A 54,548-nucleotide genomic window follows, 5' to 3' on the forward strand; every position below is an offset into this window, starting at 1 on the left:
CGAGTCGTCGAGTGTATCTAGGCGACTTGTATCTAAGTTGGGGGTGTCCTCTTGGCGCCCCCTCCTGGTCCTTTATATATGCAGGAACTCAGGTCTCAGGTAGAGTCCAAGTCGGTTACAATAAGGCGATATACTCTAATTAACCTTCTTTGTCTTGAGTCGTGAGATTTGGTATGAGACTCTTGGAGTCAAAGTAGGCTTCCTTGTGGGGGCTCAGCTGGGCTATACCAGGTATACTCGAGTCAAGTACGTGGTTAGTCATAACCACGTCAATGACACACTCGCCTCAAAAGGCGTGCCAACAGTGTCACGGGCCTTATCTTCTCGTTAATAAAATAACGCACAGAGTAAGTGCGACGTGTGGCGAAGATGTCGGTGGAGAATTAACTTCTCGTAGTCCGAGATTAAACAGGATAGCCTTGGCCCGGGACGAAAGGTGTTATGCCGACTAAGAATGTCGGCAGTTATGTGTCTCGGCCGAAAAAGGTCGAGATCATGTCGGCATCATACATGGTCGAATCTTTCCTAGCGCCAAATGTTTCAAGGTTTGGGAAACTGTCGTGGCCCAACATCTTTTCCTGTCGGACCGCAACAGCTTCGGGGACTAGTGTCGGGGGAATGACCCCAGGTAGGGTCATGACGACACATGGTGGCCGACTAAGCGAAAGCATGGCCGGCGTACGTAAATAAACCGACACTCGTAAGCCGACTTGCTAACAGGCTGGCATACCAAAAGTATGCCGGCATACCAAAAGTATGCCGGCATACCAAAAGTATGCCGACATCGTAATCTTCTCATATGTCTACAGGACAGGTTAAAGCTATTTTATCTTGGCTGGAGCCGGGATATGCCAACGGTCTTATCCTGATCTTCCGGTCTAAAGTAAAGCTATGGTCCTTTGATGACGGAAAAGCAGTCGCTGCTCACATCGCCGTGTCGGACGACTGCACAGTGATGCGCCGCTGAAGGACAGTGACGATAGCCGGGGCGTGGCTACAGTGCGCGCCCTCTCACAGGATGAAAAGCACGAGGCTGCATTGTCCCCTCCCGAAAAAACCCGGAGAGGACCACGGGCAGTACCCGGCGGGCCCGGAAGTATGGTCAGGGTGGCCCCTTGCCCCACCTGGCAGAGTAACACCCTTAGCCTATAAATAGAGGCATCACCCCTCTTGTGAGAGGGGTTCCCCCATTGAGTACTAGTTACTTCTTCTTCTTCTTCTTCTTCTTCTTCTTCTTCTTCTTCTTCTTCTTCTTCTTCTTCTTCCTCCTCCTCTCAACACAGCTCAAGGAGCAACATTGTAGTTCTCATACATCTCGGGTAATACAAACCAAGGCAGGAGTAGGAGTTTTACCTCTACAAGAGGGTTTCGAACCTGGATAAACACCGTGTGTTCTTTACGTTGTGTGAAGTTTCACCACGCCATCCCTCCTCCGGATCCTCCATCGTCCATCGGCCCCAACTTAAGTCATCACATGGCATTTGCCGTGACACCACCACGACAACCCAAAACAGGGGAAGACCACAACAATGTCTCCAAAGAGGACCACGACACCCACAGGATATGGTCATTGTCGGCGCCCTGCACCCACAGATGCCACCACCATAGCCGCGCCGCGGTAGGACAAGACCTAGTTCTCAAGCCTAGCATAACCGCATTCTCCTACGATGACGAGGGAAACACGCACACATTCATCTCTATGAACGCACGAGCGCACACCTACCCTTGCTACCCCTATGAGCACCTTACGTCATTCTCATGGAAAGAACATCGCCAGTTAAATTCCGAAATAAATCCAGAAAAATGCGAACGTGCACACATGCCAAATATAGGAATTGGATCTAGTTAGGCTGATTTCACCACAAGAAACCAAACCATCTGAACTACGCCCATGTCGTCGCATTTTATCTCCGGATTTTGCTACAAGGGGCTTGGCCTGTTGGACACGAAGCGGCCTTCCGAAGAAAGGATTTTCCCGCTCTTCTTTTAGCTGGCTACGTACCAAGTTTGGTGTTTTTTGCACCCAAACATGATGCATGTCGTACATTTTTTTAGTTACGTTTATCAAACATACTCGTATTCGTATTCAATTTTGAAGTGTAAGTTCTCAGCAGAATAGATATCTTAATTTTGTAATATTACCAAATATTAAGGGTGTACTCCCTCCGATTCTAAATCGTTGTCGTTGTTTTTTTTAGTTCAAAACAATTTAAAATCGGAGGGAGTACATATCATCAAGTGAATTGCATTAGGCGATGAACGCACGTTTGAACTTGTTTCCAATTCCATCTTCTTCTTTTTTGGAATTGTTGTCTTTGATCTCCTACTTGTAATGTTGTTTCGACAATCAAGTGACGAGACGGGCTTTCATGCACCTCAGTGCCCAAGTTGTATATAGTAAAGCAGAAATAAGATTAACATGGTATGCTTCCTTCGTTCTCACTTTAAATACACGACAGTCTACAATATACTACAAAGAAATATTTTGATCAGTTAAGAATACTTAATTCGACAATAATTGATTTTAGTAAGTAACAGATCCCTGCATCCACCGTCGGTCAGTACTCACCAAGTCACCAGAGCTTGTATTGCCGCAATGGCTCATCGGTCTCGACATAGGGGAATGCTCGGTAGATATCACCAATGTAGACATCCTTGCCTTGGTCAGTCCTACTGAGCAGGACATCGCCATGCCGTGATCTCCACTTGCCGCTTGGCTTGTTGGCGCACACAGCATGAAGCCCCTTCATCAGTAGGTACTCGCCGTGCATGAAGTGTGGCTTCAACGGCGATTGCAGACACCTGTCCAACTCCACATAGTACCAGCATGCCCACCGATGTTGTCCACTCACGCTCTCAAGAACCAACACCTTAGTTTTCGACGTCCCGAGCCGCGAGCCATCGTCACAGACGGTCACGCCCAGCCTCCCGTGCACTCCGACGAGCTCGAAGCTGCTCCTAAATCCGGCAGGTATGCGCGGCGCACTGACTGACGTGACACGCTCGTCCTCGAGGTCCAGCGACACGATCCTGCCAGAGCCCTGCGCGACCCAGTACGTCGCGCCGCCATCGACGCTGACGACGCCGGCGCCCAATCGACAACCCACGTTGATCGCCGGCGTCGCGACGTCCCGCCAAGACGCCTCCCCGAGCGTGAAAACCTGCAACCTGGGGAATTCCCAGGCCCAGCAGCAGAACGGGACGTGCACAACCGTGTGCCGCCCCGTCCTCTCATGGTGGGCGAAGCTGTACGCGCGGTGCCAAGAGTCGGACGAGGAGATATCGGCGCGCGTCAGCAGCGGGAGGGCGAGCTTCTCGCCGGTCGACGGGTTAGCCAGGAGGATGGCGCCGCCGGGCTTGCTGTCGTCGCAGAGGCAAAGCAGGCCGTTGCGTGTGCCGACCACATTCATTCTTCGGCTGCGGGGGCTGGCCATCACCCTCTTGAGGCTCCACCCATCGCCGAGGACGTGGGCAGAGCCGTCTCCCACGAGGAGGGTCTTGGCGTCGCTCTGCGGCAGGAGGCTCTTGGTGCGCTCGTCGATGGTGGCGCGCCAGTAGCGGCAGACGAGGCGGCATCGCCGGCTGGAGGCCGGTGAGAGCCGCCGCAGGATCTCGACCAAGGTGTCTGTAGCGCAGTCGGAGAAGAAGCTCGTGCAGGCCTCGTCCATGGGTGCTACGTGCTACCTGCGGCTGCGGGGGGTTTCGATTTGGGTTTCGTCGATGGATCGAGAGTTTTCCGGTGGTTTTTGAAACGGAATGCTAATCGATACCCTACTTGGTTCTCAAGTTTGCAACTATGGAGAGTTTTTGGGCCGGGCTTGGATGGGTTACGGGGTGGTCAAGCCGCCTGCAATTTGGGGCACAAACGTATTTCTTTTTTTTTCTCCACTCAAAAAAAAATTAGGAGTATTCCTTTTTTTTTACATCGGCTGTTACAACGTATTACTATTCGTAGTTTCGTACCAGCATTATCCTTCCAGAACATATCTAATGGATAATTCGGACATTAAATCCACGACCAAAATATACCCGCAGTCTTCATATTATTAACGAGGTTTCAAGTTAGTTATAAAATTACTAAACTACCTACGTAGGTCCTATTTTTTTATAAAGTGTGTCAACACACGTCCTAAGCTCGTCTAGAAGCGTTTGACCGGCCTACATGACGCGCTGACCGAATACACGTTAGCTAAGGGGTCAGCTGGACATGACCGATGCTGTAAAATTTAGAGTAAAATGCACCAGTACTAATATTATTGACGAGGTGCCAAATTAGCCTAAAATTACTAAACTGCATATTCAAGTCCTTTTTTTTTGTTAAGTGGGGGTCATGACAGGTCCTAACCTCTTTTACCGCGACCGCCTCGTTTTCGGTCAAGAAACCACATAAAAATCTTAACTTTGAGGGAGATTTTTAGCTTCCAAATATATTTACGCGAGAAACTCATGGGGCTATCCATAATATCTCTGTACATAGATTTGACCGAGAAATTTCCAAAAGGAGATAGCTTCCACCAAAATCTGTCAGGCGTTGTGGAGAGATTAACCATTAATCACTAGACTAAGTGCAACCAATCTACCCACTTATTGCCAGTCAATAATCGTCTGAACTCAATGTTTCGGGGTACCGTCGATAAAACATCGGCAACAACATCTTTCCGTTGCACAATGTTAAATAACGATGGGTATTGAATCGCAAGAGGGCTATCCCCAAGCAAGTATCTTCCCAAAACCGAGTACCACGACCATCTCCTAAAATAAATGTGCCTTTGTTAATAAAAATCATATGTACTTCTTGTCTTGTAAAAGGTGATTGGAATTGTGTGAGGAGCAGAAAGAAATTAGTCAAAAAAAAACAGGACCTGCTGGGAGCTGAGAGCCCCCAGGCTTTTTTTTTGTAAGAAGAAGACTTCTCACGCAAGTCTGAAAATCCCAGAACCTCGGTCCCATCCATACATAGCGACATCGCAACCCCTGTGAGATCGGACTAGGCTTTAGACCCGTTTGGTGTGGGACGGGCGAGGGGATTTTTTTTTTTTAAAAAAAAAAAATTCACTCCCAAGGGAGTTGAACACAGGACCTCAAGGGTTCAACAAGAGCTCCGAACCATTAGGCCAGAGACCATTCCACACAGAAATTAGTCAAAGAGCTATATATACTCCGTTTTTCTTCCGAGAAGAGTTATGCTTTGTTAAACTTTTTGGAAATGGGCGACAAATCAAAGGAGCATTTATTCCTTTAGATTTATAGCGTCTGTTTGGATTGGAGCCGCCGCTCACCAAACCAATTTGGACTTCGTTTGGATTAGCGTCAGGAATTTGCAACCACGCCAATTATTTGGTCACAGCGTTCTATTTCTGCGCCCAACGCTGGCGAGATGCTGGCGGCAAAAAGCTCCGCCAAATCGTTGGCTTACCCATTTTGGCAAGGCTCACTCGGGCGTGATCCAAACAGCCCCATAGTCTGGTAACACGAAGAGTCCTATTTCAGTTTGTAGAGTAATCCATTTTTCTGGTTAATTTGATACGTCGATTTTGTTAAATGCATGATAAACTTAAAAGTATAACCTTCTTCTTCTTCTTTTTGATACTGTTAATGTATATCCTTCTAATGTACTGTGAGTTGACATGATGCCATGGTCAGAAAGTTCTCCCCGGAAAATGATTATATTCCAGACTTCAGTTGGATATATGTTTTAGATCGTAGTAGCTTAGGTTAGCAATAGCTAACTAGTACGATCGACATGCCGTCCCTCGTGCACATGCTACTTCATACATGAATCGCCGAGGCATCAAATCAAATCATCTTAGGTCACGGTACAATCTTTCTTCTGTAGCTGAAAAGTCTGCGTTTACCATCTTCGTTCTCATCGTTTCTTTTTTCCCTCCAAAACCTCCGTTTTACTGACTTTATGATCACAGAGTTACTGGTACAGAAAATCAAGTAGCAAACGGTAAAAAAAAAGAACATCATAGAAAAGTGTACTGGTAAGCCGATTGACAGGTTTTGTTTGCTTAATTGCTTTGATGGACCTAGCAGCAACCGGATGAAAGAACACTTCGGCTGTTACAGTTTACAACCGTTTGCAATTAGTTGAACCTGCAAATCAAATATGCAGCTGAGGTGCGGCGGGGCTTGTCCCGTCGTTCTCCCACCTAAGTGTATTTTAGGTTTTTGTGGCCGCGTGTTGGTTTTCGTTAGGCTTCCCTTAATGGATTTATGTTTGTATGAACGTTGGTCCTGTTTTTCTTACAAATTGGATCACTTCTCTTGCAGACAGATTTTTGTATCGACCGCTTCTTGGCAATTAGTAATCCACTGATAGTTGTTTTAGCAAAAAGAAAAACACAATAAATTCTAATTCCAATACAGATTTGTTATTCCAGTGCTGATTCATCGCAGAATTCAGACGTCGATTCATCCACATATAATTTTATCTCGTTGCTGTACTAACGTGTTTTGATGTTTCAATGACAGGTTGTTTTCCTCCTGCATATGTCTCTGCTTTCCTTCCGGTTGTACTAGTTTGTATTTTGTACTTCATCCGTCCCGAATTAACTGACGGCATGTCCATTGCATCCATATAAAAATTATACAAATACACGTCAGTCGGAGGGAATATTAAATTTCTGCTTAGTTGTTGCACTAGTTTGTACTCCCTCCGGCCGGAATTACATGTATCTAGACGCTTATACACATAGATACATCCGTATTTGGTCAAATTTGAGACAAGTAATACCGATCGGGAAAAGTAATAAATTTCAGACACTTATAATAGATGAAAAAGGTAGTTTGTATTAAATTTCCTTTGCAATTTTGTACTCCATCCATCCGAATTAACCGATGGCATGTCGATTGCATTCGTATAAAAATTATACAAATCCACGTCAGTCCGAGGGAACACTAACTTTCTGTAGTTGCTGCACTAGTTTGTACTAAATTTCAGACAGTTATAGTAGATGGAAAAGGTAGTTTTAGAAAAAAATACTTAAAAACCAAGTAAAACCCAGATTTTTTCTGGTAAATACACAGCCTTTTCATCGTTAAAGTTACGGAGAGAAAAAAACACGGCAAAACCTATGGACGAACCAAGGACAATCAATCCAGGACCCATCCCCACTTTGTCTTCTACCCATGAAACAGGATCAAAACAAAGCTAAAAGCGAAGTAAAGTAATTTTAGACCCACTCCCTGCAATAAGCACAGTCCTCAGAGCCACCCCAAAGATTCTCCTCTCCTTTCTCTAGTGTTTGCCCTAGTTGCCCTATCGCCATTTCCATCTCGTATCCTCTGTCTTCTCCAGCTGAACTGTCACGCTAGCACACCACAGCATCCGTGCAGGGGGGAAGCGAGAGTGAGCAATAACTGCGGTCCTTTCGCCTGACATTGTACAACATTTGCACGCTTCTTCCTCAGCACACCACTGCATAGCATTTCCTCGCCAATGGAGTTGCCGAGATGTATCACCGTTCTCTTGCTCTTGTTGATTTTGTGGAGAGGTAAACTATTTCGTGGCAAATCGATGCTTCTCTTTTCCTTTCTTTGCGTGAGCTTTGGGTGGCGAACTGGCTGACGTTGCGCTACTTCTTGGTGGTGCAGAGGGGGAAGCGGCGACGTTCACGTTCGTGAACCGGTGCGGCGACACGGTGTGGCCGGGCATCCTGTCCAACGCCGGCACCGCGCGCCTGGGCACCACGGGGTTCGAGCTCCCCACTGGCGCGTCGCGCGCCGTGCCCGCGCCCTCCGGCTGGTCCGGCCGCCTCTGGGCGCGCACCGGCTGCTCGGCCCAGAGCGGCTCCGGTCGTCTCGTCTGCGCCACGGGCGACTGCGGCTCCGGAGCCGCCGAGTGCGCCGGCGCCGGCGCGGCCCCGCCGGCCACGCTGGCCGAGTTCACGCTGGACGGCACCGGCTCCGGCCTGGACTTCTACGACGTGAGCCTCGTGGACGGCTACAACCTGCCGGTGCTCGTGGAGCCGTCGTCCTCGGGCGAGCAGCGCGGCGCCAGCGGCGGGACGGCGAGCGCCCCCGGGTCGTGCGCGGTGGCCGGGTGCGCGGCGGACCTGAACGCGATGTGCCCCGGGGAGCTCCGGTCGAGCGGCGGCGGGTCCTGCCGGAGCGCGTGCGAGGCGTTCGGCAGGCCCGAGTACTGCTGCAGCGGGGCGTTCGCGAGCCCGAGCGCGTGCCGGCCCACGGCCTACTCGCAGGTGTTCAAGATGGCGTGCCCGAGGTCCTACAGCTACGCATTCGACGACCCAACGTCCACCTTCACCTGCGCCGGCGGCCCCGACTACACCGTCACCTTCTGCCCCGGCGCGTCCCCGAGGTCAGTCACTTCACTTCCATGGCCAGCCTGTCCCTCCGTGCACATTGCAAATCTGGATCTTTGGTTGGTTCTTGGCTTGTGTAGGGGGGTTGATCTGTTCTACTCCTTTTTACTGCTGTCTTGTAGCTGATGTTTGTAGATAGATATTCCGCCATGGCCACCCATGAGGGGCTGCCGCTGCTGATTTTTTTCCCCCTCGTGTCCTTTAGCTCAGCCTTGTCAGAGATTAGTGACTTTTTTTGTCTGAGAAATTTATCAATCATCGCATCGTTCACTCCACTCTTGTTACTGCTAATCTTGTGTGCTCAAAAGATAAGAGGATCGAGATTAAAACGACAGATCTAGGCAAGATCTTTATTATAGATTCAGTTATCAGCAGAATGGGGTGGAATGAGAAGTGCGACAAGAAGCTTTGTTTTCTTTCATTTGTTTACTGTTTCTGCCATTCCACGCTCGTGAACTGACCATGTGAGCCTGTCCTGTCTTTTCTCTTGTCCCGTGAGCAGCCAGAAGTCGACCACGCTGCCGGGCACGACGCCGACGGCGGTACCGGCGTCGACGACGCCGGTCGCGACGCTGACCCCGACAACGACGATGCCGGGGACGACGACTCCGACAATGATGCCTGGGACGACGATGCCGGGGACGACGTTCACTGACGCCATCCCGGACAGCACGCCGATGCCGATGAGCGGCGAGGTCGGCGGTCAGGGCGTGTTCCTCAGTGAAGGCGGCGGCGGGAGCAGCGACTCCTGGCTCGCCAACATGGCCACCGGCGACGTCACCGCCGCAGGGGACTCGCTCGCGGCAGCCTCGTTGTATCTGGTGGCGGCGCCATTGGCGTTGCTTCTGCTGACACGATAGCTGGTGGTGGCCGCTCGCCATTGTGCGACGTGATGGTAACCGGCAGACTGGCAGAGCAGGATCGGGTAAGAGAAAGATTTGTAACTTGTAGGGTTAGATCCAGGGACACACCATTGTTTTGTCACCGTTCCATCGTGATGTACGTAGGTTATTGGCTCTAGTTGTACTCCGCTTCACAAGATTTTAATTTCAGTTTGGGCTGGCAATGTCGGTTCGTGGCCCTAGGCTAGCCGGGCACGGCACGGTGCGCGCGCGCGCGTGCATATGCAGTGTAGGTGCAGCCGTGCAGCGCGCCAGCGCGTGGTGTCGGGCGCGCGGCACATGGGGGCGTGGAGATCGAGGCACGAAGGCGGTGGTCACGGGCCACTCCGGCTAGCTAGTCGCGCACTGCTTTCTAGTCCAGCCGCGAAAGGGGCGTGCGGAACTGCGGATGTGACGGGATAGGGGGATGGGCCTCGCCTCTCCACAACTGTTCTGTACAAATTTTACAGCGTCATTCCTCTCTCTTTCATCGTTTTACAGGGCATTTTACGTTTCGCTGTAAAGGCAGATCCCTCCCTGGCTCGATCGGTAATCATGCAGCCTCATGCGTGGGCTCGCACCAGCTGACCAGCAGCGCGTAATCGTAGAAAAACTACGTCGATTCATCCGCATGTAATTCCATTGTGTTGCTGTTTTGTCAGATCTTCAAAACTAATGGGTTTTGATGTTTCGATGACATTTTTTACTACTCCATTTACTAAATCTACTCCCTTTACTAAATCTGGGACAAATAAATTCTGCATTCCTTACAGCGGTACTATTTTCTAATGTGTTTATGTATTGGTTCTACTGCACAATTTCTAATGCATTTATGCACTTGTTCTAATTGCACAACTTTTAGGCTCTCTTTGGGTCATAGGACTTTTGGAGGAAAAAGGAGGATTTCAATTCTAAGGAATAGTTAATGTCATTTGGATCATAATATTTGCATTGAAGGAATTTCATATGATGGGGATCTTTCCTCCAAAGTTTAGAGGAATTCAAGCATGAGGTTTAGCCTCGTCGAAATTTTTCGGTTCACTTTCTGGTTTAAACCATGTAACAGAACTTGTGAACTGATAGGAAAATAGACAACATCAAATCATGAATTTTAATAGAACTTCCAACACATACATGACTCGAAGTCTCAAACAGAGAAATCTTGACATAACCCAAGTCTTGCAGGCTTGGGGTTGCATAAAAGTTTAAAAGCACTTCATACAAAACATATAATGGACTTCTGCGTTTTGGGCCGAGGAAGAGTTATAGACTATTTATCATTAGCTCAGTTTATTCGGTTAACCAAAATTAGTAACGGTTAATTCGGTACTGGCTAATTCAGATTCGGTTTCGGTTTTTTAAGCCCATTCCTACCTGAGTTCATATTTTCCAATTGAGCTTCAATGCCCAAGCTCCGGATGGATAGAGGCATAGAGCAACGAGCTAATCGAGTGCACAAGATAGTACAGCACCAACACATACTTGCCATGACCAACTTAGTTGATAGTGATTAACAAGACAGCTTCATCAAAGAACTACTGGTGTTTTCTCCTCCAAGATAGTGAGCACCTGTTTGAGGCTGCCATTACTGTGGCCACTATGCCTATCCACTTAAAGGGATTCAGCAGATTTAGACATCTTCTGCTGCTCCAATGTTTTCACGGGTCCGTCCACACCACCTGCCAGCATAGGGAAAACAAACATGGAAGATAATTCAACTTGTCTAGTAATCATACTAACGAAGAAAGATAAAGCTTCATCGCTCCCAGCAATACGAAACCTGGCAACTTACATATTGCAAGGTGCAGGCAGGAATGAACAGAGAAAAGAAGGCAAAGCATACTGATGTCAGGAGATAAGCACCTGTGGTATAAAAGGCAATGTATGGGAAGATAGATGCAGACACATTAGCCTCAAAAATCTTCTTGCACTGCATGGACTTTAGCTGGACTGCAAAGACACCATTTTTTGTCCATATGAAAACAGAATCATCATCCTCAACGAGACCCAATATCCTGACCGGAGGCCTTACAGTCAAATGATTTGCTGTCAATGCCAGAGATGGCACTTTCAGTGGAGGGAATGCATCCAACTGAATGGTCCTACGCAGAACCCATCCCGTAACACCCTCAGCATCCGACTCCCGAGCCCATAGGCGCAGGTTGAATTCTGTCAAGGCAGCAAGGCCTAGCCCACCATCCTCTGCCTTCATGATGTGGACATTCCTCCTGTATATACCATGTGTATCTGGTGGACACTCAATATGATATAATCTACATGTGTCCAGCTGAAATGCAAGGATATACTTTAACTTCAGTGGCCAGTACAAGACGTTTCCAACAAGGACGCTAGGCCTCGAATCAACCTCAGATGGTGATGGTGAAGACACCACGGAGTGCCAGATGCCAATATCCGATGAGTATCTAGAGGCATATGCATAGCGCGTGCAGGTGAATACCCACACTATAACAAAGGGGCAAGAGCGGCAGTCACCATGCTCATTGTGGCCGGCTGCACAAAGCACTGCAGCATGGCTCTCAGGAACGATGCCATGATGAAGACGACTATCCACATCAGGAGTAACTGGTACATATTGCCGATTACCAGTCATGGGGTTCCACACTTGGAGTCTATCCCAACTTGAGCTAACAAGGAGGACAAGGCTGTGGCGGCAGCAAAGGACCTGCCAGAAGGGGTCGTCAGGTAGGGAGAAGGCTGCTGTTGTGACACAATCAGGAGGGTCCCCAGTGGGGAGAAAACGGGGGATGCGGGTGGAGTTGCTGAAGAAGCCAAGCACGGGGAGTTTCTGATGGAGTGTGTGAAAGCGACAGACAAATCGGCGTTCTTTGATTAGCCAGTGCCATCGCTTGCAGACGAGCGACGTGCGGATCAAGCAGGTGGGATGTGCTGGAAGGCAGAGAAAGATCTCGATGAGGAGATCATCTGGCAGCAGGCTTGGTGAGGTGGGTAACAAAAGGCAATGCGGTTTAGCCTTTAAAAAGAAGCTAAAACCTAAAATATATGATAACATTTCCTTTGCCATCAACAGGATAGTACCTGCCCGCAACACCAACGAAGACATAATGTTGACAATAGTGTTGACGATATGCACCAAGAACCCATAAGGGTTCATCATCTTCCTGTGACCTTATAACTTGGAGGTTCGGCTAGAAGCAACGGGCAGGAATAATGTGGCAAGGCTTGTTGATTCTTGCAGTCATACTCTCCAATATTTTGATTTACTTTATTTGCTTTGAACAAACCATACTCTTTAATCTCTGTCTCTCTGCTCCAACTTTACTGATGAGAACAATTGACCTTCACATGAATAAGTCCTGCAATTATACAGGGCATTGACATTTGTCAGTAATAAGTTAATAAAATATAAGACCTATTTGAAATGCAGAAAATGGATGTAGTACAAATACATATTTTCATGTCCATTTTTATACAATCTAAGAATCACATCTTATAAGTTGCAAGTAAAACATATCTTGTAGTACAAATACAGAATTACATATCACTAGCTCAGAATAGGGATGTAAGCAGGCAAGGGCTACCCACTAAGCTGCTAAGCCACACCGCAAAGGCGCAAACAAGGCCCACTTAGCTCCTAGTGGGACAACTGCATCATGGACGAGGCTTCAAGTGTACGCCCTGCAATTTTCCAGCGAGCCCCCCCATAGCCCTGAAGAATACACCCTCTTTGAGCTGCCATGGTGTCCTTGACAGACGTGCCACCTCCTCCACCCAGCTACTCCTGCTAGAATCTGCCACTGACAGAAGCACCGCCTCGTCCGCCTGGCTAATCCTCTTAGAAGCTGGAATTGACAGCAGCATCGTCAGCCCCGTCGCTCAACTCCTCCGCTGGGGTCTGATCATTGGAGCCGCCGCCCTCATCGCCCGCCTCCTCCGCGATGCTCCAGTCGTTGGAACTGCTATTCCAGCCACCCACCTCCTCTGTCGGGCCTTGCCGGCAGCTGCGGTTGAAGCCCTCTCCAGGACCGGCTCAATGTGTCCCAATACAGTATGGCAGCTCCTGTGTGTTTTTGGATCTCACTTAGCATTCACATGTTGTGATGTCTGGCCCAGCTGATGGTTTTTGATGCAATAGCTCTCCTTGCTGGCTGGCTACTTCAAATGCATATTAATCAGAGTGCGTGCTTTGTGAGCCCCATTTTTTTTAAATGATAATTGTATTTCAGCTTCCAAACAATCTAAAAAACATTTATATATGTATATATAGATGTATGTAAAATTTGATGACTAAATAATTTAACATGTAGGCTACAGAAAAAATATATAGTGTTTAGGGTTTAGCCTCCAATTTTACAGTACACTTATGAGAAATATGCACATTTGTTTTTTACGTGTAGACCACAAATCAACATATTTCTCAATGAAACTTTACAGGGTATGTAATACACATCTATATGTATGTGTATTTGTTTTTCATCATTTTGGAACCAGCAAAATGTTGTTTTTATTTTTGAAATAATGGGCTCCTGGAGCCCGATCTCATTTTGGGGTTTTCGTATATTAATCATTACTTCCTGAAACACAAACCACTCCAAACTGAAAAAATAATCTCACATAGTTTCTGAATACCTAACCTGACAACATGCATCTAGCAGGGTAGATTTCAATTTCAGAAATTATTGTTGTTTATTTAATGTAACAGAGTATCCTCTACTTGACCATGATTATTCTTATTTAGTATCAACAAGATTATATTTATTTATCTATATCTATTTTCCAAATCACTATATGTTAACCATCCTCTGAAATGTGTTAAATCCTTCTAACAGGTGAGTGGGGTGGCCGAATTACACAGCAACATTTTGAAGCAAGAGCTATTTGCAGACTATCTTTCTATTTGAGGAAGATGAACAATGATGATTGATCAAACTGGCTAGCTGCCATGATTTTTTTTGTCTCCTTGTAATATATAATCAAATAACTAATTGATGTAGTATTATGTTCTGAAGATTAATGGCCATTTTTCTTTGATTCTTTTAAGTGTTTACCAGAACATGTGATACTTATTGCTAGTTGCTCTAGTTGACTACTGGGCAGTCAGCACTTCATAGATCTATAGTTCCTGGCGAACATGCGATAGCTACCGCAACTGTTGCGTGCTCACTAGTGATTGCCTGTGGGCTGCCCTGCCTGAAACCCTTGTTTAGAACCATAAAATCTCATCATAAAAATGTGTGATATGTACATAGTCATAATAGATTCTACCAAGCGTACATTTAAATTTTATTCAATCAGAATGGCCCTGCATAAGAAAGATCAAATTTAGCAAAGGTTCAGCATTAGCTACAGCGCGATTAGATTCTACCTACCCATATTAATTAACCAAAAACTACAGTCGAGCTCACAGAAGTAGTACGATCAACAGGTATAACTCCAAACTTCAAAGTTACTGAGTTACGCATACTATTCAGCTTGGAAGTTTATTAAATTTTCGCACCTCTAAAATATTTGCATTGGTAATTTACTTGTCCTAACTCCTATGGGAAAGAGCTGTAAACTTCAAGGTTACCTTTCCTGCCAGGATAGGGAGGTAACGAGACATGAAATGATTGAATTTGAGAGGTGGACAGACAAATCTATTCACACGAAATTGAATTGCCACAACTAAGACCATTTTAAACTTCAGTGCAGAAGAAGAAAAAAAATACCCAAAATATTGCACTGAACTGTTTGTACCGAAAATAAACAGAACAGCACAGAACTGAAATGCCATTTGGTTTTGCAAGAAAAAAAAAACCTAGATTACAACATCTGTACACAAGCAAGCAAATCCGTAGACTTCAAAACTAGCTCGGACAGTATGTCCGTCTATTTGCATAGGATTGTGGCGAATGAGCGAAAAATTACAGGTGGGAGCAGAGCACTAATCAAACTTCCACCGAGAACACGTCGAGGAAACAAGAAAGTAGCAGAGATTCCAATCGTCGTGGAGGAAACGAACCTCGGTGAAGCCCGTCGGCATACCATCCGCCGTGGACAGGGCGGCGGCGGCAGGGAAACCCGGGATGGAACGGAAGGGTGCGGCAGCGAGCGATGACAAAGAAGCGGAGTGAGGAGAGCACGGCAGTGCGAGCGGGGAAGAAGGGGGTGAATTGTGCGACAGCTAAAAAGGGGAGGGAGGAGAGCTCGTGGTACCCCGAGAGTCGGACCCGAGAGGAGGGGCGGCGTTTCTCTCAATCTCTCTTGCTATTCTCTTCGGTGGCGGCGTGGCGTTTTCTTCGGCGGCGTCGGTTCTCCCTCTGAGCAAAATACAGGACCTGCTGTTATTAAGCTTCGACTTAGTCATAAAATTATGAAAATGTACATTTGAGTCTTAATTATTACTCCATCCATTTCACAAAGGCGATGTATTTTGTTTCGTTGAGACAAGATTTTGACCAATAAAAAATCTATTGATATCTGTTGTTCATACGTGAAACTTATATCAATGATCCGTTTTTAAAAATTCTTACTAATGATCATGGTTCCTAATCATATAAGTTATATATTAATAAAGTAATTATTGGTTAAAGGCTTGTTTTAACGAAACAAAATACGCCAACCTTTGTGAAATGGAGGGAATATTAAGCTTCAACTTAGTTCTAAAATTATGAAAATGTACATTTGGGTCTTAATTTTACGTTAAGTTGGTCACAAGAGATCCTAAGCTGGTTCTGACAGATTTGACCGCCTACGCGCGTTGACCAGCTATACGTTGGCACACGAGAAAATCGAAAAAGAGAAATTGTCCAAATCGATCAAAATGGGAAAATCGAGCAAAATTAAAAAAAAATGCAATTACCCAAAATTCTCTTCTGCTTTTGGTCAATTTTAATCGATTTGGCCAATTCCTCTCTATTTCAATTTTCTGCTGTGACGACGTGTAGCTGGTCAGCGCGTCACGTAGGCGGTCAAACCCGCCAGAACTAGCTTAGGACCACTCGTGGCCAACTTAACATAAAACTATGGTCCGAATGCGCATTAGTTAACACCCACTCCATAATAATAGGACCTCGGATGTATTTTCCTCTTTCCCTCTCGAGGGTTCCGTAATTGATCGAGATCTGGTGCCTTGCTAGGTCAAGGCACGGCTTGCCTTGCCCCCCTTAATCCACCCTCCATTTAAATCGGACGGCGAACATCTGATGGGGTCATATGACTCAGCTACGAAAGAGCGCATTAGGGCCCCTGATTCAGGGGAAGCGCCAAGGAAACAGGCTTCTTTGGCGAAATTGCACGGGCGCTCCAGCGGCTCTTCCGCCATCACCGCGGGAAAGTGAGGGGAGCGAGGTCCGGCACCGGCAGGCCTCTTTGTCCCCACTCTCCTCCACCCTGCGTCGTCGCTGCGACGACCTCCTCCGCCACGCCGCCTCGACAGGCTCCTCCGTCCAGCACCGCTGCCTCGACAGGCTCATGGCACAAGGAAATCTTGGCAAAGGCACTTCCAAGAGAAGCTGAGGTGGATTTTATCAGCATAACAGGTTCTACACTCACATCGAAGGTTATTTAGTTAACTTGTTCAAATGCGGGAAATGAGTGAAGTGAGTGAAATAAGTGCAACTACTGGTGCGAGGGCTCATCAATGCATGATGTTTTCTCTACTACTCTTTAATTTGTAGTTGGAACGTCCGTCGTCCGTTTCTTCCGCTGTCCATCAGTTGGCTGAAATTACAATTTCTGCCACCGCCTCACACACGATCCTCCACTCTCCTCGAAACACCCGGCGGTGAAAAAACCCAGCACACCACCGCCTCCTCCTCGCTCTTCGCGGCTCCGTCCAGAGCGCTTGCCGCCCCGAGGATGCGGGCATGAAGGAGAGCCCGAGCACGCCGCCTCCTCCTCGCTCCTTGCCGCCCGCTTCCTTCCCTTCCACAGACCAAGGCAAGAGGGCTAGGGTTGTGGGTGGTGGAGCCGTGGATGGGGTCGATCCCGAGCACATAGGCTTCGGGCATGGAGGAGGAGATCCCGAGCACAGAGGCCGCGGGCATGGAGGATCTCAGTGTCGTAGCCTGGGGCTTAGACACCGGGGATGCGAGGCACCCCCTTTTTGGTTTGGCAGTGGGCGTTGGGGATCGCTCCGGCGATCGCCGGCGAGACCAATGTCAAGCGTGAAGATGCACAAGATCGTTTTACCCAGGTTCGGGCCACCCTGAGGTGTAAAACCCTACGTCCTGCTTCTGAGCTTGTATTAGCCAATTAACTCGGGTTTACAAGTTGCCGGGGAGTCATCGGGCGTTCTCTCCTTTGTTGCTAAGTGCTACTTGCTATTTCTGGACTAAAGCTAGTAAAAGCCGAACCGAACGAAAAAAAACCCCATTTTTATCCTGCACGTCAGATCCTTACCAAGCCCGAGATGCTGCAATTTTTTTCGAAATGCACGAAAAAAGGTACAACACAGATAGCCCTCCTGCCTCCCGACCCCCGGGCACAGAAGGGTCGATACCAATCTTGGGTGTGAGCACTCTCCTATTCCCAAGACGCAGCTGCTGCGTGGTGCGCGTTGCGGGGAACCGGCAACGGCACGACCCCGTGCCGGAGTGATCCGGCAACGGGATTTTTGTTTTGGAGGCTCCGGCAGCCCCCTGCTCACAGCCAAGGATGAAAAGAGACTTCTGTGCACCTAGAGCAGGAGACAGACGAAAAAACACGCAATAAACGAACCAACTTGAAATTCAGAGGAAAACACTTATCTTTATTCACAAAAACTAGCGGATTACAATCGGGGGTTGCCCGGCTACACTAGTTCGAGAGGCATGTTGCAGGAGCATCACCCGTGGGTCAGGCTCCACCGCTTCACGGGTAGAACTTGCGCAAGTGCTCAAGATTCCAACTGTTTTGCACCGGCAAGCCTTCTTCGGTTTCCAGCCGGACAGCCCCCGGCCTGGTCACCTGCACTACCCGGAAGGGGCCCTCCCATTTCGGAACCAACTTGTTCCCGGCCTTCGTTTCTTGTATCCGGCGCAGGACAAGGTCTCTGACCTCGAGCTCCCGGGTACGGACCCGCTTGTCATAATAACGGCGGAGACCCTGCTGATAGCGTGCAGCTCGTACAGCAGCCCGGCATCGAAGTTCTTCGATGAAGTTAAGATCGTCAACCCTCTGCTCGTGTTGGCTATGCTTGTTGTACGCGCGTACTCGAGGGGATCCATGCTTGAGCTCGAGGGGCAGCACTGCTTCGTCCCCGTAGACAAGGGCGAAAGGAGTTTCACCCGTTGCCCGGCTAGGTGTGGTCCTGATTGACCACAGCACGGGCTGGAGTTCTTCGACCCAGTGCTTCCTGTGGCCTTTGAGCTTGTCAAAGGTTCTCGTCTTGAGACCCCGCAACACCTCTGCGTTGGCTCGCTCCGCCTGTCCGTTGCTCCTCGGGTGAGCAACAGAGGCGAAGTGGATCTTGGTGCCCATGTCCTCACAGTAAGCTTGGAACACCGTGCTCGTGAATTGCGTGCCGTTGTCGATGATGATGCCGTTGGGCACACCGAACCGGCACACAATGCTCTTGAAGAACTTGATGGCCGCCTGAGCGGTCACCTTCCTCACTGGCTCCACCTCCACCCACTTGGAGAACTTGTCCATGGCCACGAGCAAATACTCGTCGCCACCAACCGCTCTCGGCAACTTGCCGACGATGTCAAGCCCCCAGACCGCAAACGGCCAGGAGGATGGAATGACTTGAAGGGCCTGCGCCGGCTGGTTACTCTTCTTCGCGTGGAACTGGCACGCCTCGCACGTCTTGACTAGCTGCTCGGCATCGGCTAGCGCTGTATGCCAGTAGAAGCGGTGCCGGAAGGCCTTGCCGGCTAGAGCCCGAGAGGCCACATGGTGCGAGCATGTGCCTCGGTGTATGTCTTCCAGAAGTGCGCGCCCTTCGTCTTGGGGCACGCAGAGGAGTTTCACTCCATTTGCACGCCTCCAGTAAAGATCCCTGTCTACCAGAGTGTACATGTTGGCTTGCTGGGCTACGCGCTCCGCGGCAACGTCGTCTTCCGGGAGGGCTTCCTTTTTGAGGTAGTGGGCGATGTCCACCGCCCAAGGAGGGGTTTCCCTGCTCATGCATGCCGCCACATCAGCGGCATGGACCTCCGCTGTTGCTGCGGGGTTCCCTTCGGTTGCCGGGTGGGCTTCCCCGGCAGCCGTCCTAGGCGTGACTGAAGGCGCAGTCTGCCTGTGCTAGAACACGCCCGCCGGGACCTTCCGGCACTCCGCTGCCCACTTGGACAGTTCGTCGACCACGAAGTTATCCTTGCTCTTGACGTGATTGAATCGCAAACCCTTGAACTTGCGTTCTAGCTTGCGGACTTCATCCACATACGCTGCCATCTGCAGGCAGTCGTAGTCCTTGTTAACCTGGTTGATCACGAGTTGGGAATCCCCGCGAACAACCAGGCGCTTGATATCTAGGGCGATTGCCGCCCGCAACCCGGTGAACAGCCCCTCGTACTCAGCCGTGTTGTTGGTGGAGTTGGGGAAGTCGAGCTGGATCGTGAATTTCAGCTGGTCTCCCGTGGGCGACTCGATGACGATTCCGGCGCCAGCTCCCTGCAGGCTGAAAGCATCGTCGAAGTACATGATCCAGTGGCCTTCGTCCAGCTTGCCGGGTAGGCTGGTCTCCGGTTGCTCTTCTTCTATGCCTTTCGAGGTCTACTCTGCAACAAAATCAGCCAGAGCAGCACTCTTGATACTCTTGGTGTTAGTGAAGTGGAGATCAAACTCCGACAACTCCATCCTCCACTCGGCCACCCTTCCGGTGGCTTCACGGTTGGTGAGGGCCCGCTCGAGATAGAACCCCGACACCACCGTGACGCGATGCGCCTGGAAGTAGTGGCGCAGCTTGCGTGATGCAAGTAGAATCCCCAGCAAGAGCTTCTGCACTTGCGGGTACCGCGTGCGGGCGTCACGCAGCACCGTGCTGACGAAGTACACCGGGTGCTGCACGAGCCGCTTGCGCGGTGTTGGCGCCGCCGGCTCGGCGGTGGTTCCCGGGTCCGAGGCGGTTGCCGGGGCTGACTCAGCCCCCTGCTCCGCAAGCTCAGCCCCCGGGAGATCTTCTTCTCTCACGGCAACAAGCACCGAGCTGACCACTTGGTCAGTCGCCGCTAGGTAGAGTAGCAGCGGCTCGCCCGACTTGGGGGCGACGAGGATTGGCGGCAACTTCAGGTACTGCTTGAGATCCTTGAACGCCGCCTCAGCCTCAGGGGTCCAGCCGATTGTGCCCTTCTTCTTCATCACCTTGAACAAAGGCAGGGCGCGTTCGCTCAGCCTTGAGATGAAACGCCTCAGCGCGGCTACGCAGTCGTTGAGGCGCTGAACGTCCTTCACCCTGCGGGGAGCCTCCATCTTCTCGATAGCTTCTATCTTCTTTGGGTTGGCCTAAATCCCCCTGTGCGAAACCAAGAAGCCCAGAAGTTTCCCCGAGTCTACACCAAAAATGCATTTCTCAGGGTTCAACTTGAGCTTGATCCTGCGGAGATTATCAAATGTCTCCTGCAAGTCATCAATAAGCGAGTCCCCGCGCTTTGACTTGATGACGATATCATCCATGTAGGCCTCAACGTTCCGGCCTAGCTGGGGTCCCAAACACTCGCGCGATGCACGCTGGAATGTTGAGCCCGCGTTCTTCAACCCGAAAGGCATGCATGTGTAGCAGTAACAGCCAACCGGGGTGATGAACGCCGTTTTTTCCTCGTCCTTGATCGCCATCTTGATCTGATGGTAGCCGGAAAAAGCATCCAAAAAGCACAACAAATTGCAACCGGCAGTGAATCTACTATGTGATCAATGCGAGGTATAGGGAAAGGGTCTTTTGGACATGCACGATTAAGATCTGTAAAGTCTACACACATGCGTAATTTATTCTCCCCCTTGGGTACTACAACTGGATTCGCTAACCAAGTGGGGTACAGTACTTCCCTGATAGCTCCCGCAGCCTTCAGCTTCTCCACTTCTTGCCTGATGAAGTCTTTGCGCTCCTGTGCTTGCCGGCGGATCTTCTGCTTGACGGGGCGGGCGTTTGGACACACTGCAAGCCAATGCTCGATCACCTCCCTAGGGACTCCGGGAAGATCCGACGGTTCCCAAGCGAACACGTCGGCATTCTCCCGGAGAAAAGTGATGAGGGCGCTTTCCTATTTGGCATTGAGGTTCGCACCGATGGTGACGGTGCGCTCCTCGTTGCCGGCCTGGAGGGGCAGCTTCTTCACTTTGGCGGCCTCCTCCTGAGCTTCTGGCCCTTGCCGGGGCATGAGCTCGAGCTTGTGCCTCCCCCCCGCAAGCTCCTGCGGGGCGACACGAGCCTTTTTCGCTGCAGGGCCGTCGCCCGGCAGCAAGCCTTCACTTCCGGCGACACCTTCGTAGCCAGAATCAGCTGCGGTGGCGGCCTTGACGACCTCGCCAACACACCAAGCCGCGTCCTTGAGGTCGCACCTGATGGAGAGGACTCCGTACGTGGACGGCATCTTCATCACGCCGTAGGCGCAATGAGTTGTCGCCATGAACTTGATCAGCGCGGCTGACCAAGGATCCCGTTGTACGGTAACGGGGTATGGGCCACGTCGAACACGAGGTGCTCGGTCCGAAACGCTTCCCAGGACCCGAAGGTAACCGGCAGCGTGATGCGCCCCAGGGGGCGCACGATCCCGGGGTTCACTCCCCGAAACGGGTCGGTGGGCTTCGTCTGCTCTAGCGGCAGCTGAAACTTCTCCACCAACCTGGCGGACAGGAGGTTCAACCCCGCTCCCTTGTCCACCAGCACCTTAGTCACCGTCATGTTGTTGATGATCGGCGAGACCACGAATGGCAAAACTCCTGACCCAGTTGCCGGGCTGGGTGATCGTCAGGGCTGAAAGTGATCGGTACGTGCGACCACTTCAGTGGCTGCTGCGGCTCCATGTCCGGCAACAGCGCACACACTTTCCGGGTGAGGCGCTTCACCGCGCTATGGGATGAGAGAGCGTAAGCTCCCCCATGAATGCAGGCGACGCTGCGAGGCTCCTGGAAGCCGGGCTCATCGGCCCCGCTGTAATCGGACTCGCGCTGCTCCTCAGCACGAGCCTTGTCTCGTCCTTGGGGAGGCCGCTCCCTGCCGGCTCGGGCTAGGCCGCGTCCCCCCTGGGCTTCTTCTCTGCTAGCATCTCCGCCGGCAGGCTTCGCCCCAGCCCTGGGGTCATTCGGGCAATCCCGGGAGAGATGCCCGATATCCCCACAGTTGAAGTAGGCGCCGGCTGCTCGGCGCTCCTCGTGGTGCTGCTCACGCCTCTGCTTGATGCCCTGCAGGATGCGGCAATCCTGCGCGTCATGGGTGGCGTTGGCATGGATGGGGCAGCGGGACGCGTCACTCGCCTTGCCGCCAGAGCCGCCAGCGGACGCGCCCTTTTTTGCAGGCCTCGATGTAGCCCCCGGTTCCGCGGCAAGCACTTGCTTCCCGCTGCACTTCCGGGAGCCCTTCTTTTGCGAGCCCTCAGCGGGACTCGCGGCAGCCTTAGCTGCAAGCGCGGGCGCTAGGCGCCCTTCCTCGGCCATGGCACACTTGTGCGCCAGGGCATAGAGCTCCTGCGTCGTACGGATCCGGTGCGTGCTCAGCTTCTCCCGCATTCCTCCAGGGACTCCGCCGTTACGGACAGAGTGGTGGGGGCGAGATTTCCGCCTTAACCACCCCACACGTCGCCTCACCTGCTCCACGCAAGGATAGCACCCTGGGCAGCACCGCACAAGCTGCCAGGCGATTCACCAGCCCGGCAGGGTTAGCCGGGTTGCGGGGGTTACACTAGAAGGCGACGAGAGGATTCCCGCCTGGGCGCCCCCCGGGAAGTTCACTTGCCGGGGAGGGCGTTCCCGGGCGCAGGCACCTACAACAGGGACGGTACCCAGCAGGCAGAGCATTGACGCCACGTGGCCGCCCGGCAGGCTCCCTGTGCGTAGGGTTGGTCAGGGCGAGGAGTGTGGCACAAGCAAGCATTTAATGTTTCGACAGAAAGGTGATTCCCCGTCCAGTCAGCCCACAGTGACTGGCCCGCAGTGAATCTAGGGCACGTACCGCCCTAGCTGCAGCGCTACGTATCGAGCATGCAAGCCAGCACATCAAGGGCAAGCTGCCTAGGGTCTTTGCTCAACACTTGTCACCCATGCATCAAGACCTGTGGTATCCCCGTGAGTATAAAAGGAGGACCATCGCCAACGGTCAAAGGGGGTTGGTTTTTCGTTCGGTTCAGTTCTTACTAGCTTTAGCCCAGAAATAGCAAGTAGCACTTAGCAACAAAGGAGAGAGCGCCCGGGGACTCCCCTGGCAACTTGTAAACTTGAGTTAATTGGCTAATACAAGCTCAGAAGCAGGACGTAGGGTTTTACACCTCAGGGTGGCTCGAACCTCGGTAAAACGGTCTTGTGCATCTTCATGCTTGACATTGGCCTCGTCGGCGATCGCCGGAGCGATCCCCAACGTCCACTGCCAAACCAAAAAGGGGGTGCCTCGCATCCTCGGTGTCTAAGCCCCAGGCTACGACATCTGGCGCGCCTGGTAGGGGGCGCGTGTGGAGAGCTCGCCCGTGACCTCCGGCGCCGTCATCTACAGCTACGTCAGCTTCGTCTTCTCCGACAACAGAACCCGTTGCCATGCCCCCCAAGCGGGCTGGCAACCCTCGGATCGACCCGCGTGGTGCTCCAGCGGCACACACGCGGTCGCACGACGTGCAACCCACATCGTAGGGTCAGGAGAACCTTGAGCCCTCTCGGCTGCAGCAGCAGCAGTCGTACCTGCCTCCCCCACCCCCTCGGCCGTCAGCGGACAACCGTTAGAGGGGGCCAGCGGCGCCCCGCGCCAGAGCTAGCCGCGCGAGCGGCCACGATGCCGCCCGCGCCGGCCAGCGAGTCGCCTCGCGGGCCGAAGACGCGCAGCGGCAGCAGCGCCATGAGCATACTGCGTCGCGTGGGACGTCGTCGGGATCTCGCCCTACTCACCCAAGGGCACCGGGGGACAGGGCGGAGGGCAGCCGGTCGGGGAATCGGCAGCCTCCCGCTCAAACCCCGGCGGAGGCAATCATCGCCGCGCGTGTCATGCTGCGCTACGAGCCACCGCAAGACACGCCGGCGCACGAGGCATGGAGGGCGGAGCTAGACGCGCTCCTTGCGCTCGCCGCCCAGTAGCCGCAACGCGAAGGCGCCCTGGCTGGTTCAGGCCGAGGGTAGAACTCGGGACGCGGAGATGCGCCCCGCGTCTTGGGGCAGGGAGAAAACCGTAGGGAGGGCAAGGGGGCGAGGATCCCGAGGGGTCCTCGGATTCGTCACCGACCGTCACACGGGGTGTTGCGCGGGCCGTCTTGAACGCCCGCCAGCAAGAAGACCTCCGCCAGCGCTTGGAGCATCGGCGCCGGCGTGAGGCGGAACGTCAACGCCCAGAGGAGTAGGAGGATGCTCCCATGGGCACCGAGGACGGCTGCACCGCGTTCACCCGCGAGCTGCGCCGGGTACCATGGCCTCGCAAGTTCCGAGTGCCAACGCTTGGAACGTATGACGGGACCGTGAACCTGAAAGATTTCCTCTTGACCTACACATTGGGGATGCACGCCATCGGCGTCGACGACAAGGTCAGGGCCAACTGGTTCACGATGGTCCTCAAAGGATCAGCGAGGACCTGGTTGCTCAACCTGTCTGCCGGGTCCATAGCCATTTAGGCTGACCTGCGCGAGCAGTTTGTGAGCGCATTCTAGGACGGCTACAAGCGCCTGGGAACCATGGCGGAGCCGCACACGGTTGTGCAGAAGCCAGGAGAGACGTTGCGGAGTTTCATCAACCGCTTCTCCAGTCTCTCCTACTCTATTCCCGAGGTGGAGCAGATGAAGCCCACCGACCCATTCCGGGGAGTGAACCCCAGGATCGTGCGCCCCCAGGGCGCATCACGCTGCCGATTACTTTCGGGTCCCGGGAAGCGTTTCGGACCGAGCACCTCGTGTTCGACGTGGCCCATACCCCGTTGCCGTACAACAGGATCCTTGGTCGACCGACACTGATCAAGTTCATGGCGGCAACTCATTGCGCCTACGGCGTGATGAAGATGCCGTCCACGTACGGAGTCCTCTCCATCAAGTGTGACCTCAAGGATGCGGCTTGGTGTGTGGGCGAGGTCGTCAAGGCCGCCGCTGATTCTGGTGACGAAGGCGTCGCCGGAAGTGAAGGCTCGCTGCCCGGCGACGGCCCCGCAGCGAAGAAGGCTCGTGTCGCCCCGCAGGAGTTTGCTGGGGGAGGCACAAGCTCAAGCTCACACCCCGGCAAGGGCCAGAAGCTCAAGGAGGAGGCCGCCAAAGTGAAAAAGCTGCCCCTCCAGGCCGACAACAAGGAGCGCACCGTCACCATCGGTGCGAACCTCAATGCCAAATAGGAAAGCACCCTCATCACTTTCCTCCGAGAGAATGCCGACGTGTTCGCTTGGGAACCATCGGATCTTCCCGGAGCCCCTAGGGAGGTGATTGAGCATCGGCTTGCGGTGCGTCCAGACGCCCGCCCCGTCAAGCAGAAGAGAACCGGAAGACGGCGAGAAGGAAGAGAGAGGTGGGGTGGAGCGGCGCCACTCGGAGCTGGTACGCCGCCATGAGCGCATGGAGAAAGAGGGAGTACGGAGGTACCAGCCCAGCGAGGATGAAGCGGGCGAACAACCAGAATTCGTTGTCCTAGTGGTCGCCGCCGGCAGGGAAGACGAGCGTCTCACCGTACTCATTGAACGGGGAAGCGACGGCGTGCCGGATCTTGTCGAGCCCCTCGCCGTTGTAGCCGGGCTTGAAGAAGGCCCGCGCGGCCCTCAACTCCCGGTTCTTCTGGTCCTTCTCCGAGAGAGGCTTCTTGGGAGCCCTCTCGCCTTTGTCGGCCGCAGAACTCTTGGAGCCTTTCCCTCTCTTGGGGGTTGTAGGCACCATGGGAAATGTGGGCAGAGACTAGCAGGATTCAGGGGTGCAAGGAAGAATGGGGATGAGGAAAAAGGGCTAGGGGCTAAGTGTTTGCTCCTCAGCACAGCGGTGGGGTTTTATAGTACCCCGGCGCTGAGCAACGGTCGCATCCGCACCCTATGGGTGTGCTGGGGATACCTACGCTTAAAAAGGAGGAATGTGGAACGTGGCCTTAACCACCCGCGATTAAGGGGAGGTTAGGGCGGAAATCTCGCCCCCACCACTCTGCCCATAACGGCGGAGTCCCTGGAGTAATGCCTAAACGGGAACCTGAAGCGACTCGGGACCCACGCATCGGATAAGGGCTTAGCCCGGCAACCAACCACGGGTGATTTCGTCCGGGAACAGGCGTTGCCGGCCCACGCCCGGGGCCTACTGTCGCACCAGTGGCACCCGGGGTACCACCGCTGCTTGACGCGTGGGTCGCCTCACCTGCTCCCCGCAAGGATAGCACCCTGGGCAGCACCGCACAAGCTGCCAGGCGATTCACCAGCCCGGCAGGGTTAGCCGGGCTGCGGGGGTTACCCTAGAAGGCGACGAGAGGATTCCCGCCTGGGCGCCCCCCGGGAAGTTCACTTGCTGGGGAGGGCGTTCCCGAGCGCAGGCACCTACAACAGGGACGGTACCCAGCAGGCAGAGCATTGACGCCACGTGGCCGCCCGGCAGGCTCCCTGTGCGTAGGGTTGGTCAGGGCGAGGAGTGTGGCACAAGCAAGCATTTAATGTTTCGACAGAAAGGTGATTCCCCGTCCAGTCAGCCCACAGTGACTGGCCCGCAGTGAATCTAGGGCACGTACCGCCCTAGCTGCAGCGCTACGTATCGAGCATGCAAGTCAGCACAGCAAGGACAAGCTGTCTAGGGTCTTTGCTCAACACTTGTTACCCATGCATCAAGGCACCTGTGGTATCCCCTTGAGTATAAAAGGAAGACCATCGCCAACAGTCAAAGGGGATTGGTTTCTCATTCAGTTCGGTTCTTACTAGCTTTAGCCCAGAAATAGCAAGTAGCACTTAGCAACAAAGGAGAGAGCGCCCAAGGACTCCCCCGCAAGTTGTAAACCCGAGTTAATTGGCTAATACAAGCTCAGAAGCAGGACGTAGAATTTTACACCTCAGGGTGGTCCGAACCTGGGTAAAATGGTCTTGTGCATCTTCACGCTTGGCATTGGTCTCGCCGGCGATCGCCGGAGTGATCCCCAACGCCCACTGCCGAACCAAAAAGGGGGTGCCTCGCATGCCCGGTGTCTAAGCCCCAGGCTACGACACTCAGCTTGCATCGAATTGCTTGCTGCCCATGATGACATCCGGACGGTGGCGGCGGGATAATGCGATGGAAGTGCTATCGGGATCCAAGTGGTCCGCGGCACCACCATCTCTTGGGTGTTTCCATGGTGCGGCTGCTCCGCCACCTTGACCTCCACCCGAATCTCCAACGCCGCCCCTCGAACCTGACGGAGATGCGGCCCACCTTGATGCCGCCCCTCTAACATGGCGCACGCTCGTCAGAAGCTTGAGCATACCGTAAGTGTTTGATTTACACAATGCATGGCTGTTTCCTGGAACTTAGTTTTCCATCTTCAGTGCGCTCTTATGTATTCCTCTGCATGCCACGAGGGGACAAAGTTGGGGGTATCACCACCAACTCATAAAGTATGCATCGACAGACAACGGTAGTAGGGTAGCTGACCAGATCCAAGAGTGCACCTCATGCTATAAGCTATAGAGGAAATTGCACAAACTTATCTTTGGTCACCTTGTTGTGAAGAACACCCATTCGATGTCTTTTTTGCGTAAAACACCTACTATTCGTCTAATCCGTTGCAGATAAGTCCTAAACCGGGTTTTAGTCGTTAACGAGGTTTCTGACAGGTGGGGCCCACTCGTTAGTGCCAAGCATTGCCATCGTCATCCTCAGGCTGCCACTGGCTGAAGCGTTGCCGTTGCGGCGGTTCCTCCTCGCCTTGCCCTTCTTCTCTGCGTCGTCCTCTTGGGAGTCGTCATCGTGCGGCTTGTCAGCGTTGTCGCAGCGGCCTCTATGGCGCCGTCGTCGACCGATCGACGATGTCGAAGGCACCGGCCGGCTTGGGCTTCTCCACCAGTTGAACGCCCGAAGCTGCACCACGCCCTTGCCACCCGCGGCCTTGTCCCTGACGACTGTGCACCGGAGCTCGCCCAGACGCCACTCCGCCTCCTCGCTCGGCGCGTCCCAGAACATGGACACGCTGAGGCTGATCACACGCGGGGCGCGGCCTTGTCCTGCTTGGTCCTGTGCACGGCCCGCCATTGCCGCCACCTCGGCCGCAGACGCCGACTCGGCCCCAACTATGACCCGCCTCTTGCTCCGGCTGGCCAAGCAGTCCAGGATGGCCACCATGGCACCATGTCCTCCTCTCGCACTTGATTAGGTAACTCTCTCCCGGCCATGCATGCTCCCAGCTGGTTTGTTTTCTTCAGTTGGCCGTCAGCTGCTGCTACTAGGATTAGGGACGGCGGGTAGTAGACGCGACCGTGGAGCGGCACGTTGAAGCAGAGCTCCAGGGCCTCACACTACAGCAGGTGTGAGTGGCGGTTTGACGATGATGAGCTTGGCACTAACGGGTGGGCCCTACTGGTCAGAAACCTCATTAACGAGCTAAAACTCAGGTTAGGACTTATCTGCAAAGGATTAGATGAATAGTAAGTGTTTTGTGAAAAAAGACGTCGAGTGGGTGTTTTCTGCAACAATACGATCAAAGATGAGTGATTTGTGCAATTTCCTCGTAAGCTGTAATAGAAGGGGCAACCCACGAGAAGGTGATTGGCCCCACAACCACAACTTGCATGTTGATGTAACATGTGACACACACTGTCGCTTTGTAGTCTAGCACCGATTGCTTCTGGCAGGCCTGCCAGAGGAGGAATTTCATCCTTGGGGACCACAAGATTTCCAAACAAGCTTCATAAGATTCTAGCTCTCGGTGGAAGAGTACTTGTAGCAAGAACAGGAGGTGTCAAGCCCGTTCTTCGTGAACCACCAGGCTAACAGATATGGGATATCACAGAGCTGGAACTCGCGAACTGATCTCTAGGCATAGATGTACTGCCCACAGTACCAAAGGGTCGGCCAAGCGTTTTTGAAATTTCCCCGGTTCAATGCCTATCGATGAACACCTCTAGCGTTGTGTGATGCTTCCTCGAGTGATTGGGCAACAAGGTCGAAGAACTCCGGTGCAAACTCCATGATGGTTCTACCCGTAGCCATATTTATCCTCCTAGAAGAGGGTGATAGTTATCCTCAGTTATCCTCCTAGAAGAGGGCGATAGCTCCATTACCGACCACCATCTTGGTGCGTGTAGAGAACACACGGAACTACTCTTCGGAATTTGTGTGTCAAGGGCGCGTGTATCCGCCAGATCATGTGAACCTTAAGACCGATAGAGGTGCGAGCGAAGTCATGCACCCTAAATCCCTAATGACACACATGACGATAGACCGTGGCCAAGTTTACGTGCCAGTTTCCACCTTGGATCACTGCCCTTCCTGTCCAAAGGGACCCCCTGAGAATATGTATCCGTAATTGGTAAGCTACACTTGTGAAAATTAAACTTCCCGTGTAAACTAGGATGCATTGTTGTTTTAGATCATGGGATTACCATTATACATGCAGAGCCGTAGTGGATGTAGAGTCGCTATATCATGTCATAGCGCATATCTATTCTTCCCCTCCATGAAACCCTAGCCGTCAAGAGAAGACCTAGTCGTCCTTGTTGAAGGAAATTTCAATCTCCAGCGGTTCCCCTCGTCTCTGACTGCCGTTTCGGCGTTGAGAGACAGGGGAAACCACGGATCAATGTCTGGCATCAGTTTTGCAGTTTCCTTATTAGGTCTGTGTGTTCTTCATGGTGGCATCTTGATGGTGGAGATGACGTCGTCTAGAAGATTTATGTCCTGGCTCCATCCCCGTCCTGGCGTAGGCGTCGCGTCCTACTCCATGGAGTCAGTGGTTCTCGCAATTTTTCTTTTGGTGCTTTTGGTTTTTTTCCTTGTCAATTCATCAACGGAGAAGCAATTTCACAGCTTGCCTTGTAAGGGGTGTGTCCCCAGCCATGATGCGTTCAACGATCTTAGGTTCCCATTGTTTGAGGTGGGCGACTCAAGCGGCTTTTTAAAACCTATAAGGTTAGTCCAGCTTGTGCAAGCATGGTGTTCTGCAATTCCGTTACCGGTTACAGGGAGAGACGTCAAGATGCGGAAGATGGATCTAGAGATGTTGATTTCGGAAGCTCATGATGGAGCTTTTAGTTCTATAGTGGATTTTCGTTCCCTATGTTCGTTTAGCTTGTTTCGATCTATTGTACTTTCTTATATGAACAAATAAAGCCAGACGGTTCTCAAAAAAAAAATCATGTCATAGCCGTACTTCCTGTTCCTCCTTGCGAGCTTGTATGAGTGTCACAACCGCAACGCCACCAAAAGGTATCAAGAAGTATGAGGTGGAATTTCATGAGTCAGATTGTCACTAATGATACGGGTCGTCACACGACGACACGGGGAGTGTGGGACGACGGCGAAGCAATGGTAGGGCAGCACACAGAACCGGCGGTTGACATGGCAACCATGCATGAGACCCCTAAAAATGTGACAATGTATTGTGTATTCTTGAGGAGGTGTTTAAGAGGCCTCCTTAAAATAAGATCTCTAAGGTATTGTTTGGTGTTAGTATAATTTTTAGTCACTAGTGTTTTGCTATTTGATGGATTTGGGTGTTCATCCAAAACTCTAAAAAACATAAAACACTAGTGTTTTAATTTGGTAAAAAAGAATGTTTTGTGAGGAAGATTAGGGATAACCTCTTTAAAACTTACTGCCAAACAACCATTTAGCTTATTAGTGTTTTTCAATTTGAAATAAATAATATACTTTAAAAAAACTCCAGTACCGAGCCCTGGAGTCCCGTGAATAGACCTCGGTTCACCGCCGGTCAAACTCGGACACTTGTGGTAGCGCCTCCTGCCGGTCAAACCCGGTTAAGCATTCAATTTGGGGATGCCCTTGCATGTTGTGCATCGATCGGTCGCAAAGATTGGTCTGACGGACTGCACAAGTGCAGCCGCCCAGGCTGGTTGCATTTGGCGCTGCTTGTGGCTGCCAGCCCGCGGTGGCCGGCGACATCCCCGTTAAAACAAATCGATATTCCACAAACGCCAACGGATAGGGACATCCAGCGCACCATGTTAGGACTCACATACTTATGTCACTCCGCCGCTCCACTCCCGGGAGAAGCGAGCGAGGCTGACCCTCGGGAGGCACCGAGGAAACCAAACCACCAGCTTGCTAGGGGCCTAGGCCATGGCGCTGCCGCTGCTCCTGCTTCTGTGTTTGCTCGCGGCGCCGGCGGCGGAGGGGTACGTGGCGTACAACACGAGCGCGGGGACGGTGGCCGGGCTGCTCAACGTGCACCTGGTGCCGCACTCCCACGACGATGTCGGCTGGCTCAAGACCGTCGACCAGTACTTCGTTGGATCCAACAACTCCATCCAGGCAGCCAACCGCTGTTAATTACCCCCATCCGCGCGCGCGCCGACGCCCCCAGCTCCCGTTTCTGATTGTTGATTTCTTGGTGGATTGGTTTCAGGGCGCGTGCGTGATGAACACGCTGGATTCCGTGGTTGACGCGCTGGCCAAGGACCCCGGCCGCAAGTTCGTCGTCGCAGAGCAGGTGACATGCTCGCCCAAATGCCCCACCCAATTTAGGCCCCATGTCCTTGTCTAATTTACCTTTTCTAGTCAACTGACATGCATTCTTTTTCCCTGCCAACGAAAATATCATTCTCTTCTGTTACGTCGCCATGGTTGTACAATTGTTGCTTGCTTCTGCCGTGGATGCATGCAAATGCTGAATCAGTCCCATTCCTAAAAAGAGCAAAAGGAAAAGGAAAAAACAATAAACAAAGGACTAAAGCATACCCATTATCCCTTGTTTGGTCGTGGGGCAGGGTCATGGGGCAGTATCTCTCACGTGCACATCTTATCCTACAAGTCTATTATAATGACCATACTACACTTCGATGTCTCGGTTTTTTTCCTTGAAACCGCACCCGCACCTAATTGAGTACATTTTCAATAGAAGAAATCGCCAAGAAGTGGATGGGTGTTACAAACCAAACAAAAAGAGGAGAAGAAGTTATGAAAAGCTACTAAACTGAAACAGCAAAAAACTATACAACTACTCTCTCTGTTCCTAAAAATCAGGCTTATTTTGTTTCCTTTGACCAAGGATTACTCCATCTACGTGTGATTTATGTGATAGAAATCATAATCATAAACAAGTACTTTAATGCAATGATATCAATTTTATTTCACAAAAATATATACTAGACTAACTGTTGGTCAAAGGCTCGGTCAAAGAAAACAAAATAAGCCTTATTTTAGAAACGAAGGGAGTATCTTTCAGTTCGTTTTCAGTGATTTTCTGTATGAACGAGATAAGTTCATATTACAACCCTAAACTAACCACGGAGATTAAATTACCTCCCTGAGCTCCAACCGGTTAGAACACAACCTCCAACTATTCATAGCGTTTAAATTGCCCCCTCAGCCAGTGATTTTCTGTATGAACGTGGCAGGTTTTGATTGAGTCAACTAATGTTTTTGTAGTCCAAAAAATTATGAAAAATTTAAGAAAATAAAAAAATAATGTTCCCAGCCTACTGTTAAAATTCCGCTGCATTGGCCAAATGATCAGTAGAAAAATGACATATTTTGTCTGAGGCTCAAATTTTGAATTCAATAATAAAAGTTCCCAGAAAATTGAAAACATTACAGAAAATCATAAATGTTGTCGTTAGCCTACTGTTAAAATTTCAGCATATTTCGACTTAGGATTTAGGGGAAAATGTGGCAGTTAACTCGGTCAAAGCTTGCCAGTTGCCACATATGCGAAAACCATCTCTTGGCTACGTCAGGGGGAAATTTAAATGGTATGAATAGTTGGAGGTTGTGTTCTAACCGGTATTGAAGTTCAGGGGTGTAATTTAAACTCTATGTTTAGTTTAGGGTTGTAATATGAACTGGGTGTTTGCCTCTGTACAGTTTTTTCTTCGTTTTCAGTTTTGGTGCCCCCTTGGGCTGCTTTCTTTTCTATTTGTTGGGTTGTATTGTTACTTTTGCACCTTCTTGGTGTGTCCTTCTAATGAAAAATGATCCACCCTTAGTGGTGGGTTCAAGAGGAAAAAAAGCCTTCTAAGTTGACCTCAAGTTAAAACAAACCTTGTATGTCCATGAGATGTTGTACCAGCTAAAATGTGGTGCCTTCCTGTTACTGACTAGGATACTTATTAGATTAAGATGAAATCATTTTAAATCTTCACCGAAAGTCAAGGGTTTAATATCTATTATTGACTGACACTGTAGGGAGTTCACTGGGTTTTCAGATTTCAACTCTTTCGTCTTAAAGGGATTTTCCAGCACTAAATCCCCAAAAGAGTTTCAAGCTGTACCTAAAACATTGGCGAAGTCATTTGCATGAACTCGGTAAACTAAGCAATATATATATAGAGAGAGACAGCATAACTTCTACTTACCTCATTCTACCTAGTATGACTAAAAAAATGTAACTACTTAAGTGTTCCGTTATTGATTCCTTGGATCACACAAGCAATAAAATTCCTTCATCTTCATTGTTAAACTTTCACTCAAACATAAAATCCAAACTGGGGGTGAACTCACTTTGCTCGTGTCAACGATATTTATCGTAAGACCTGACAACACTTCAACAGGACAAATATGTTTTTCCTGATAACTTGGTTGCCATTAGGTGCCAACTGATGACTACCCCAAACTGATGGCTCTCGAATAACTGAAATGGATCTAGCCCAATGTTTGATGATAAGAAAGTGACTGTTCTGTTATCTTAACTACGAATACTGATGACTTATGTATTTTGCTTTTAGGCTTTCTTCCAAAGGTGGTGGGTAGAGAAAAGCCCAGAAATCCAGGCCATGGTCCACAAGCTAGTTGATTCTGGTCAGCTAGAGTTCATGTATGTCATGTGATTTCATTTTCTTTTGGATTTTATATATAGAGCTTTGACACACTTTGGATATCATGATTCAGAAATGGTGGGTGGTGTATGCATGATGAGGCTGCTACCCATTATATCGACATGATTGATCAGACCACACTTGGTCACCGGATGATAAAAAAACAATTCAACAAGACTCCAAGAGCTGGCTGGCAAATTGATCCTTTTGGTCATTCTGCAGTTCAAGCTTATTTGCTTGGAGCAGAGGTAATGTTAACACCACATTTGCAGATGATGTCAAATGTTTCTGAAAGCATTGAAGCATAATATTATAAACTGACACATGGACTGAACGGGATGTAGATCTCTCTGAAAGGATTGCATTACATTGACGTGTATTTATGTAAATGCAGTCGAGTGCCTCGTCCTTAATGTTTTCTTGAAATTGGTATGCTTTTTAGGCGTTTACAACACTTAGCTTCTTATGGATAAGATAGAAAGGTGTTTGGAAGAGCTCCATTCCCCACAACTCCACTTCACCTCTAAAATCCACTTGACCTTCAAACTCTGCAGCAAGATAGTTCTAAATACATATTAATTAAATAAGAATCAATGTACAAAGACTATTTTCTCTCCACGTGTCTCTACATCCTAATGACTACTTGTCACGAAGCTAAAACTTGTGCCTTTCTCCTATCACTCGATCTTTTATTTGCTTTTGCACTTGATAGGTCAATCTTGTTACCGTAAAAAGTAAAAGAAAATCAAACAATCAGCACTGCTACATATGCTCCGAATGTGCATTATGATTTGCAAACGTGTATTTTCTTTTTGTCTAAAAATGTCCTGTAAGCTTCTCCAAGGACTCTTGTCCCAATCCAAGCACCCTCTTCTTCATTTCCCAAAGCATATCTCTGTCTGACTACTATGAACATGTTACCATTTGAACGGAAAATTAGCATAGTCCAAATAAACTACTCCCTCCGTTCCATAATTCTTGTTGTGATTTTAGTTCAAATTTAAACTAAAATCACGACAAGAATGATGGAACGGAGGGAGTAGTCAATAAGAATAACAGTAAAGCCAAAACTAGCATATATCGTTACTTCAAAGCTCTGTTTTTAATCTGCTGCATTTACAAAAAAAACTACTAGTGAAGCGGGTTACACAGTGAAAAGGTGAGGTGTCACTCTTGGCGAGATTGTCGCAAGAGAAGGAGGCTGTCACTCCTTGTTGTCTCAACTCTCACCTATATGTGAAAGTTTGTCTTGAGAATTCGGCTCTAAAGTGATTGTTTTATTATATTTAATACTGTTGTAGTACAAAAAGGCTGCCCTGAGAAGGATTATGTGAATTCAATATAGGAGCATACCTGTATAGTATACAGTTGGATCGGATTATGGCTCATCCTAATTATTTTAACCTGATTTACCAAAATTCAACATATTTGTGTAATACAATAAGTGAATATGACAGGGATTTGGAAAATCCCTGTTCTGTTTACTGGTGTAAGTAATGGTTGAGATTCCTTTCAGGAAATAGTTTCGTTACTTATTACTCCCTCCGATCCTAAATTGTTGTCGAAAGTTTTACATGTATCTAGACGCTTTTTAAGAATAGATACATCTATATTTGGGCAAATTTGAGTCAAAAATTTAGGATCAGAGGAATACTTTTTAGTCCCTCTTGGTTTTATGGTTTGGTTAATAGCTAAAACTTGTCTTTTGGTCAAATTCATGGTAAAGTGGGCAATGTTGGGTAAGGGGGTTAAAAGAATTTTCAGTAAGCACTGGGGGAAGGCAGGGTGGTTACCAAGTTTTGGAAAAGCGGGCGGATACAGGTAGGTGGGGAGACAAGCCCAAGACCATCTAGCACTGATTAAATGTGAACTAGGATACTAGTGGTCTATAATCTTGGCAGCATCATGGTCTTGGTCCGGTATTACTAGCACTAAATAGTTGTTATTTATTGGTCCCATATTACAGCTTTTACTGGTTATGCCTTTTAAGTTCTTCTCAGTTCTATGTTTGTACTGGATGCTGATTGAAAAACCTTAACTGTGTTCCAGAGTTTTATTACTGATAGGATCTTCATTTCCTAGGGCATTGATATGCTATTATGTGGAGCTTTTACATTTTTGTTTTTGCAACTGTAGCTTGGTTTCGATTCAGTGCATTTTGCAAGAATTGATTACCAAGATAGGGCAAAGCGTAAAGAAGATAAAGCCCTGGAAGTTATATGGCGGGGCTCAAGAACTTTTGGTTCATCTTCTCAGGTTATTATTCTTTTTCCTGCAAATAATTCTATATGTTGTCCACTTTTCTGTATTCTGTTCACTTAAAAATATTATTGAATTGCAGATATTTACAAATGCATTTCCTGTCCATTATAGCCCTCCCAGCGGCTTTGGTTTTGAAGTTCTAGATGACATCTCACCTGTTCAGGTATATGGCTGTAGGCAAGCTCTTTCAATGATCTCCAGTTCTTGGCAGAAGCTTACACACATTTTAATTCATTGACAATCATTGGTAGGACGACCTGTTGCTCTTTGACTATAATGTTGAACAACGTGTTAATGATTTTGTTTCTGCAGCCATAGCACAGGTAAACTTCCATTTGTTGCAGCTGGTTTACTTAAACAAATTGGAAGTATATTTTGAACTGAAACCTGGACTTAACCTTTGATGTTTCAATAATCAGGCAAATCTTACGCGTACAAACCACATAATGTGGACCATGGGGGATGATTTTAATTATCAGTATGCTGAATCTTGGTTCCGGAATATGGATAGACTTATCCATTATGTGAACAAGGTATTCCTGATTAGTTGATTTAAACTGCCAGACTGTCAGTTGAGCCTTCTTTCCTCGAGACCATGCAGGAGCTCTGCATGCTGATAGTTTGGGGCTTTCGTTCTTTGATGTATACCTTTAATGTGCTGTTCTTGTCTTTTTTGGCATTCTGCTTACTCTCGAACTAGAAAATATTTCTCCTTTTCATGAGAGATGAATTGTATGTATTATAAAGACATGTAGCAGATTTATGAGCTCTCTGTGGCGTCCCTTACGCTCATGTACCTAAACAGGGTTGCCAGACTGCAGTTCATTAAGGAAGAAAGTAACATACATAACTAATTTCTTACCACCTCCCCCGTAAAAAAAGAACTCTTAACACCTACCAAACACACTTTATGTCAATTGTGTACGCATTTTCTTAGGCATGCGTAGTTAACCAATGTCCTGAAAGTATTTGAAGATAAGAAATTATGTCCTGAACACCACAGGATGGCAGAGTGCATGCGCTGTATTCTACTCCATCCATTTACACAGATGCAAAGCATGCGTCAAATGAATCTTGGCCACTCAAATATGACGATTATTTTCCGTAAGTTCTCAAACTTGCTAAAATGACGAGACTTCATTCTTTATGTTCTTATTCTGATGCAAATTACAGATATGCTGATTCAACAAATGCTTACTGGACTGGGTATTTTACAAGCCGCCCGACTTTCAAGCAATATGTTCGAGTGATCAGTGGATATTACCTGGTATAATATTTTTGCAATACAAGCCTACAACCGCATAACAATTAGTAAATCATATATTTAAATTTGAAGTCGACTAACTTTAGGAAAATGGCATATCCTGACAGGCTGCACGTCAGGTAGAATTTTTGGTAGGTGGATTGTTCACTTCAAGCTTGGAAGACGCTTTGGGAATTGCCCAGCATCATGATGCAGTCTCAGGAACGGCAAAACAACACACGACTGATGATTACTCGAAACGCCTTGCACTTGGAGCATCCCAGGTTCATTATTTCTCTTGCAGATACGCTTTAATTCAATGCTCTCGCAGATTGAACAAAGTAATGGGGTAGCTCTACCTATCTTGTAGGTTGAGAAAGGTGTCAATACTGCTCTGGCTTGTTTGACAAATTCCAATGGAACATGTATGTCTCTAGCAGTAAAGTTTAGTCAGGTGAGGTCATATACCATTGAGTTTTTGTTGTTGCTATATTTAGATTTTAAAGAAGTGTATAATATTACTTATCATGCATTATTTGTCATAGCCCTTTATTCACATAAGTTCTCGGAAACTGTTTATGTGATCTAACTTTTTCTTTGTTGAATCAATTGTTTAGTGCCAACTGCTCAATATAAGCTACTGCTCTCCAACTGAGGAACAAATTTCAATAGGAAAGAGTTTAGTAAGTCTTCATTTTTACCATAATGTTTACCAATTATGGCTTTGTACATACTGACATTATCTTCTGCAGGTTATTGTTGCTTACAATCCTCTGGGATGGGAACACAATGACTTCATAAGGGTTCCAGTATGCTTCTAAAACTTTACTGGATATTTTTATCCAATAACTTCTGACTCTCCGTAAAAGAACTAAATAAATCAGCTTTATTGAAGCTCCATTGAAGAAAAATATACCCCCAGTTGATTCAAAACCCTTTGCTTTGTGAACATACGAAAAAAATTGTAAAACAAAAGGCTTTTGCCTGTTCTTTTTACTAGATGTTAGGTTCTTGAGCTAATTTACTTGTGCAGATCCATAATCATTTAACCTTTTCAGGTCAATGATGCGCATCTAGTTGTAAAAAGCTCTGATGGAAGTTTTGTTGAGTCACAGTTAGTTGAGGTTGATAACGTGACAGGCAATTTAAGGAAGTTGTATGTGAAGGCTTATCTTGGAATTGCTACAGGAAAACCTCCGAAGTATTGGCTTTTATTTCAAACTTCTGTACCCCCAATGGGATGGAATACTTACTTCGTTTCAAAACCCACTGGGACAGGTGAAACTGCATCTGCTTGATTTATTCTTCTTTGATCAAATAAACTTTCACCTGCGGATAATGGAGTGATGATAGCATTTTTGGTGATGACGATGAACTGGATAACATGGTAGCACAAGAGTAAAAATTTACTATGTTTTTCATCTTCTTGTGATACTGATAATATGCCATGCGGTGTATGATTTTAGTACTCTTCAGACTGACAATGAACATTTTTACTTATCTTGGTTATTATCATTGACTTTAATCACTAAACAAAGTCTACTGTTCCAGCAAATGGAATACACTACAATAATATGACTAGTGGTTATATTGTTTGATACTTGCTAGGTCAATATGAAAAATCTTGGTTTTATTATTAGTTTATTGGCTTCATTTACATCATTTACCTTTAAACTACTCAGGATCTAGCAAAGCAGGGTACATCTCAACCATGGATTCTCCAAGTAAAGACACAATTGAAGTTGGACCAGGGCATCTAAAGATGACCTTTTCATCGGCTTCTGGACAGCTCACAAGGATGTTCAATTCTGTCGCAGGAGTGAGTTCTAACACACACTTCGTTCTGCTCAATTCTGTCTCATTTGAATGTAATCAAATGATTTACTCCTTGAAACTCTATTTGTCCATGTCACGGCGAGGATGAGTTTTGTTTTACCAGCTCGGTTGGAGTGATGTTCAATTTATTAGGTATCTTGCAGTGACATGGACAAATATCCTCCTATTCTTAACATTGACTGTGCGTCTAATATTTTGCTAACAAAATGTTACATCATAGAAAAAATTTAGCTAGTAATGGTGTCTGCATTAGCAGACTTTGCAAGGTAAGCAGTTGTTCTACGGAAATTCAAAATTACAACCATGTGATAATTTGGTCAATTAAGCGTTGCTTTTCAGTATTCCATTTCATATGTAGAGCTTAAAGCTATGTATTATTCTGGCAATTGCAGGAGTTGTTATTAATCTTGATATGCAGTACTAAAATTTGATGGATTATTTTAGGTGGATTTACCAATTCAACAAAGCTTTCTTTGGTATGGTTCAAGCACTGGTGATGCCATGGATTCACAGGTTTTTATTATGGAACTAATGTGTTCTCTGCTAAATATCTGATTCACATATCCCATCGTTATCACACTAAAGCTTTCTTTGGTATGGTATATGTTATATCACAGGCATCTGGAGCTTATATTTTTAGACCAAATGGGGCTACACCAACTGCTGTTTCAAGATCGGTAATACAATACCTTTTGTCTTGTATGAGTTTGTTTTTGTTTTCTTATCTCTTCATCCATGCACCCTTTGAAGTAAGGGTAAAATTTCTATTGACACCGACGCCTAATTAGTCATGCTTGTTGCATCTCCCTGCAATATTCTATCTACTCCGCAAGCTATAGTTCATGATGTTGTCTTATACCACAGTACTTCAGAAAATATATATGAGAAAATGCTTACTGATTTGTTTTATGCAAACTTGACTTGACGAAGGAACGGTATCTGCTATTGTTCCTTCTTATAACTCAATATCAAATGACTTCGACAGATTACTTTCTAAAAAATAGTGTAGCCTGTCCAACAAATAATCAATCCAGATTCTGGTAAAAGAAAGAGCATTTGATTACTTCTAATACTTTTGCTTTCTATCTGCTATTTCTTAAATGATTTTACCCCTGTATTTCATGTATTTCAAACATGAAATACATCTTTTTCTATGTGATCTATTGATATGTCCATTTCATGCTAGGTTCTGCTGAATGTCACCCGTGGTCCTCTGGTTGATGAAGTCCACCAACAATTCAGCCCATGGATATCTCAGGTCAGATAAACTTTTACTCCGAACTTACATACCCCCATGAGGTTTAATTGTAATTGTTTAACCTAGAGTAAGAGCATTACATGGAATTTGTGTGTTATATGACTTCGCTAGTTTAAAATTTCTCTGTCGTTCTGTCGTGTTGCGCCTTTTTGTAACATAAGATTTTTTGAAACATATATGATTAAAGGACTTCATAATCTATGGGACACCTGATTTATGTATTTTATAGTTCAGACGACTTACATCACCACGAAAAAACATGGCTCTTGGCTAATGCTGACTATTTAACACTTTGACCCAATTTGTTGGGTTGAAAGTAGTGGGTTGTCCACATGTTTAATGTAGTTGCTTTAAAGAAGAAAGATGGCACCGTAACTGTTATAAGGGCCTATTCCCAGATTGTCACCGGATAACCATCACCATCAATCTAGAAAGCTCCATGTGAGCACGGACTAAAATATTCTTTGTGTAGGTTACAAGACTTTACAAGGACAAGGAGCATGCTGAAGTAGAATACACGGTTAGTAATTTTCCCAAATTCGGAATTAGATCTCAGGAATATACTTGTCAGGTTTGCAAAATATGATATTCCATCAGTAAGTAATATGCGAAATTCTTTTGTTTTTGGTCTTGTATGGGAAAGATTGGGCCAATTCCTGTTGATGATGGCATAGGAAAGGAGGTCATTACCCGACTAACAGCAAATATGGTCACAAACAGCACTTTTTATACAGATTCTAATGGAAGAGACTTCCTCAAGAGGGTAACCATCAATATAAATTATGCTTTAGATATTGTTACGATTGAGTTAATAGTTTACTATTAATTGGTTCAAAATTATCTCTCTCTATGAAATAACATTCTTAAATAGATCATTACCCAACATTCTCATTCTTACTGGAATTATTTATGGGAAACCTTTGGCCCTACTGGACATCTATTTGAATTTAGTACTCCCTCCGTTCCATATTAAGTGACTCAAATTTGCCCAAATATGGATGTATCTATACACAAAAAGCGTAATATTTCGTCACTTAATATGGGACGGAGGGAGTATGTTAAGTTTTAAAAGTCTGTTAGTCTCCTTTTATACCAAAGTTTCTTCTCATTTCATCTATAGGTGAGAAACTACAGGGAAGATTGGGATCTTCAAGTGACTCAACCAGTTGCCGGAAATTACTATCCGGTATGAACAGTATTCAAATTTGAATAGTGAGAGCTTTTGGTATGTAAGATACCATAACTGTAAATATAGAGTTTTCTACCTTAAGTGCATTTTATAATTTTGTTGTCAGTAGGCATAAAGCTGGAATCATTTTGCACCTCCAAATAATGAGGTCACCAGGGCAAAAAGGATGTTTATAAAAGAGCAGTCATTTTCAAATACGCATGACACTTCCTCATTTTCAGGAATACACATGACAATTCTATAGCAAACCAACTGAATAACAATTTGGGACAGTTCTGATTATATACAAAACTAGCTCTTATGCTTGAAATGCATAACATCTTAGACAAGACATGGGGTTAGCTAAACCACTTGGTAGTATGTAGTCAGCTGTTATGCTTAACCAAGATATAAGGAAAAACTATTTTCGTTCGCCAAAAAGAACACTATTTTGTCATACTTTTGTGCCTTTGTTTCAACTATTTTAGTTTTTTAAGAATATTATAGAAGCTTTATCTGATTTGTTTTAAGAATTTCTTTTATGTTGACATTCCAGGTCAATCTAGGAATGTATGTACAAGATGGAAAATATGAACTATCGGTCCTTGTGGATCATGCTGTTGGAGCTTCAAGTATTCAGGATGGTCAAATAGAAATTATGCTCCACAGGTATTAACTGGACTGTGCTGAGCTCTTTCCAGATCCACTAAGGGTCAATTTTTCTAGGTGTAAAATAGGCGAGTATCCAACTGTGATTTTATTTTACGATTAGAAAGGTAAAACCTGTACAAGTCAAATAAGAAAAGCAATCTATCTAACAACCAAGGTAACCCACTGGCTGGCAAAAACTAGCGAAAGTTATCTACATCTGAATGTTGAAATAAGCTTTCCTTCTTGCTTGATCACCAAGGAAAGTTCATCCTTGTTATTGTTGTTTATAGAGGGCGTGCAAAAGCATTTGCACATCTTTGCATTCAGTGGAGAAACATGTATACATACAGACTCTAGTTTTTTGAGGCAAACATTTGCCACAATGCTCATGACAAGACAAATGCCAATCAACACCACCACAACACACACAATTTAGCCTAATCTTCCACTTTCCACGGGCTCTATCAACCATCGATGCACCATCTCCCCTACTTCTTGTTTGGCGCTTGTCACCACCATCTGCGTGTCATGACTGTCCCTTGGAACACCCAGCTTTTTCGCTCCTTCCAATATGGATGAGATGATAGAGATAATCATGGAATCCCAAGTCCTTGTGCTTATCCTTTGGAGGAAGCTTGTGACAGCTTAGCCACCAGTCAGCCCTGCAATTCGTAGCCGACAGGATTCTGCTACCATGCGCAGCCCAACGCGAAACTAGAAGCCGAAGCAGGTAGCCAGGAGCCCATTGCTGATTGAAGCCTATTCACCGTCCAACAACACTGCCACAGGGCGATCCAAAGGAAGAAACATCACTTGTGCAGTGCTCTAGTCTTGCTGAATAAAAAGTTGTTGTAGGACCAGTGCCATAGAATTTCATCCTCACGAAGGGGGTCAATGTTGGTGCTTTTGATCCGGCTCCAAAGAGAGAGATACTCTGCAAAGCGCCCACATGGAGAGAGCGCTGGAGATGTCACTTTTGATCTCTGTTTTCTTCAAGCAATAATGTAGGCTATTTACCAGCCGGCACCATATTCATCTTGTTTACCAGGCTATAATAATCTAACTCTATTTGATTTTATTTAACTTAGAGAGGGACTGCATCAAAGTGCCTAAATATTTTCATTAAACACTCATACCACCAAAATTTTAATTTCTCTCTGTTGGAACCAACCTGTGTTCTGAACTTCCTATGCAATTCTACTGTTTAATGTATTATTACTAACTACAGACCTTATATGGTAAACCTGTAACCATGAATACCATGAATGCTGTGAATCTCAGGCGTATACTTCACGACGATGGCAGAGGTGTAGGAGAGCCACTTGATGAAGTTGTTTGTGTAGATGGAAAATGCGATGGCCTCACGGTATATATTTACTCACATTCTGGTATCCATCTCTGTAATCTCCAGTTGTGACCTGACATCATATTTACTATTGTAATTCACAAATATGCCTCATACAAACCTTACAGGCTAGAGGTACTTATTATATCAATGTTAACAAGCTTGGACATGGAGCTCACTGGCGACGGACACATGGACAAAAAATTTATTCACCCTTTCTTCTTGGTTTTGCTCATGAGGTATATCTTTATGCTCTCTCAACCTGTTTTTTCAAGTGTTTTCATGTTATAGGTTATACAGTTAGTAATATTGTTCTGACAGGATGAGAGCAGTTGGAAATCCTACAGTATTGTGAAAGCGAGCATGATGGATGCAAATTATAGTCTTCCGGATAATGTCGCGATCATCACCTTGCAGGTTCATGATTCATTTATATCTGGCCCTAATGTCTGAATACTGAGTAGCATCATATTTATAGCTAACAGATTACAGCTCAACATTTCAGAGTATTGATGATGGTACCACACTCCTCCGCTTGTCACATTTGTTTCAGGTATAATCCTAGTGTCTATGATGGTGATCTATATCATGTTTCTATCTGGTGCTCCTTGATACGTATTGATTAATTTTCGTTGGAGTTGCAGACCGCTGAGGACCCTAAGTATTCCGTAATGGCAAAAGTTGAACTGAAAAAACTGTTTGGAAAGAGAACTGTAAGTAATTTATTGGAGCTCATCTTTTCGCAAGATCAGTAGTAGTTTCAGAATAATTTTGTAGCATGAACTATACTCTCATGAGTCATTTGAAAGGAACACAGCCCAAAACTCTCAACACTGTTCCATTGTGCAGATCAAGGAATTGACTGAAACTAACCTATCCGCCAATCAGAAGAAGTCAGAGATGAGAAAGCTCAACTGGAGGGTTGTCGGAGACACTGAGAGTGGTCTGACACCGATTAAAGGTGGCCCAGTTGACAGTCAAGCCCTAGTTGTTGAGCTGGGACCCATGGAGATACGCACATTCTTACTGAAAATATTGCAATAGAACAAAATGTGAATTCTGTTATACGAGATTATGCCTTTTGTTTCTGTGAAGGATTATTTCTTTAATACTTAGACTTTTGTACGGAAACACATGTACATGTTCTCCCTCATTTATTCAAATGACAGAATAACAAGAACTTCCAACAAATGAAAATAAATACGGAATAAAATTAATGTTGCTTCCATGGTGATAGTTTTGCCCGTTACTTTGATATACAAATTTATATGGGTCAAGTATACTGCGACCTTCGCTATAGTATGCCCTGTCAATAACTCATGATTACATAAAAATATCATCATCACATGATTTCTTCAGGACATATGTCCAACAGTCTCCACTAGCGTGGGCTTGGGACGGCAACAACTATGCATCGATGGCAGTGGAGGGAGGCTGAAAACCTAGCCAGAGACAAGAAAAAGAAGAGGGTATCATGGTTCGAGATGCCCGTTGACCGAACTAGTAGGAGGGAAGTGGAAAAAATTCAGGGTGACAATATCTTCGTAATAAGTTGACAACTGTGATGGCAAAGAAAAAGGTGCGAGGGATTCACAAGTCGTGGATGCTGGTCCGGACAGCCTTTTGGAGGCTATACCATGAACCTAAAAAGGTGTTGCAGAAGCCAAAGAGAACCGGCCTTATACTTCAAGCTACTTACGTTCATGGCAAGAGAGATGGCCCTCACATGCCTAAGAGCATCTCTAAGATACCGAAAAACAAAGTACTAAACTTCATAGTTCAGTTAACCGAACTGCGAAAGTTTGGTACGCCGCAGCGTCGGGCGGAACAGATCCGTCAGTACATATTGGACGCTTTGCGCGAATTTGATAAAACACACAGAACATCAATCAACACACATTGATGCATCGAAATTCTTCATTAAACGATTGCTAAACTACATTGTTCCTACATAAAAGGGGAGGAGCAATTACACAAAAACAAAATTGGCTCCTCATAGCGGCCGTCTTGGTCTCCTCGCTATGGCTTTCCTTCTCGCCGCCGCCCCCTAGCTACTCGTTGTCCGAGAGGACGATAACGTTGGGTGCCGGCTTCTTCCCCTTCGTGCCAGCTTCTTTGCCTCGTGGTTGGAAAGGTCCAGCGTGAGTTGAAGCTCTGTGGCTTCTTTCGCCGTGCGGCGGTCGTCGTCCTCCCGCAGAGAGATCATGGACGAGGCCATGACCCCGCACGTCTGCGTGTCGACGGAGGAAGCCTCCTCGCCGGAGAGAACAGCAGAGGAGAAGTGGGAGGAGGAGGAAATGGCGGGCCTCAAGGAGCGGCGCATGCAAGGCCGCGCGGGAGTTCTCCTCCTCCTCCAGCAACGGCGTGCGCATGGTGGCGGTTGAGCTCCCAGCAGCCGCCTCGATCCTCGTGCATGCAAGCTTCGTGCTTAGTGAGGCGCCCGTTCGTTCTCCCACCAGCGGGCGCCGCGACGCACCGCCTCCTCCAAGCGCCGGCCACCCTGCTGCGCCCGCCGCTGGAGTCCACCGCGGCGGGCAGAGGAACACTCCGAGCAGTTTACCGGGCACATTTCGGTTCGCTGCCGGCGGGAAATGCTCGCCAAAGGTGTAGGAGGAGAAAGGGTTTGGCTGGTGGGTTTTTTTTCTTTTCGCGGCGGACTGTTCAGGTCGGGTACTGAATAACCTTACTCATGCGGCATAAATACGTTGCCTTTGTTGACTTTTGGTGTAAACAGAACTCGAATTTTCGGACCGGCCTGTTATTTGGTATATGTTCGGCCTGCCCCAAAACCGAAAACTCGGTATCTGCTAGAAATGATCTAAAAGTCAGCTGCATATATTCACTCTAGACTCTCGGTGCCCTTCCTCTGAAACTGAGACTGAGACTGTGTTTTCAGCACAAAGATTCCAAGAGAAATCCCCAAAACATGCACGCCCGGCCTAACGCGTGTTTCGCGTCTTTGCACAAATGTAAGGCAGCCATGGACATGCATGCATGCGAGCATACACCGGGTCTCAATGAAAACCTCCATTCATTAGACGAAGTCTCTTGGCGCAAACGAGTGGTGTGGCCCGAGCCTATTCATAGGACCGCATCGCAACAGTCGAGTGGTCCTTGACGTACGTACTCACAACTGATCCCGAATATATTGAACTTCGTCACTGGGCTAGGTACTACTACCATGGCGTTCATCGTCATGCCGAACATGATCTCGGCCGTCCTGCTCATTCTCGCGGCCGGAGTGGCCACCACGGCCGTGCACGGCGCCGCTCCTCCGACGCCTCCGACACCGGCAGGGCCGCCGAAGGCTGCCACGCCTCCTCCGGCAGCGAAGGTGCCCTCGGGGCCGCCCCCGGCCGCGGCGGCCCCAGCCAAGTTCCCTGCCGTCATTGCTTTCGGCGACTCGGTCGTCGACACCGGCAACAACAACTACGTCCGCACCATCATCAGGGCCAACTTCCCGCCTTATGGCAAGGACTTCCCCGGCCACAAGGCCACCGGCCGGTTCTCCGACGGCAAGATCAGCGTCGACTTTCTCGGTAAACTACCACGTCCATCATTCATTTACATCAAAAATGGTGTCTCACTCTTAGTATAGTGAATTAATCAATGACTAACGTATATGGTCGCATTGCATGCAGCGTCGGCGCTCGGTGTGAAGGAGTTGCTCCCGCCGTACCTGAAGAAGGACCTCAGCCTGGAAGAGCTCAAGACCGGCGTCAGCTTCGCCTCCGCCGGCAGCGGATACGACAACTCCACCTGCAGGACCATGGTAACCCATGCTTTTTCTTTTTTTTTGAGAAACACGGCACAAACGCAAACGCAGTCATGCACAAACACGCGCGCACACGTGACCGATCTACACAACGACACACATTAACGCGGGCGTGAACGGATCTCCGCAGTCGGCGCTGACGATGGAGCGGCAGATGCAGCTGTTCGTGGAGTACAAGGCCAAGGTGGGCACGATCCCAGACAAGGCCCTCTACCTCCTCTGCTGGGGCAGCAACGACGTGGTGGAGCACTTCACCTTCAACGACGGCATCACGGAGCCCCGCTACAGCGACTTCCTGGCGGAGCGCGCCATCACCTACATCCAGCAGCTCGTCTCCCTCGGCGCGAAGCGGATCGGAGTCACGGGGATCCCCCCCGTGGGCTGCCTCCCTTCGCAGCGGATGATCGCCGGCGGGATCCGGAAGCAGTGCGCCACCGACCGCAACCAGCTGGCCCTCATGGCCAACCGCAAGATCAGCCAGGAGATGGCCAAGCTCTCCGCCAAGCTCGGGCCCGGTGTGCAGCTCGTCTTCATCGACCTCTACGGCATCCTCGGCGACCTCACCACCCGACACGCCGAGTTCGGCTTCAAGAACGGGAAAGATGCCTGCTGTGGGTACATTGGACTGGCTGCCAGTGTGCTTTGCAATTTTGCCAGCCCGCTTTGCCCTGACCCTTCGCAGTATGTTTTCTGGGATAGCTATCACCCCACTGAGAAGGCGTACAAGGTCATGATCGACATCATCGTCGACAAGTACTTCAAGTACATGCACTAGGCTAGCTAGGTATATAGCTGCATGCATCTTCTTGATCTGTTTCTTTTCTTTGGTCCTTGGTATTGTCGACATTGTCATGGTCGAATTTTCCTTCCTTTTGTTTGTTGTTGCATGCCACGTGGCTAGAGAGATTGGCTTTTTTTTTCTTTTTTCTATTCAATGGCATATGTGTTCATGATGTACGTCATAATTTTTGTAGACCAGCTGCAGAGAAATAAAAGTTGCCTGCAATTTTAGGACCAGCAGAGGAATGAAAGTCGTTCCTGTGTTTGAAAATACCTACTCCACTACAAATGTGTAACTTTGACTGGACCGAGATGCATGTTTCTAAATTTAAAATTCTCGCCAAATGTTTGGACTACAATTAAGAGATGCAAAATATCTCTAGCAGCTCATGACAGTTTTGACGATATGATCACAGGATTATTTTACATTTGGCGGCCGTTATGCTATGGGTCCGTGAGCTCATCATCTCCCACTTGCATGAGTGTGTGTTTTACCTTTGACGAACGTCAGTGTTTTGGTAGCAACCTGCCGGCCGGACGAAAATATGTATGGACCAACTCAAATGGGCCTGCCTGCTCTGGTCGGTGCTGCTAGCTATATATAGCTTTTCGATCACCAAACTAAATTAGTTGTAGTCGCACGTAAACAACAAGAAGCCGGCCGGCATCGCTTACGTGTACGTATAATTATACGTATATATACTTTCTTTAATTTTGACCAATGAGCATGCGTACTCGTGTTAATTAATTCAGGCTGATATTTCTCTCCCGTAAGTCACGTCCATATAGCTAATCCAACCAATACAGATTCGGTGACTTTTGGAGTTAGTATGGACCTCTGGATCTGCTGTAGTGCTGAGTCGAGAGGTTCACGTCTTCGCCAGTCCCTGTGTTTAAGATTGTTTTGTTGGAATCGATGTGCTTAATTGTGACTTGTGAGCTGACACGAAAACACTCCCTTAGTATATTTTCATAATTCTTGTCGAAATATTACATGTATCTAGATATATCTATTTTTGGCAAATTTGAGACAAGAATTATGGAACGAAAAAAGTGCTTACAAAGTTTTTAAGCTGAGAGAGTCTATTTCTCAGTCGACTTAAAAATAGTTACTTCTCAGTCGACAATCATAACGTTCCGATTAAGTTCTGTTCACCATTTTCTATTTGCATTAATCTTACATGAATTGGATGAGACGGTTGTTAGCGTCAACTTGAAAACAGTTATTTCTCAATCGCCTTAGAAATAGTGAAACCGATATACTAACTACCCCTGTCCGTTCCAAAATATGCTACGACGTGTATTTGGGTTGTTACTTGTTAGTACTAAATTATTCTTAAGCCGTTTCATAGGAATCATCTAAACAAAAAAAATTATCCACTCCGAAATATCACTGAAAATTATAGCAGTAAATGAAGCCTCACGTGACTGTATATAGCTTCGATTGATGATAATTCTTGCCAACAAAAATAGAAATGAACAAAGACGATGTCAAAAAAGAAATGAACTAATAAATATGTTTGAAAAAGCAATCTGCCCCACTCGCTTAGCCCCACACCCCACTCCTGCTTTATGTCCCCGAGTTGGCATCCAGTCATCAGCCAAATTGTCAGAACTTAAGAAACTGTTTAAATTGGATAAACCTTATTAACATTGTGTAACAAGTTCGAGAGGTAAAACATGACAGAAAATTTTAGATGGGATAACAATATCACAAATTTATATAATTTTGAGATGGGATAACATTGCCAAAGGAGTTACAAAGAGATGGGATAACATTGCCTGTCTACTAAAAGATGGAATTAATAACTAAAAAAAATTACTCCCTTCGATCCATATTACTTGTCTCAAATTTGTCAAATATGAATATATTTGTGTTTAAAAAAAATATTTAGATACATGTAATATTTCGACAACTAATATGGATCGAAAGTACATGTTTCTCCTTATCTTGACTAGTAACGAGAGTCCAGAAATCATCACACCTTGATTTGTTTCCCTCACAGCCCATCTTTAGTGCTGGACGGTCAGATAGAGCTTGGCGTAGCCCCAATCTCCATCGGACGGCTGAAATAAAATTGGCGGTTTGGTCGTCTCCTCCGCACATGCTCGTTGCCCGCAAAGATTCCCGCTGCAAGAGGGAAACCACACATCCACACGACCGTTCATGTGGTGACAGCCGGGCCGCCTCCATTCCATGTGGGGCCATAACAAGTCTGTCCCCGCTGTCAGTGACGTTTCCATATTGTGCCTGTAGTCGGGTGGGGGCAGGTCTGATGGGTGGTCGGGTCGGAAGCAGCTAGGCCGTACTGGTCGGTGGTTTTATTCTCACAAAATCAAGCAAGTTGCAGCTGGGAGCTGGTCCTTTTGCACATAGAACCCTGCATAGATTGTTTTTTTCTTCTAAAAAGAATAATTTCTACATCTTCGTTTGCCGTGCTGTCTGTCATACATGACCATATACTGTAGGCTCTTTAAATTAAAAATTGATGTATGGATCTTTAATTTTAGAGACGTATGTGCTATTTGCTCATTCTGGAGGGGGCAATAAGCAAAGGTGAGGTGTGGAAATTAAAGACTCACATGTGGGAAGCACTTGCTAAAAAACAAATCGGATACAAATCAACGGGGCGGCTTCAAAGTCAACAGTACTTGTCTCTATAAATTGGCGGCTCGGCGTCGCCTCCGAGACATCGCCCGGAGGTGATCGAGCTGACCGGCGGGTACAAACTCCTCGATCCCTCTCTGCTCTAGATCGATCGAGTAACCCGGCCCATTTCTTTCTCTCCACCCAAACTATCTATCTTTTCATATACTTTTAGCTAATTCCTTTCCCTTTACAATTCAAGTCGATTCATATTACTTCTCTCCGATCCTCGCAAGTAGTTCAATCTTTTTTCCTGAACAACTTCCTGCAACTTTTTCTACGCATCTCGGCATCTGCTTGTTCCTTGTAGCGTAATCTCGGCGTCCATATAAGATCAGAGATGGAGAACGTTCTCGTCGACCGATCTGCAGGCGGCCACGCCTTCCGCCGGAGCGCGGGGATGAGAGGCTGCCGGAGGATGCTCCCCGGGAGCATGCCGACGCCGCCTTATTCCGTCGGCTACGGCTCCTTATCTCCTTATTCTTCCTCTCTTCCGCCGCATCCATTCCTCTACCCGCCGTATGACTTCCTGTGCTACAGATCTCCTCACCAATCTCTCCCTCCCCTGCCGTCCCATGGCCTCCCGCCGCTCCCGCCGGCGACCATGGCCAAGGCCAAGCACGCCTCGCTCCCTCCCCTTCGGTCGGCGTCGACTCTGCCGGCGGCGCCGAGGAAGACGGTGGGGGAGTCGTCGTCGTCGTACAAGAGGAAGAAGCCGAGGGCACCGGATCAGGAGCCGGCGGCGGCGTTGCCGAGGGCGGCGCGGCGGAGGAAGCCGCTGCAGAGGGCGGCGCCGCTCCCCGCGGCGCCGGCGGTGGTGGAGGCGCTGGACGACCTGGAGCGGGAGGTGACGCGGGGCTTCGTGGAGGACCTGGTGCACGCGCTCGCGCCGCCGCCGAGCAGCCTGCCCCTGCCCACTTTCTCCCTCGTGAGGGCGGCCGCCGCCGCCAAGGCTGCGCCGCCGTCCTGCGCCGTGTAGGGAGAGCATGGTTGATCTGCAACATGCCATGGACGGGTTCAAGTTTTCTTTTCCTTTCTTCCTCCAAAACCTTTTTCTTTGGACGGAAGAAGAGCCTTTTAATTGCGTCTTTTAATTGCATCTTTTATGTGAGCAGGTAACTGTAAACCTGATGCTTTTGAGTCTAGGTTTACATGCTACTGGTCTTGAACTCTGGAGGTACGGGGTGTGTTTTTTAGTGCCCTGTATGTACCAAGATCAAGATATATGTCATATGTTTTTTTTTTTTTGCTTGTGCCAAGATGTTTATTCGCATGTATGCTTGTTTCTGTATAAGCAATGGATTAATTTGATCGACATTTTGTGAAAATCCCAACCACCTTTTGAAGCTTGTGGATGAACATTCAATGAATTTTGTCCTTAAAGCGTGCATCGTTCCTGCCTATCAAAAGAGTGATTAATTAGTTCGATGCAGTGCGGATCAGATAAAAAGCCCGATTTAATTATCACATCGTGCGACATTTTGTTAAAATTCCAATCACCTTTTGAAGCGTTTCACTCTGCCAGTGTTCCATTCCAAAGCGTGTTAGTTCACGGACCCAAATGGAATCCCGCGAAAATCCCACTTATAATTGAATTTTCAGCTCTCTTAATCTTGAGAACGAATTGAACTAGTGGACCTTTCGCCGGATCCATTTTTCATCCCTTTGACGTCCGGACATAGCATATGGTTCAAGACCAAGCTCTCGGTTTTTCTTTAAGAAAAAAGGAGAGAAAGATACCAAGTTGAAGGTAAGCTAGCCCAGCATGCATGAAGCTCTTGCGTCCAGAATTGCTCAAGTCCAAGCCTGGTCCGTTGGCAGTAATGAAGTACGGAGTACTCAAGTGTAAGCGTCGAGACCACGAGGATCCATGTATCACGTATAAGGCAATTCTCTACTTTTCCAAATCCACGGCTATCTCTTTCTTTATCTTGTTTGCAACGAAAAACATAGCTTTATTTTTAGGGAAGGAGCCGGATCCTGTGGTGAAGCCACCGCGTGCCCTGCGGCCTCTCATCTACCGTCTAATTAGATCAGACGGCTAGCAGTCCATGGAGGCATCGGTACCAGCCTACACGTGGCCAACTGAGGAAATAGTCACGGGTAAGAAAGGGCATCCCGTGCGAAATTGCGGTCGCCGCCGCCGCCGCTGAAGGGGAGCAGAGTAAGCTCTGCTGGCCGCCCCTGGCTCCTCCACCCCCGATCCGCCGGCCTCTTCCGCACCGCCTCTCCCAGCTCCTCCCGTCTCCTCCGACCCCGCCTCGACCTCCTCCGGGCAGGACTGTCTGCCCCTAGTCCCATGGCCGTTGGAGTCTTGCTGATTGTTGTTATGTGTTGTGCAATTGAATGGTGTACGTGTTGTCCTAATTGACAGTAATTCTTGTTGGTCGGGTGCTGTGTTGTGCAATTTTACAATATTTGAGTGGAGAAGAAGGATGGCAACAATCTCTGACGGAGCAAATTTGGAGCTTCATGAGTGAAATGCGATCAAGTGTTCAGCTTTTACTTGTGTATAACATGATGGTGTAGAGACTCAATAGCAGATTTCAGTGTTTAGTGCTTCAAAATTTCAATTGTTCAGACCTATAGAAGTGTTCTGTTCTTGTTTGTACATTTTATCCTTGCTTGTATAACCTATCCTTGTAATACACTGGCTCAGTTTTTTATGGCATAAACATGTCTTTGTTTCTTGTCGCAGCTTGACACCATTAAATTCTGTCGGATCAATTGATGAAGTGTGTCCTGGTGTTATTGACAAGTACAGGACAAATGAGATGATTTCAAACAAGATTGCACATTTGCTAAGCCTGTTTTGTCCCTGTTCTGCACTTCTGCTAAGCCTGCAGTTTTCTCCGGTGAAGTGAGCCGTCTGAAGGTGGGGGGCGAAGGGGGATATCCGGCAAAGGAAGCAGCCGAAGGTGGGCAGGGGGGGGCGTTTTCTTCGGGGCACGCCACCAGAACTTACCTATGAGATGCTACCAGCACGGCTCGGGGGGTCCCATCTCTTCCCGCAGCGGCGGGAGAGCCCGTCGGAGTGGGGGTGAAGCGGAGGATCCCATCGGAGGCGCCTGTCGCCGGAGCTCACTCCCTTCCCTGCCCCACGGTGACGGCGGCGGCTACAGAGTGGCCCGATAGCCAGTGTGATTTTGTTTCTCTGCTACGCTTCATTGTAGGTGGAGATGACTCTCATGCGTTGTGAATGGTTGCTGGCCGTTTGATCTAAATGGATGGTGGATATATGAGGGCAGGGCACGCCGTGCCTTTGCCACAGCAAGGCACTGGATCTCAGTCCCTAAAGGGGTCTTAACATCATATCGAGCATTACCCTAAAAATTCTTCCCTGCATGGTACGTCATTGCACATAACTTGATGGGTTCGTTGCATGGAAAACAAAAAAATTCCTACGAG

The 54,548-nt window shown here is 48.0% G+C and overlaps 6 protein-coding genes across 8 annotated transcripts; 4 read left to right on the forward strand and 2 right to left on the reverse strand.

Moving 5' to 3' along the window:
* Nucleotides 1–2,573: 2,573 nt before the first annotated feature.
* LOC104584094 (F-box protein At3g07870) lies at nucleotides 2,574–3,668 on the reverse strand. Its single transcript, XM_010238222.1, has one exon. It carries the CDS (start codon nucleotides 3,666–3,668, stop codon nucleotides 2,574–2,576), a length of 1,095 nt encoding a protein of 364 aa, XP_010236524.1.
* Nucleotides 3,669–7,173: 3,505 nt separating this feature from the next.
* On the forward strand, nucleotides 7,174–14,221 carry LOC100839409 (thaumatin-like protein 1). Of its 2 annotated transcripts, XR_002965408.1 has the most exons (4): nucleotides 7,174–7,499; nucleotides 7,600–8,323; nucleotides 8,830–9,252; nucleotides 14,017–14,221. XR_002965408.1 is itself a non-coding variant. In XM_014900126.2 (3 exons), exons 1-3 carry the CDS (start codon nucleotides 7,445–7,447, stop codon nucleotides 9,185–9,187), a joined length of 1,137 nt encoding a protein of 378 aa, XP_014755612.1. In that variant the 5' UTR covers nucleotides 7,175–7,444; the 3' UTR covers nucleotides 9,188–9,393. The 2 variants fall into 2 exon arrangements, 1 of the variants encoding a protein (XP_014755612.1); XM_014900126.2 differs by lacking the exon at nucleotides 14,017–14,221 and having other exon boundaries at nucleotides 7,175–7,499; nucleotides 8,830–9,393.
* LOC100841347 lies at nucleotides 10,297–15,478 on the reverse strand. Its single transcript, XM_003573685.4, has 3 exons — nucleotides 15,189–15,478; nucleotides 11,072–12,543; nucleotides 10,297–10,887 (listed from the first exon to the last, which is right to left on the reverse strand). Exons 2-3 carry the CDS (start codon nucleotides 12,342–12,344, stop codon nucleotides 10,820–10,822), a joined length of 1,341 nt encoding a protein of 446 aa, XP_003573733.2. The 5' UTR covers nucleotides 12,345–12,543; nucleotides 15,189–15,478; the 3' UTR covers nucleotides 10,297–10,819.
* A 15,853-nt stretch (nucleotides 15,479–31,331) lies between these two features.
* On the forward strand, nucleotides 31,332–45,139 carry LOC100841651 (alpha-mannosidase). 2 transcript variants are annotated; one of them, XM_003573686.4, is made up of 29 exons: nucleotides 31,332–31,674; nucleotides 31,769–31,852; nucleotides 34,086–34,174; nucleotides 34,249–34,423; nucleotides 36,312–36,431; nucleotides 36,517–36,600; nucleotides 36,689–36,760; nucleotides 36,857–36,970; nucleotides 37,441–37,541; nucleotides 37,611–37,704; nucleotides 37,809–37,964; nucleotides 38,051–38,134; nucleotides 38,298–38,363; nucleotides 38,433–38,489; nucleotides 38,739–38,958; nucleotides 39,363–39,499; nucleotides 39,961–40,029; nucleotides 40,134–40,193; nucleotides 40,703–40,774; nucleotides 41,247–41,294; nucleotides 41,418–41,537; nucleotides 41,895–41,960; nucleotides 42,499–42,611; nucleotides 43,875–43,959; nucleotides 44,067–44,177; nucleotides 44,260–44,355; nucleotides 44,444–44,491; nucleotides 44,583–44,651; nucleotides 44,788–45,139. In XM_003573686.4, exons 1-29 carry the CDS (start codon nucleotides 31,483–31,485, stop codon nucleotides 44,980–44,982), a joined length of 2,997 nt encoding a protein of 998 aa, XP_003573734.1. In that variant the 5' UTR covers nucleotides 31,332–31,482; the 3' UTR covers nucleotides 44,983–45,139. The 2 variants fall into 2 exon arrangements, with proteins under 2 accessions (XP_003573734.1, XP_024317449.1); XM_024461681.1 differs by lacking the exons at nucleotides 31,332–31,674; nucleotides 31,769–31,852 and having other exon boundaries at nucleotides 34,108–34,158; nucleotides 44,788–45,135.
* Nucleotides 45,140–47,143: 2,004 nt separating this feature from the next.
* Nucleotides 47,144–48,730, forward strand: LOC100841958 (GDSL esterase/lipase At3g14820). Its single transcript, XM_003573687.3, has 3 exons — nucleotides 47,144–47,477; nucleotides 47,580–47,710; nucleotides 47,844–48,730. The coding sequence occupies exons 1-3, from the start codon at nucleotides 47,144–47,146 to the stop codon at nucleotides 48,486–48,488; spliced, it is 1,110 nt and encodes a 369-aa protein (XP_003573735.3). The 3' UTR covers nucleotides 48,489–48,730.
* A 2,374-nt stretch (nucleotides 48,731–51,104) lies between these two features.
* On the forward strand, nucleotides 51,105–52,455 carry LOC104583603 (wiskott-Aldrich syndrome protein homolog 1). The gene has a single exon (XM_010236293.3). It carries the CDS (start codon nucleotides 51,481–51,483, stop codon nucleotides 52,117–52,119), a length of 639 nt encoding a protein of 212 aa, XP_010234595.1. The 5' UTR covers nucleotides 51,105–51,480; the 3' UTR covers nucleotides 52,120–52,455.
* Nucleotides 52,456–54,548: the final 2,093 nt, after the last annotated feature.

The sequence above is a fragment of the Brachypodium distachyon genome, chromosome 3, assembly GCF_000005505.3.
Source record: "Brachypodium distachyon strain Bd21 chromosome 3, Brachypodium_distachyon_v3.0, whole genome shotgun sequence".
In the NCBI taxonomy this organism is placed as follows: Eukaryota; Viridiplantae; Streptophyta; class Magnoliopsida; order Poales; family Poaceae; genus Brachypodium; species Brachypodium distachyon.

Excerpts from the sequence above, each read along its gene's own strand:
- LOC104584094 (XM_010238222.1), bottom strand. The coding sequence starts at position 3,668 with ATGGACGAGGCCTGCACGAGCTTCTTCTCCGACTGCGCTACAGACACC.
- LOC100841651 (XM_003573686.4), top strand. The coding sequence starts at position 31,483 with ATGGCGCTGCCGCTGCTCCTGCTTCTGTGTTTGCTCGCGGCGCCGGCG. Across the intron at positions 34,424-36,311 it reads CTTATTTGCTTGGAGCAGAG|CTTGGTTTCGATTCAGTGCA; the intron begins GTAATGTTAACA and ends TTGCAACTGTAG. Across the intron at positions 43,960-44,066 it reads GAAAATGCGATGGCCTCACG|GCTAGAGGTACTTATTATAT; the intron begins GTATATATTTAC and ends CAAACCTTACAG.
- LOC104583603 (XM_010236293.3), top strand. The coding sequence starts at position 51,481 with ATGGAGAACGTTCTCGTCGACCGATCTGCAGGCGGCCACGCCTTCCGC.
- LOC100839409 (XM_014900126.2), top strand. The coding sequence starts at position 7,445 with ATGGAGTTGCCGAGATGTATCACCGTTCTCTTGCTCTTGTTGATTTTG. Across the intron at positions 7,500-7,599 it reads CTTGTTGATTTTGTGGAGAG|AGGGGGAAGCGGCGACGTTC; the intron begins GTAAACTATTTC and ends TTGGTGGTGCAG. Across the intron at positions 8,324-8,829 it reads TGCCCCGGCGCGTCCCCGAG|CCAGAAGTCGACCACGCTGC; the intron begins GTCAGTCACTTC and ends TCCCGTGAGCAG.
- LOC100841347 (XM_003573685.4), bottom strand. The coding sequence starts at position 12,344 with ATGATGAACCCTTATGGGTTCTTGGTGCATATCGTCAACACTATTGTC. Across the intron at positions 10,888-11,071 it reads CATTGCCTTTTATACCACAG|GTGGTGTGGACGGACCCGTG; the intron begins GTGCTTATCTCC and ends CTATGCTGGCAG.
- LOC100841958 (XM_003573687.3), top strand. The coding sequence starts at position 47,144 with ATGATCTCGGCCGTCCTGCTCATTCTCGCGGCCGGAGTGGCCACCACG. Across the intron at positions 47,478-47,579 it reads GATCAGCGTCGACTTTCTCG|CGTCGGCGCTCGGTGTGAAG; the intron begins GTAAACTACCAC and ends CATTGCATGCAG. Across the intron at positions 47,711-47,843 it reads ACTCCACCTGCAGGACCATG|TCGGCGCTGACGATGGAGCG; the intron begins GTAACCCATGCT and ends GGATCTCCGCAG.